The 64,010-nt window shown below is 41.9% G+C and overlaps 4 protein-coding genes across 6 annotated transcripts; all 4 read left to right on the forward strand.

The window, feature by feature from the left end:
* Positions 1-10,138: 10,138 nt before the first annotated feature.
* Positions 10,139-14,402, forward strand: LOC115053981 (protocadherin-10-like). The gene is made up of 4 exons (XM_029518920.1): positions 10,139-12,697; positions 13,493-13,554; positions 13,634-13,746; positions 14,131-14,402. The coding sequence occupies exons 1-4, from the start codon at positions 10,139-10,141 to the stop codon at positions 14,400-14,402; spliced, it is 3,006 nt and encodes a 1,001-aa protein (XP_029374780.1).
* Positions 14,403-19,492: 5,090 nt separating this feature from the next.
* LOC115054132 (protocadherin alpha-C2-like) lies at positions 19,493-26,326 on the forward strand. Of its 2 annotated transcripts, XM_029519171.1 has the most exons (3): positions 19,493-22,058; positions 23,002-23,038; positions 24,039-26,326. In XM_029519171.1, exons 1-2 carry the CDS (start codon positions 19,629-19,631, stop codon positions 23,011-23,013), a joined length of 2,442 nt encoding a protein of 813 aa, XP_029375031.1. In that variant the 5' UTR covers positions 19,493-19,628; the 3' UTR covers positions 23,014-23,038; positions 24,039-26,326. The 2 variants fall into 2 exon arrangements, with proteins under 2 accessions (XP_029375031.1, XP_029375030.1); XM_029519170.1 differs by lacking the exon at positions 23,002-23,038.
* A 7,741-nt stretch (positions 26,327-34,067) lies between these two features.
* On the forward strand, positions 34,068-48,266 carry LOC115053962 (protocadherin alpha-C2-like). Of its 2 annotated transcripts, XM_029518873.1 has the most exons (4): positions 34,068-36,888; positions 39,136-39,194; positions 42,146-42,231; positions 47,419-48,266. In XM_029518873.1, exons 1-4 carry the CDS (start codon positions 34,348-34,350, stop codon positions 47,727-47,729), a joined length of 2,997 nt encoding a protein of 998 aa, XP_029374733.1. In that variant the 5' UTR covers positions 34,068-34,347; the 3' UTR covers positions 47,730-48,266. The 2 variants fall into 2 exon arrangements, with proteins under 2 accessions (XP_029374733.1, XP_029374734.1); XM_029518874.1 differs by lacking the exon at positions 39,136-39,194 and having other exon boundaries at positions 47,419-47,607.
* Positions 48,267-55,918: 7,652 nt separating this feature from the next.
* On the forward strand, positions 55,919-60,645 carry LOC115054572 (uncharacterized). The gene is made up of 3 exons (XM_029519842.1): positions 55,919-56,193; positions 57,336-58,341; positions 60,394-60,645. The coding sequence occupies exons 2-3, from the start codon at positions 57,406-57,408 to the stop codon at positions 60,643-60,645; spliced, it is 1,188 nt and encodes a 395-aa protein (XP_029375702.1). The 5' UTR covers positions 55,919-56,193; positions 57,336-57,405.
* The last annotated feature ends 3,365 nt before the right edge of the window (positions 60,646-64,010 follow it).

The following is a 64,010-nucleotide window of genomic DNA, read 5'->3' on the forward strand; positions in this document are numbered from 1 at the left end:
TGGGCTATCAGCCTCTACTGACAAACAGCCACAAGCCTGACTCAACTGGGGAAAATAGAGCAGTGGGGACGACATGGTGGCAATGGAGCACAAAGTGGAGATGACAGCCTTTAGGACACAAGTGACAGCAATTGAGGGTAGACTGAGTACAAGTGAGTGTCAAGCAGAAGGGAAAGCCATGCTGGTGCAACAAGCATTAATGGTGACTGGCACATGAGCTAAAGACAGACACAGGGGTCTGATTCACAGCGTCCTCTCAAGCTGATTTGCCGTTACTGGTCAGCTGAGGAGTGTATAATGATGTTTCACTGCACTGATTTTTAAACCTTATTTATATTTAGAAAGGTGACGGAGTGTGCTGTTCCTTTTCTACTACTGCAGAGCACCTGCTCTGCAATAACCAGTTTAGGTTGCATATCTTTAGTAAAGCACATTTTGCATGGAAAAAAATGGCAGTGGTCATTTAATTCTTGAAGTGAAAAAAGTCACAATCACATAAATCTAATCTAAGCGCACTGATGCCAAAGCTGTAAATGCAGGGGCAATTTGTGATATTCTGCATTTATTCACTTCCACTCAGTGAGGTTGAATTTAGAGGAGTCCCTGACCAGTTGACAGAAATGACCAACCTGTCACACAGACATGACTATATAGATAAAAATGGTATGCCATTTCCAAGACAGTAAATCAAGAAGACATTCAAAAGCAGAAACAGAGGAGAGTGAAAACAGCAATCGGCTCTTAAAAAATGGTTCCAATTGTAACCCTAATGCCCTCCGAAATTAATCACTTAACAAACTGATGACTAATTTAACACAAACAGCATTCGAAGCAATGATAAAGCTGCAGCGAGGAAACATTTGGCAGTAAAGACCACTAAAACATGCTGACAATCAATTTTAGTACGTTATATATTAAAAAAGATAACATTATCCAACATCAAAAAGAGGCACACCACATAATTTAATACTCATAATATAAACCATTAGAGTCAGGCCAACATCACAGCAAGTGAAAATTCAATAATTGGTGTAATGTTTTAGATAGCATCTTAATGTAAGGTAAGAAATGGAATCCTAAAAAGCTCTAAGGTACGATACACACAGAAGAAAAAGGAGAAATAAGTCGGAATGCACTTGGTTTAACTGACTGAATTTGCATTTGGGCCTAAACTGACTTTATTAAGCAGTTGATCATTTATCAAGCATAAAAATCTTTGGTTCATGGTAACTTTAATGAAGTAAGGACAGGTCCAGTTCGCCAAAAGTCGAATATTACAAGTCTATAATTTTATTCACTTATTCATATCAACTGGTACTGGTCCATATGTTGTGGTAATTTCATTTTCTTCTACTGTGTTTTCTCCTACTGTATGTTCCAATGTCTCATTTCTTCTCCATTTTCTTAAACTTGCTTAGGTTTGTTTTTCTTATCCTGTAAATGTACGGCAAACTGAATTTCAACAGTAATTCTTGTCTGCGAACTCGAACTGTAGTTCTCATAATGTTTTATATTAAGGTTTATCAGATCATCATTCTGTCACATGGGAAAATATCTCTCTATTTTTTTTATATAATCATAGTTAGGGCAGCTGGCAAAATGTTATTTTCTTCAAAACCCACATATATTTTCCCCTTTATCAACTGAGATAATTGAATCAGTGAGAAAATAGAAAAAAAAAAAAAAACAAGGGTCAAAAACATCTGAGACCTTGCTTCACATAAAAGAAGCCAAATACAGAATACATGGATATGTTTGGGTGCTTAATATGGTTAACCAGGGTGAATCACTAATCAACATTAGCTACTTAATTATAGCTTTAGGTAATAGTGTAACTCTCTCACACGATAGTGGTGCAGCGTTATGAAATGCCTTAAAAAAAAATCCTGAAAAAATTTTAAAATGTGGTGCAATCTTATGTATATCATGAGAGATATTGCAGTTCCAATTATGCCAACATGAATACCAAAGCTCCATTGGAAGCATTCAAATGAACAAGTTAGAGTAGCAAGGCACACTTCAGCATAATAAATATTTTGCTGGGGCGGGACAATGATGTTCAGCATTACCAAAACTAACCCATGAGGAGATACACTTGACTTAGATATGATTACTCAATAACAGTCACATTATTGATTGTGTGATACACTCTGCATCCACTCTGCAAGGGGCTGACAAAATAATAGCTTTCGTTTGACACAGCTGAGAGATGAGATTGGAATTAGCAGGCTGTTATATTAAATGAGAGCAAAGTATTGATATTATGGTTTGAAACTGAAGAATAAATCAAGCAAGCATGAGGTATGAAGAAAAACAAAGCCAAACTGTGTCCAAATGTGTGTTGTGTAAACGGTAAAATAAAATAAAATAAAGACGTTCTTATATAGCACAGAAGTAAATTAAAAGTAACAGATATGGAGGAGATAGACATATTTTCAATAAACACTAATGAAGCCAGTATATCCTCTGAGGAAACAAACTACATTTTCTCTCTTCTCAGTGAGGAGGTGTGTTTGCAATGTCTGAGAGGGAATAAATATAATATGCATTACTCAGATTTCAACTCAGTTGCCAATTTATTAGGTACACCATGCTCACACAGTGTGATCTAAGAATTCAGTCATGCAATAAATCGTGCTTTCACAGGAGTTATGATATTGAGTTTTGTGAAAATTAGAGTTATTGGTTCGATTCTGTTGACTTTTGACTGCTTATTGTACTGTTGAATTCTTTTGCCCTGCACTGATAACTGTCTATCATTTTGCCCAATGCATTTACTTCAATGGGCGTAAACTAGTAAGTGCAGCATCCCAAGTATGTTATTGTTTATTGTTTCCATGGCTATTATGTCCGTCTGCAATGGTTCTAGCTTTAATTGGCAACTGCATTTAGTTCCACAGGGGGTCACTTATGAACATTTCAAACTGATTCATAGGCTATCTTAGTGGCTCTCGAACATGGGGCAATTACCTGACTGCTCTTTCATCAAAGGCGTAGGCGTACCAGACCAGAATAATCAACCAAATCTTGCAGAAACACCCCATTGTATATCCAACAACCCACACAGTTTAAAAAAAAAACCCAAATCCTTTAGTCACCGTTAAAATACCAAAAGGCAACAGTATCCTTGTGGACAGTATGGGGATCATATCTTTAAAATCCTTTCCTTCATTAGTGCAGCTGGGAGTCGGGTTCCTCTGGAGGATCGGCGGCATGAAGTGGCCCTCACATTGTGAAGCGTGGCCCCACTGTGCTCACTTAAACTGTGGGGAAAGTGTCGAAACACTAACTGTCATACGTGCCAATGCAGGCAGAGCAATGTCAGAGCACATTTGAATACTGCTGCTCCACTGCACTGATGTCAGTGAGAATAACACACACTCACACTCACACACACACACACACACACACACACATATATGTGCAGGCAGGAGCTAGTCTCTGTCCTTATGTTCACCTAATACGATGCTTGTTTTAGCACAGTGTAAACTTGGTGGGTGGTGCGGCAAACAGGCTTAGTTCGGTTTGACACCTCCACAACAACCGCATAAAGCCGGCACAGTAGCAGCATGGCGGAGCACTACAAAGAGACGGAGGAAATGTAGCAGGGCAGGGGTTCACTGGGTGTGGCCTGACAGAGGGTTGTGTTAGCTGTCAAGTTCTTGGCATGGCAGTGTGTAACCTGTCTCTGAACTCGGGTGGCTCTCCTTATTTGCTCCCTACTCAAGTCCGGCTGCATCTCATCACATCAGCGCTCGGGTGACTTTAGCTCTGCGTGATATTACCAAACGAAGCAAACTTCTTGTAATTCCTTTTAGGTCATTTGTTTCTGCCAAGTGGGCGTGGCTTCAATTACATTTAAATGGATCAAATCTAAGACAGCTGAAGGTGTGTGTGCAATCATTGTCGTGATTATCTTTTGATGAATGTTCACAGGCTTGTCACTTTGTCACCCACAGTAGATAATGTTGACAAATTATGAATGAAAGGTTCTCGCAGTATTCCGTCAAATGTGCTCAGAGCTATAAATGTTTGCTAAAAGGATTTTATTCTGTATATCCAACAACAACAACAACAACAACAACAACAAAAAAAATCCAGGAGATTTTTCAACGGTCCATTTGAGGCACCAATATCCCCCCGCAGGCCCTGGTAGACTTAAAGCTTTGGTACAGACAAGATTATTATGGAAGATTGTTTCAGTTTAGAGTAGAGAAATCTGAAGTTTAAGGATAAATCAAGACAAGTTACCATTTAACATGGTGAGACAGTTCACATCACGCTACGTGGTACGAGTGAAGTGGGGGAAAATGACTATGAAATGGAAATAAGTGAAACAGGAATAGGTTCTTTTCACTTCTTTTCACTTTCCTGTGGCTGTGACTTCCCACACAAGAATTTCATGCCGATGATTCCATTAGCATTTTTGTATAAAATATTGTATATATGTACATAACGTGGTTAAAGCTAGTGCAATTGTTGTAGTTCATCACTTACAATAGTACTTACACAAATACATGACCAGCAATAACAATACTAACCAATCAATATGATAATAATATACCTTTTACATTGTTAGTTAACTGTTAATAATCTGTAAGCCATGATAGCGTCACAGAGAATCAGCCTTGCAACTCAATCAGCTGAATGAATTGCAGTGTCAATTTTATTATTTCCATTTCTGTAAATATTCCTGCTGTGATGTAAAAAAAACAGACGTTTGTACTTTTACTTAAAGGCCCTGAACAGAGCACAACAACACCCGGTTGACTAGATCTTTACACAGTTTGAAGGTGGCTGAATTGGCTGGAATCCCTAGACCTCATGTCCCAACAATTTCTTCAAGACATTCTTTTTCCACACAAATCGGTGTATCGAGATTATCAGGGAAGTAAGGGATTGTGTGCGTCAAAGAAGCAATGTGTAGTTTGGGGCTTTTACCACAAAGTCAACATTAGCTGTTCTTCATCTCATCACACATAGCAGCTAACTCCAGCTTCCAATCCTGAAGACACAGTGCCGCTCAGCAGTCATGTTATGAACTGTATTATAAGGACAGTAAATAAAGTGATGGCCCAAGCACCTGACAAGCAATAACCACAAGCACCACATCACCAATGCCATAGATACTTCACACAGACTGTTGCTGAATTAAATTATTGGTTGATGGACAGAATACTTCCCGAGCACAGCAGTGAGTCCACATGGTCTGTTTACCAGACATAATTTGTACCTATATACTTAATATTTATTTGCAACACAGACCTGAGTTACTGGCAAGTGTCGCATACTGTTTTGTTTACTTTCTATAACATTATTTTTGAAAACTTCCATGTGACTTTTTTTGTAATAAACACAATAAAAATGCTATAAGCAACATGACAACTGTGAACTTGCAGATTACATAGCAAAAATCTGTGAGGTTTTGTCTTAAAATGTGAATGCCGAACTTGTATGATGGGCCAGCACAACAGTTCAAAGTCAGTCAAGAGCAGTCTCCACTCATGTCTGAAGTCTGCCTCTCCTTGCCTGCAAGAGTAATGATCATGGCAAGAGAGGAGAGGTTTCTCAAATTGGCTGTCTACCAGTCTGTCCTCTTGGGAAACATTGTGCTCCACAGACTGAACAGTCTCTCTAGATGAGTGGTGTTGGCGTGCTGTTGCACAGATACATCTGCTTGTTGTTGTGTCATTGTTTTGTCTCTCCATATGTAGTTTGCATTTCAACAGACACTCTCTTTCTGGTGTGAGGAAATGTCCTCATTGTCTGGTTGGGATGTGTGCATAACGCAGCCATTGCATTTTGGAAGAGATGCTGTGATGCGATGATGGATGGTTGGTAGTAAATACTGTCTGACTTAATCATCACAAGCAGTCATTTACCTCCCGCATCCTGCCAACAGTCAACAATGTCTTTAGGCTGTGATGCTGCTATGATTAGACAGTTTCCACCTTTGTGGTTTCCTCTTTTTTTCCCTGCTGTGCGTTCGTCCTGCTGGGTGTGGTTATCTGGTGCTAGCCATGTCTTAACCTGTGCCTCAAATAAGCCTTCCTATTATCTCACCTCCTGCTTTTAGTCCACCTTGCCTGCCATTTTCGACCCTTCGCTGCTCTGTCTACCTGTCCCAACACTTTAAACTGCTCATTGCTCCTTTATCTGTGTTCACCTTTACGCGTGCTAAAATTGAGTAGAGATGGTAATCTTTGCTTGGGCTGATCTGTCCCTAAACTCAACCGTTATTAAGTTTAAAAGGCGGAGTCCTGGATTAAAGGGAGATCTGAAAACACACATTTATTAAGATATTGTAATGGTCACTGAAGCAGACTCTTTTATTTTGGTTGGACAGGCTGTTAGATTAATTCAGCTGCTTCAGTGAAGATTGAAGTGTGAAGTATTAATGCTTACAGAACCTATGCACATATTACATGCAAGAGTGGACAATGAAATAATTAAGATCTGGGGTTTTACAATAGTTGTATTAGTTACAGCTGCAGTTGTAGTTGTAGCTGTAAAATAATAGGTTGTAATAAGAAAGCTTCATGAAAGGTTTATAATCTGCAAGTAATGGCTTATTTAATAGTTAACTATTAAAAAACATGGTTTGTGTTTAACAGATCACTTATATTGTGTTAATTTCAAGTTGAGCTTCTGGTTTGTCACATTTTGGAAGATCTTCCAATATGAAATGTATTTGGGCATTTTAGCTAGCTCTTTCATTCATCGGGAAGAAGAATCAATTGTACCGTTTGACCATAAACAGCTTCAGGACATCTGGATCAGAATCTATTCATTAAGAACTTAATTAACTTTTACAACTGCAGACATGACAGATTACAGAAAGAACTCTTTATTAATTATTTACTAACAGTTATAATTGCAGAAGACTGGGAGTGAGAAACTTGCGATCTTTTGAAACTCTCATTATTAACATTTCTGACATATCTGCAGAATTGATGTATTTTTATAAAGTTAGAGCCATTGGCGTTTATTAATGACTAACACTAACCAAAAAAAATAAATAAATAAAAACTGCTGACATTGTGGCTTCTTAGACAGAGATAAATCCCTAAGTCAGTTATAAATGATAGTAGGGTTATTAATAAAGGATCAGGAGATTGTCACTTTTTGATAAACCATTAGGTCAGCAGGTTTAAGTGTTGGTAAATCATTAATAAAGGTTAATGGTGCTGACTATTTAATAAACCATTAATTCTGCAGTTACAAACGATGGAAATGTCAGTTAAGGTTCATAGGTTTGTCACTTTCTGTCACCTGCATTACATAATGTTGACGATGGATGAGGGTTTCTCACACTATTCCGTCAAATATGATTAGAGCTGTAAATGTTTACAGTTGATGGCAAAAAGGCTTTATTCTGGATGTCCAGCAAAGAACCCATTTCCCAGAACAGCAGTTGTCAACAGTCTGTTTTAAGCCTTATGTACTGAGCCTTCTGCTTTAAAAATTAGTAGTGCGATTGTTAAAGTTTTAGTTAGCAAAGACAAGATTATTACGGAGGATCATAGGAACACTGTCAGTTTAGAATAGAGAAATCTGAAATTCAAGGACAAATCGTGACATTACCATAAGTTACCAATTGACATGGCAAGATGGTGCACATCACACTATGCTGTATAAGTGAAGTGCGGAAAATGAGTGTGAAATGGAAATGAGTGAAAGAGATGAAATAGGTTCTATTTACTGCTTTTCACTTTCCTGTGACTGTGACTAAGCCGCACAAGAATTTCATATTGATGATTTCAGAGGCTTTTTGTACCATCTGTCTCTGTGTGGTAGGTTTCAATGAGGCAACTCCACGCTCACCCCTTTCCAGTGACATTCATGTCAAGTTCTGACAAACACACTGAACCTAGTTAAATAATGCAGAAGATGACCTTGTGAAAACCCGTGTGCTGCTCCATTTACAGGAGGCAGGGAGCGGCGTACAAAGTCATACAAACAATGAAGTTACTTTATCGACAGCACAGACACAACTTGAGTATAAATGTATCATGCCGTGATACATTTCACAAGGCTGCCAGTGACCAATTCTGTAAAACTCAAATGAGAACAAGGAGCCTCGCAGCTCCTCTCATTTGTCTTTGCTCTGAAAAGAGAGCATTTCTTGATGCAACAGAGACTTTCGTAATAAACACAATCAGCCATGCGCATAAGTTAAATGGATTTTTGCAGACTATTGAATTGCTTAATTTATTAATGAAAAACTACGTTTACAGATGGAATTTCCAAACTGGAACTATATGAATTTCGTATTCCTGGTAATGAGGTTTGCTCTACTGAGTGTATTTGATAAACTCAAACCTTTCTTTCAGACCGCCCGCTTTATAAATGTAAGCATGTGCTCTCACACCAGGTCAGACATCTTTCCGTTTTTATTCTTTGAGTCGAAATTCCTACTTTATTTGACAGCTCTCATATTATTGCATGTGTCGAACCTGTTATTAATGCATCTGTAACAACGCAGTCAATCATGAGAAAAGTCATCCCAGTTCGCTTTTGGCTCTTCGTGCCAGGTGGTGCAGAACATCTGCAATGTTTTTGCAGGGGGGTTATATAAAAATTTAGAGAAATAGTTGCACTCACACCATGTTACATGACAGACATTTTACCATTTAAGTGCAAGACACCACACTGTTTCCAACAAAAACCGCTTAAGTGTTCAAAGCTGCAGAATATAGGCTAACCTACTCAAATCCTACAGTTTTAAATCTGGAAAGTGGTAAAAAGACAAAGGGATTGATATTCTACTTTTGCCCTTCAGTTAAAAGGAGGGAGATAAAGAGAGAGAGACTGTGTGTGTGTGTGTGTGTGTTTGACAGAAAGCGAGGCAGAGTGACAGAGAGATAATCTCTTTTGTATTTTTGATTTTGATCCTTAAATGTGGTGATTGCGTCCCCTCATCCCAGCTACTTAGTTTCTGCAGAGCGTTAGCAATGCCGTGCACTTAGGCTGAGAAAAGCAGGTCAATATGACCACTGAGAGAAAACCACATGTGCCTCACATGGATAGCCTTGGGATTATTCCTCACAAAATGTCTTAATTCCTCTGTTCGCTAATGATCCAGGGAAAATGCCTCTAATCTCCATTCCATTAATTAAAAAGAGCATGAGCCCATGGAAAACCTCACCATCTGCTGCAGTTTCATTCCTGCAGACAGATTGTGTTTTCAGTTTCTAACCAGGGTACTGGGTTTCTCAGAGCAAACGGGTGGAGTGTGCATTGAGGTGGATGGTAAACAAGCACAATTGCTCTATTTCAGTGTGAATACACAGAGACCTGCTGAAAGAGGCTGTTTTAAACAGTAAAGGTGATATCCTGGAAACAATTTTACAACTTTCAATCTTCAAACCTTTCTTGCGCATTGATTCACAATTTACAGACTTCATTGTCTTTTTTCAGCAGGTTTGTAGTAATTTATAATAATTCATCAATGCAATGCTGTAAACTCTTTTTTCCCCCCATTACGGACATCAATCTGATTTCAGCCAAAGCTCCTCTAAAGGTTAGATGTCATTCTCACTTTCCCTAAAAACATAACATGAATATCATCATCATACTGAAATCATAATAATTTCTGACACTATTTTATGTTTTTTGACAAGCTACTTTTTGGAAATAATTTTCAAGTAAAATATCCAAACCGCCTTGATTCAGAGTTAGAAGTCTACACCTATAACACTTTGTTGATTTAGAATGAATATGCTGCAGGAAGGTTTGTTTGTTTGTTTATATCCGATTATGCTGAACAACATCAGCTCAAAGTGATGAAACGGTCTTATAAGAAATTGAATCAAGGATGTTTGACCAAAGCCCAGAGACTGTGACATGAATTTGATCGGGCTAGTAGGCAGAAGAGATTATCCAAGCAGATGTCCTTTCCTCTCTGTTGGAGTTGTAGGGCCAATAATAAAACGCGCGCGAGCGCGCACACTCTCTCTCACACACACACACACACACACACACACACACACCCAACGCGCAGTAATCTGAGACAGGCCAGTAGCCTTTGCACATCCCTTTCTCTATTTCTCTCTTGTCTCTCAGTCAGACAGTCGCTCTACCAGTCCCACCAAAGTCAAGTTTTGGTTGTGTTGCCCCCCCCACCCCCAGTCTGCATATGGACACGCGGGGAGAGAAGAGGAGAGTGTGCGGGAAATGGCGTGCGGTGTGCCGTTTTGCGTTGTTCACTTGTTTCTTGGATGCGGTCTGGGGACAGATCCGCTACTCGATCCCAGAGGAACTGGAGCATGGAGCCTTCGTTGGCAATATTGCAGAGGACTTGGGCTTGGATCTGGACAAGCTCTCTGCGCGCAGATTCCGGATAGTTTCTGGTTCCAAGAAGCAGTACGTGGAGGTGAATTTAGAAAATGGAGTTTTGTTTGTCAACGAAAGAATTGACCGCGAAGAACTATGCGAGCAGAGTTTGTCCTGTTCTTTCCACTTGCAAGTTGTCATAGAAAACCCTCTGGAGCTCTACAGGGTCGAGATTGAGATTCTGGACGTGAATGATAATTCTCCTACTTTCCCGTGGACCGAATTCAATCTGGATATATCCGAGTCTGCTGCGCCAGGATCCCGTTTCCCACTCGAGAGCGCACAGGATTTAGACGTCGGATCCAACTCGCTGCGCACCTACTTGCTGAGTGTAAATGAACATTTCCTCCTGGACATACAGATGCGCAGTGATGGCAGCAAATTCGCAGAACTGGTCCTGCAAAAACCGCTGGACAGGGAGCAGCAGAGCGCGCATCAGACGGTCCTGACGGCGGTGGATGGAGGCGCACCGGAGAGATCCGGCACTGCGCAAATCGACATCACCGTCTTGGATGCTAATGATAACGCACCTGTATTCGATCAGTCGTTTTACAGAGTAAGGCTAGCCGAAAATGCCCCCAAAGGCACAGTTGTTATAAAACTCAACGCGTCCGATTTGGACGAGGGCCCCAACGCTGATATCACATATTCTTTCAGTGGCCACGCTCCCATCAAAGTGCGCCAGCTTTTCAGCGTGGACTCACGCACTGGAGAAATCAAAGTGAAGGGAGTGATAGATTATGAAAAGGCCAGGATGCATGAAATCTATGTCCAGGCCAAGGACAAGGGGCCCTCCGCTGTGGCCGTGCACTGTAAAGTGCTGGTGAACGTTTTGGATAAAAATGACAACCTTCCGGAGGTGATCCTCACGTCGGTGTCCACACCTGTGCAGGAGGACGTGCCGCCGGGGACGGTGATAGCCGTCATCAGCGTGATGGACAAAGACTCGGGTGAAAACGGGAACGTGGACTGCGAGATCCCCCACCAGATCCCCTTCCAGCTCCACTCGTCCTTTAAGAACTACTACACGTTGGTGACTTCTGATTTTCTGGACAGAGAGGCAGTTGCAGAGTATAACATCACCCTCACTGCCAGAGACATGGGCTCCCCGCCCTTATTCACTCGCAAGACTATCTTAGTCCAAGTGTCTGACGTGAACGACAACGCGCCTCACTTCAAGCAGCCCTCATACACCGTGTATCTGACTGAGAACAACGCGCCGGGAGCGTCCATCTGCTCGGTGACCGCCCTGGATCCAGATTCGGGGCAAAACGCGTACCTGTCCTACTCCATCCTGGAGGGGGACATCCAGGGGATGCCGGTGTCCACCTACGTGTCCATAAACTCGGACAACGGAAACATTTACGCACTTCGATCCTTTGACCACGAGCAGCTGAAAAACTTCCAGGTGACGGTTCAGGCTCAGGACGCGGGCTTTCCGCCTCTGAGAAACAACGTGTCGGTGAGCGTCTTCATTCTGGATCAGAACGACAACGCGCCCGTCATAGTTTCCCCGTTCCCCGCTCACAACGACACGGCCCCTGGGGAGGCCGTGCCCCGGTCCGTGGACCCCGGGTACCTGGTCACCAAAGTCAGCGCGGTGGACGCGGACGCGGGTCAGAACTCCCGTCTTTTCTACCAGATGCTCCGGGCGACCGACCCGAGCCTGTTCGGCATCGCCCTGTACACGGGCGAGATCAGGACGATGCGCCAGTGGATGGAGAGCGACGCTACGAGGCACAGGCTGGTCATCCTGGTGAAGGACAATGGTCAGCCGCCGCTCTCGGCCACGGTTTCCATCACTCTGTCAGTAGTTGACAGCCTGCCAGATTCGCAGCCCGATTTGAGTGACCTGTCACTAAGCCCCCATCACAGCTCCAACCTCGCCCTGTACTTAATCGTGTCCCTGAGCATCATCTCCCTCGCCTTTCTGCTGGCTATCATCGTCCTGGTTGCAGTGCGGAGGCTGAAGGTCGGGCGGTCCAGTAGAGAGTCCAGCTTCCCCTCGGTCGGCCGGGGTCGCTGCTTCTACTACTGCTGCTGCTGCTGCTGCTCTCGCCCGAAACCCTCCACCACCACGGAGGTGTTCAAGAAGTCCAACCTGAACGTCCGGATGTCCGCCGGCGCGTCCGGGTGCTCAGAGACCGGCGGCGGCGGCGGCGGCGCGCTCTCGCAGGTCTACTGCTATAAGATGTGCCTGACGCCGGAGTCGTCCAAAAGCGACTTCATGTTCCTGAAGCCGTGCAGCCCGGTGCTGTCGGTCCGCCAGAATAACGTCAAGAGCACCGACTACCTGACCTCGGGCTGGAGCACACTGGACCGGAATGAGCTGACCAACAACAGAGCAGCCACCCCAAACGAGGTACACGGCGCATGGCACCATGGGAGGGGAGCCTAATCTCCGATCAGTCAGTCATTTCTGCAGGCCTGTGGCAGAGGTGCTTTACAGACCAGGGGTCACACCACGGAGGGCCTGCTTTTTAAAAATGTGTGTTTAGTGTAAATATAATAACTGAACCACATAACTATTACACGCTCTTTGTCATAAATGCAATCAAGAGAAACTAAAGGGAATGACTTTGTGGGTTCAGGAAAGTTTCAGCCAGCTGCCTGCACTGCACTGCAGAGCTGCCCTTGCAGATTGTCATATTGTGACTCAGCTATAGAAGGTGTTTGAGTGATGAAAGAAGCCGACCTCCGCATTTTTATCGCAGACTAAAAGCTGCCTCCTGATCTCTGTATTTGTGCTCCATTCAGCAGCATCGCCATCCGCCCATATAAAAAAAACTCACATTAGTCATTTAAGCAGATTATTTACCAGCTCATTTAGGAGTTTTTTGATGGATGCCCCATCTTTTCAGCAATTACAATGTTGCATCACAGTTGCTATGTAATTTGTCATTACTAGAATGACAGTAAAACAGGATTCATGTGCTTCCCCTCCTCAAGGGTAGAATTTTATTTTTATGGAAATCATTGTTTTCAATATGAACCACAGACAAAAATCAAACTGACTTTGATCAGGCTGCAGCTATCTCCCATATCTAATGTCTTTAGACATGAAAGCACACATTTACCAAGTCAATTGCTGTTTTGTTCTTGTTGTTTGTTTACTTGGGCTGATCACTAAGGTTTTCTTATTGTTTGCACGGTGCAGCTGAAGTATTCAAACAGAGACTGGACATGGACCAAGAACCAACGCAACTCAGCATACAAGAGGTGAATACAGCAGCCAGTTAAGACAGTTACTATGCACATATCAACCTGATATCCCAATGCTGTCTCTTTATCTTTCTAGGTATAGTTCAGCAAATATGGAGAGCTCTCTTTCACATCAACAAAATTTTGATGCTGACAGATTTTCCTGCTCTGTGGCACGACAATACTGGACCTGGGGAAACCATATGAATGGTAGGTGGTGGCAGCTGTGCAATCTGGGCTCATTGTTGTTCACATGAAAGAGGAGGTAGTAGGGGATTGGGGATGGGTAGGGGCAGTACAGTTGGGGATCCTCAGTTTTTTTCGTGCTGTAGGATTTAGTCAGAAAAATCAAGTGGTGTACCAGAAAACAGGCGACGCTAGGCCCCTAAAATTGGGAGGATTTAAAAGCATCAACATGAGGATTACTTAAACCCCTGCAAGAGGTGTTTTCCTTTTTGGAAAGGAAAAAAAAGGCTGAATTTATAATATGCCTTTAAAAGCCACCTCATTCAGATCACATAGACTGTATGCTAATATGAGGCTTTTGCGGACATAATCTTCTGATGCAAACTGTAATTTATGCACATTTTACAGGCTGCAAGATGTCTCTTCAAGAGGGAACCGCTCCCAACTACTTGTGGACTCCAAAGTACACCCAGTCTCAGTCTGAACCACCAGACTACCAGCACAATGTATACATTCCCGGCACCACCTCTGGATACAGCACTTTGAAGCTGGCACCCAGAGGAGAATTGGATGTCTATAACACTTTCTCTACATTTGGAAAGAAAAAGAGATTCATATCGAACTATGAAAAACCTTTTGAAAAAGATGACGGCCTAATAAGCAATACCATATTTCAATGATACACCAGCTATGTTGTATATTCTGTGGATGCTCCATTAATATTCAGTTCTAATAATTATAACTAACTTGCATCTTCGTGGAATATTTGCTCTTGGAGGGTGAAAAACTGCATTTCTCATATTCCCCAGAGAATCTAGTTCCACTCCCTGCAACAATTATATTTTCATTTTTGTAAATATTGAGAGAAAATAGGTCTATTTTAAATCTGATTGGGTTAGTGAAGTCAACTCAACTCAAACTGCAAGACTGGTCTATAGTCTGAAGGCAGTGAAGTGGAACACTTTTTTCTTTCCCAGCAGCAGTGAACTCAGGTAAATGTGATTTGATCAGTCTAGAGGCTGCTGGATCTCATTGGAGCTGCGGTGGCTGTTTGCCTCTGAGAAGGTTGATGATTATTGCTGTTTAGAGTCCATTAGACAGAAGTTGTGCCTCTACATGTCAGTGTCACGTTGACACAACTTGTACTTGTGTGGGTACAGCTGAATCGAGTGCTTTGCTGTGTGCTGAGCTGTGAACCAACTAACCGGGCACGCTGTGAACTCCTGACGCTTCTGTCTAGACCTTCGATATTTTTGGATCTCGGTTTGAAAAACAAAACCCAACAAAGACGCTTTATGGCCCACTTTGTTAGTCACAAGTAGATCTTATTTAAAAGAAAAAAAAATAACAGGTCATTATTATATCATTTTCTATCATCCAGTCTTGTCTTGCATTTGGTGCAGCTGGTCATTTGTGCATGTTGAAAAAAATGTGAATGCAATCCAGAGCAAATACGTTGATGATGCAGAGGAATGGAGAGAGAGAGTACTAATGTGAGAGGGAACGCACTACAAAAATATCAAAGAGATTAAAAACACTCAAATTGGGAGCGTGATCACTCAACATGTACATGGCTCTTTTAGAGAGTGTGATATAAAGCAGACTCACATCTGCCAGCTGGTGCAGGAGCCCATTGCACTGACAAATCAGGTCCGATTGTTGATGGCATTTAGAAGAGCAAAAACACAGGTCGCACAATAATGTTACGCACACACCTTTTGGCCCATCTGACTGCTTTGGAAACTGGCATATTGACTGGTTAGTGGTTACACACATTTCGGATTTGTATTTATCTTTGAGTGTAAACTGTTTAACTGTGTAGCCATTAGTAGATTATCGACTAATAACTCTGTACATAGTGAATTAAATGTCATAATATCAATAAATATGTCCACAGCTCTAATTGTAGTTGTAGTTTTTTTGGCAGAACAGCAGCAGCCTTTCACCTGTCACTCTGTAACAACTGCTGGAGTAACAGAATAAAGAATTTCACATTAATACAAATGTTTACACTGCAAAGACAGAACAAAAAGGCAGTGTAGCAGAATGAATGTATTTACAACCAGAAGAGCACTCAGAGAGCGCAAACCTATCAAACAACATTAAAAAAAAGTAATCTAATTGACCATAATTGCCCCCAAAATATAGTGCAAATTGGTTGAGTATGTATTTTTATTTATTTGTTTATTTATTTTGCGTAAGCCTGCTGAAAAACAAACAGAGGGGGGTGAAAACAACCTCCTTGGTGGAGGTAATTACAGCTACAGGACAGCTTTGAACAGATTCACAGGATCAAATGTGATCTCATCTCAAAAGCAAACAAAATGTGACAGGAACACAATTAGCTGACTGGCTTTCAGAAAACAGAACCAGCAAAAGAGCTCCTTGCTAATTTATTTTGTGCACTGATGCTGACACTGACACCTGAGAGGCAAGAGGCGAAAGGCATAGAGATACCAAACATCTAGCTGACTATCCTGTCTGAGACTTTTTTCCCCATTATCCTGAAAAGATAGAATCAGGCTTAGTTACCAGACCTTCCACCTGCCTAAATATAGACAGAGAGGGAAGTCAAAGAGCCCGGCCATGCCATCGCTCTCTGACATATGAAGCTCATGGCAGAGGAGATGCTGTTGTTATTTTTGTGTTATGACAGTGACCTTTTCTCTTGAATTTCTGCACCGTAAACTAAATGTTTTTAAAGGGCCACTGAGGAGATTATCCCCATGATGTGAGATACAGCAAACCAGTAGGTTAATCTTTAAACTGGGTCTGACAACTTCAATTAACTGCCTCGTGTTAAAAGACCTGAGTACTATGAGTCACTTTCGCATTTATTTAGAATGATGATAAAACCGTTTAAAGCCAAAGAATCACTTACAAATTAAAATGGATTAATATAGAGAGCCAGATTGAGCCACAGCTATATCCTGCCAATAATTACAGATAATCAAGCCAAGATTAGTTTTTTCTTTGACTTTATCACAACCAGAATGAAAAAAAAAAAAAAAAAAAAATAACCAGGCTTTGCATAATATGTCACATTGTGCTATAAGCAGAGACACAGATTACATGTCCTGTTTCGATGTTGTGTCAAAATCTGCTCAGTGCCAACGTGTGTGTTTCTCACCCAACAGCTCACAGCCTCAGCACCTCCAGCTGAGCAGAGGAGCTTCCCCTTTGGTTCCACTAGAGAGTGCTTTTCCCTCAGACAGCTTCTTGTGACTGACCCTTCCTGTGTGTGTGCGTGGTATTAATGTTGGCATTCACCGTTGTATTTGTACAATCCTCCTCAATTTTTCTTCATTTTCATTTATTTCATTAGTTTCTGTAACATTTAAAAGATGGCATTTCTATTCTTTCGACAGCACTGACTGGCTATCTACTGTGGTGTACATACTGTAGAGCAGTCGCGGTCACATTTGATTCCAACTCTTACGTATATTCAAGCGTAGAGTATTCAATCATCTCCAGGTAATTTCATTTGTATGATATGTGCTCTATTTTATTTGTATTTGATATGCTGATGCGCACACACATAAAAAATAGACTGTAGCAAACAAAAACCATCAATAATGCATAAAATCAACAAAGTTCTCTTCCACTTCCAACAAGCAGGAGCACGTTAAAAGCATTAAAGCTTATTTGCTAATGCCTCATGTTTTATGTATGACCATTTAGCTGCTCTATAGTTCTTTCTGCTTGCATTCAGAGTATTAATGAGTGTGGGGTGATTTTTTTTATTGGTTTGTCTCTTGTTGTAATGTCAGGCTGTTAATGCTGTATGCCACTTTCTGTTAAATGCGTAAAAATGATGATCCCTTTAAGGAAGTATCGTGATTTTCTACCAAAGCAAGTCTGATCATATGCAAAAGTCTACTGGATCATTCCTCATCAAGAATATTTTTCAAACGTGAGATTTACTTTGGACAAAATGATAACTTTTTAGTGATATCACACCCAATCATGTCTACTATAAATCAAAGAATTTCTGATAAGAGAAAAATGAGCCTGTAATTCTCTGAGTTGTCACAGGATGGAGCTAAAGGACAGCACTACTGAGGATTGTCCTCATTTCAGGTCAGTTCACAATACATTTAGTTTGAGGAACTCAGAATATTAAAATATAGTTCAGCAAGCACAGCCAATGCTTGACATGGGGATGGCAGAGGCCACAACTTGCATGTACATGGAAGGCCAATACAAAAAAAAAAAAAAAAAAAAAAAAAAGAGACAACATTCCTCATTATTGCTGTGTATCTCTTTAGGTTTCAATACCAATGATTAGAAACCCAAAAGTGACTACTGATATCTGCATATCTTTAAATATGCTTAAATATCATAGTTTAAAAGTTTGTTGTGTTAACTTGGTTGTCAAGTCATTGTTGTTGTGTTTTTTTTACTGTGTCCTTAGACCGTAAATAAAGACAGAGCCTGATATTATCCACAGATTTTTGAAGTGTAACTGAGTTGAACTCAAGGCTAATGCAAAGAAAAGAAAATGGGGTGTGTGTAGAACCAAGACGGTGCACTCCAGTTTGTGGCAAGTATGCACTCACCCACCTGTCACCAAATGCTGAACACCTTCAATTATATATATATATATTTATAATCCTTAATAAAAAAAATGTCAAAAAAAAAAGACTGGAGTTACACAACAAAGTCATCCGCACAAAACTGTCGCAATGATGGACATAAACTATTAACCTTGAAACAAACTGATTTTGGACCGAGTTGAAAATGCATTCTTATCTGCTGTAAAGTTGGACATTTTAACAGGACTGGGCCTGGACGTCTCTGGGGATTGACCCAGTTTTGGAATCGGCTTTTTTGACAAACTGCAGTTTCTGGCATTTCTGTGTTCACTTAATTTTTCTATCTCAGAGGTCACAGTTTTTGGCAATGTCCTTCCTAGAGTTTTAATTAAATATCATCATCAGCCAGCAGCACGGCGGCATAGTGGTATAGGGGCATAGAACTGTTGTCCCCACAATAGAAAGTTGCAGGTTTGGTTCCTGAGCCTGGTGTCTTCCTGTGCAGAAAGAGGTTTGCATGTTCTGCCTGTGTCTGTGTGGGTTTCCTCCAACCGTCCCAAGACATCATGTTTGGGTTAATTTGTGACACTAAATTGTGTGAGTGGTTGTTCATCTTGTGTGGGCCCTGCGATGGACTGGTGACCTGTCCAGGATGGGTTTTTCTTTTCCCCTTTTGCCCTTTTCCCTATTTAGGGTCACCGAAGCAAGTCAGTTCTGTGACCTGCATTGTTGATTTGGCTACGCCAGATGCCCTTCCTGTCACAACCCTCGCCATTTTTACGCCTACCACTGGTTTACTTTGTGGCTTGGCTTTGACCCCAGGGCTTCTGCGTGCAAAGCCAGCGCTGTGTCCATCCAGAAAAATATCAATATGCTAATTTTGGAAATATACTGATGTGTATTTGTGTGAATTTTCACTCAAGTTGCACAAATCATCATTGAAACAACAATGAATGCTCAAATGTATTCACCTATTTTCATCTTGAAAATGTTGTTAAAGCGCTTGATGTTAAAAAAGTTCACTAAAGGCTTTAACTGTGACTACAACAATAATCACTTGTTAGAGTCATATTTCCAACCCACCTACAAAATCTATTCTAGTGCTTTAATCTCCACATGTGCACCCCCTGATTTGAGTCAGGGCCCCCCCCCCACCCCCGCCGCCTCCGCCCCTGCAGAGCCAGCAGAGAGAGCCGCGCTCCTCCAGCAGTACTGTACAGCGGATGGCCTTCTGCAGCTGCAGCCGACAACTGCTGGAGGCAAGAATGAAACCGGCGCCCCCCTCCATCAAGACAACCTGATCGTCAGGGCGGATCTGATTCATCTCTATCTTCACAACACGCGCGCGCACAGACACACGCACACGCCACAATGATGGCCGCACTCGTACGGACACGATGGATCGCGGCCGTCCTGTCGTTGTTCGTTGCGCTTTGGGGCTCCGCGCTCTCCATCTCTCGCTACTCGGTGCCAGAGGAGATGGAAGCGGGCTCCTTCGTCGCCAACCTGGCCGCGGATTTGGGTCTGGACGCTCGCAGTCTGGTGGAGCGCAGAGCCAAGCTCGATGTCATCCACAGCAAAAATTACCTTGACATCAACAAAGAGACCGGCGAGCTGACGATCCGCGAGAAGATAGACCGGGAGAGCATATGCATGACTAAAACCACCTCTTGCTTTCTGAAGATGGATGTCATCCTTGAAAACCCCATTCGCATTTTTAACATAGAGCTGGAGATCATGGACATCAACGACAACGCGCCCGTCTTTCGCAGGAAGACAATGCCCTTGGACATTTCGGAGGCAACCCCTCCCGGGGAGAGGTTTTCACTGACAAACGCCGTGGATGCGGATGTGGGGGCCAATTCTATCAAGACCTACTATCTGAGTGAGAGCAAGTACTTCATCATCGACATACAAACCGGCAGCGACGGCTCCAAGTACGTCGATTTGGTCCTCAATGGTAATCTGGACCGAGAGGAGCAGGCGGTTCATAACCTGATTTTAACCGCCGTGGATGGAGGGGTTCCCCCCCGCTCCGGCACGGCCAGCATCATTATTAACGTCCTGGATATCAATGACAACGCCCCCCTCTTCAGTCAGATGGTGTTTGCAGTGAACGTCTCAGAGAACTCGGCAGCAGGCAGCCTGGTCATGACCTTAAACGCAACAGACTTGGACGAGGGCACCAACTCGCAGTTGACCTACTCATACACGCTGTACACCTCAGAGAAGACCCAGGAGCTCTTCTCCCTGGACCCAAGCTCGGGTGAAATCAAGGTGAGGGGGGGGATCGATTACGAGGAGAGTCAGAGCTTTGAGATGCACATACAGGCTCAGGACAGGGGGGCCAACCCGCTGTCCGGACACTGCAAGGTGATGGTTTATGTCACAGACCTGAATGATAACTACCCCGAGGTGACCATCAAGTCTATGAAAAGTGCACTGAGTGAGGACGTGCCTGTGGGGACGCTGATCGCAGTGGTGAGTGTCAGCGACAGGGACTCTGGGGTCAACGGGGAAGTTCAGCTCAGCTTGAAGCAGCAGGAAAGTTTACCGTTCACTCTCAACAAATCCTCAGAGGGTTACTTTGAGCTGCTAGTGTCCAAGCCACTAGACAGAGAGATAATAAGCAAATATGACATGACACTGATGGTGACAGACAAAGGCTCGCCACCCTTATCTGAAAACGAGATCATCACTCTAGAGATTCTGGATGTTAATGACAACGCACCCGCTTTCTCCCAGTCCTTCTACACAATCCATGTTGTGGAGAACAACGTGCCAGGCGCTTTACTGACATCCCTGAGTGCATTTGACCCAGATCTCAACGAGAACCAGTACTTAGTTTATTTCATAATGGAGAAGGAGATAGTTAACACGTCTATGTCAATGTTGTTCTCCATCAATCCGGAGAACGGTGATCTTTATGCCCTGAAGACCTTTGACTATGAAAGAGAGAGGGATTTCCTCTTCCACATTGAGGCGAGAGACTCCGGTGTTCCCCCACTGAGCAGCAATGTGACAGTTCACATCATCATTCTGGACCAAAACGACAACACTCCCCTCATAGTGTCACCTTGGCGGGCGCAGGGCTCCGTCGTTGAAGAGGTGATCCCGAGGTCCACGGACAAGGGGCACTTGGTCGCCAAAGTGATTGCCATCGATGCGGACTCCGAGCAGAACTCAAGGGTCACTTACCAGCTCCTGCAGATCAGTGACGCAAGCCTCTTCAGTCTGGACCAGTACAACGGGGAAATCCGGACAACGAGGATGTTCAGTTACAGGGACCCGAGACAGCAGCGGCTTGTGATCGTTGCCAAAGACAATGGCCAACCTTCTCTCTCTGCCACTGTCACCATCAAGATATCAACAGTAGAGCACGTCATGTCCTTTTCAGAGACAACAGAGTTGCCACTAGAATATGACGTCTTCACAGACCTAAACTTGTACTTAGTCATCGGTTTAGGGGCCGTCTCGTTTCTGCTACTGATAACCATCTTGGTCATCATTGTGCTGAAGTGTCAGAAACCAAAGCCAAAGGCCATCAAGATTCCCCCGGCCAATAGGAACAGCGTGATCAGCAGGAACAGCGTGATCAGTCAGAGAAGCTCCACCATCGCAGATTCTACCCTGATCTCCAGCGACGCCTACTGGTACAGTTTGTTCCTCGCAGAGACCCGGAAAGGCAAAGTGGTGGTGAGACAGCCCATTATCCCAAAAGGTGCAGGGTATTTTGTGTCCAGTATACCCAGGAGCTTAGGGCCGAGTGAGACCACAGACTCCAGAGCATCCACACTGGAGGTATGTATGAATGAAATGGGTGCCAGGTATGGTCGCAGGAGCTGAAAATGTTTTAGTGCATTTCTAACATACTATGTTCTTTTTTTTTCATAGAAGCCAAGTCATTTCTCTTGTTTTTTTTTTTTGGGGGGGGGGCACGTTTCTAATTCAGTTTCATACTGTTGCAGGATCAACAAAGTGCTTTTACAAGTGAATTTTATCAGTTGAAGTACATTTTAAATGGTATGATACACTAGAAGAAAGTTCTTTTATGTCACAAACAAAAGATTTTGGGAAATTATTGGCAAAGTAACTAAGTAAATTGCTGCACTTTAGTGCAATAATGGCCAAAGTGTTATGGATCTTTATCAGCTATTTGAGGTTAAAAATATAGAACGGATGGTAATGCACCTACTCTCAAAGGCAAAAGAGAAAAAGCTGGAAAATCAGTCCTGCATAAGATAAGAACACAGTCATGGTGATTTTCATTATCGGTGTATTTCCAGAGTAAACTATCTGCGCTTTCAATGCATAATTAGGCCAAACAAATACCCCAACCCCCGAGACTGAAAATTAGCCACTGTTCAATGTCTTATACAGAATGTAGGTCATTTATCACAGATGCATAACGCACAAGCAGAGAATAACTACTGGCTGTAAGAGGAAGACTTAAAAGCAGCCCAGACATGGAGGGGTTCTCTTCAAGGACAAGACGTGTTGCTCTACTAAATGATAAGCACAATGCTGGAGTTCTGTCAGATCTCGAGCAGCGCTTCTGCGCAGAAGAAACATTTGTTGCTGGTGTAAATACCGATTCAAGTGTGAAGGTCTGAAAGATGAAACATTATGAATATGCATAATGCGCAGGTGCATATTGAGAGAGCGAGAAGGTGTGTTTGTATTGTCAGTGTGGGCTTGAGTTTCACGTGTACCACTGAACTTGTCTCTTTTTTCTGTTCTTAAGTACTCAAAATGAAAGGAAGTCCATTCTACAACTGGAGGTATGCTGGTTGCTAACTACACTCTGTAGAGCCACTATAATATTGTAGAAATTTTCTGTCCTTTTCTATTTGGTATACATGTTTGGTTCGGCTCAAAAATTTGTTTTGATAAACTGTCACAGCTCCCCTTTCAAGTCTTTGGTATAATCCTTTAGTCAGCATATTTTCCTGATAAAATAGAGCAAAATCTATTTCCATTTATCCCCGGCTAGGCTCTGTCTCTCAAAATCCAACACTTTGCTCCAATGCAATTCTATTGTATGCACTAAAATTTAAACTGGCCAGTCTCTGAAATGACAAAACCTATCAGCTTATACTGAGAGCCGAGATCAGAATGAAATTGGCTGCTGGTCAGATTTGTGTTGTGCACATCTGGCTAGCTTGGCAAAGATTCGGGGGCAAAATGATGGCACAGATAGAAATGAAAAAAAAAAAAAAAAAAAAAAAAAGGGATTAAAGAATGAATTGTCCTGAAAAGGTTCTCAGCGTGTAACATCCCAGAGAGCAGTGAGTGTATCAACTGAGTCCACATCCCTGCACACAAGCTCTCTGCTTTCAGATCTGTGGGCAATGCCCCACAATAAACCGAGACCATTCTGTCCCTCCCCATTCTCTAGCTGTAACATCGGCCCACCAAATACCAAATAGCACTTTGTGATGCCTGCTTGTGCATGCTTTATTTACACTGCCTCCTTATAGCAGCTTATGGCTTTGTCATATTTTATTTCAGCCCTGAGTGCTACTCTAGTCTTAGTGATTTTCAATGGATGCTTTAGACAAATGTGGGAATAATCAAAACAACTGATTTGAAAGAACAGAACAACATACACACCCAAAAATGGAAACAAGGTGCCGTTTTACCCTTGCGTGTAAATGACACAGTCAATGATGGTGGCAGTAACCAGTCACAATCCACTGTTGCATGAGTGGGGACTTTCTAGAATATTATATTGAGGTCGAATTTCTGTTGTGGCTAATTTTATCTCCTGTCTCTCAACAGGAGCCCAGGAGAGAACTGCCATGATATAACCATCAATTCGTGGGAGTCCCTGGCTGAAATCCTTCCCTGTGACTCACAAAGAAGATGTAAAACGTCTGTCCTCCCTCAGTCGCTCTGCTCAAGCTCCTCTTTCTCTCCAGCTCTTAAATTCCCCCACCCCGCCTACAAACATCGACCACTAAACACCTCAGCTCTCTAACTTTCACCCCTCTATTTAAGCATGAATCTGCATGATTCTACGTGTTCAACGCATTTGGACGTAGAATTGAAATCATTTTTAGCAGAATATCTGGACAATACTAGAGTGGCCTCGTGTAGTAAATCATTCCCTGCTCCTTAATGCTTTGAACAGAGAAATCTGCCTTCTCTCCAGAGTTACGTTGTGTGCCGTAGTTCAAGAAACCATCAGCAGTTCTCCATATACATAAGTCACCACCATGCAACATTTCCTGAGCAAAGAAACATGTCTAATTATAAATACACATGAATCAGGGTGAACACGATTCTTCCATAATTCCGTTAAATACTGACTTGTAGCCGGTTATGTCGTTGAATCAGGCTTTGCACTAGGTGTTGTTTTTTTCTTCTCTTTTACTTTTTATAGAACATTTTTAATAGAGTGCGAGACATGCTGTTTAGCAAAGCTCACACTGTCAACTAGTAACTTTCAAATGATGAAAAAAAAAAAAAAAAAATATTCTGATTCAATTTTAAGATTTTTTTTTTCTACAATGTTTGTGGTACTCAACAGTGATGAATGTGTGGAAATGACAAAAAGAGAGTGAAAGACATCGGCAAAATGTTTTTCATTTGATTGTAGATACTGTAGTTCTGCATATGAGACAACTTCACAGACATCAGGTGTGTGTGGTTCATTTTTTTATAGACATCAGTGCAGTTATATAGTATCTGACTTGACACACAATTACTTTGCTGTTTTAGAGACACAACAACACTATTGCAATATGGATTTTTTTTTTCAAACCACAAAAAAAAAAAGGGTTATAAAAAAAAAAAAAAAAAAAAAAATCGAATGTGTCTAAGCCATACTCCTCTTGTTGAGCTGAGTGAGTGAGTGTGCATGAGGGACGGCGGCGTGTCCTCAGGTCAAATTTTTATTCAGTGGTACTCTGACACCGCAGGCATGGGGCGGGGCCAGAATGGGCACCAAAGGAAAACATACGAATAAGATAAACTACATTTTACAAAACAGGGTCATACTTGTTAAGTCACTTATTTGTGACAAGATTTTATTCATCATACACGTAAAGTATTATCTTTTCAACTTAATTCAACAGGCTGATAAAAATGAACTATTTAATTGTATTTATTTAAAGCACACAGTGCAAATTCTATTATTCAATTAAAAAAAAAAATCGCATTGGAAATGAAATTTAAAAACGTTTTGTAATGATAAAATGTATTTATCTTTACCATGGTACAAGGGAATGAAAGGCAAGGTGTTGTTTTTGGACTTTTCATGTTTTTATAGATATTTTCTGTGTGAACTTTTAATGCTGCTTTTGTGAGCTTCTTTAAAGGCGTTTTTGTGTTGCATATTTGTAGCTTAGTGCTTACAATGTTGTTTTGATAGTGTACATAAATTCAAAGGAAAGCAAAAGTACTCTTCTTGACCTCAAATGTAGCGCAGATTGCACTACTGCGAAGCCCAGGATTCTTCATTTCTCAGAAACAGGGAGCTTTTAGAACAACTCATTAGGGTGCTAAATTATTAAATCTAATTGTTTAAAGCAGGGTGAGCTGATTGCAAGACAGTGAATATAATTGTTATCTATAGATGCAGTATTTTAGTGCTGACTCGGCAAGTATTAAAAAGAAAAGAAAAAAAAAACTAAAACAAAGTGAGAAAGGGGTAGAAAAACAGCATCGAGCAGATGACTGTACTTTGAATTATGCACTCAATATAAACATGATCGCAGCACTCGGATGTGTCCGGCTGCATATTCTGAGTCAGTGAAATCCAACCTCTCTCTTCCTCTCGAACTCTTCCACCGGGCTGCTCAGACATAAACACAGCTGGCTGTTTGTCTGTCCGTCAGACTAAAGATGTCACTTCATGAGGGATCTCTTGCTGTGGAGTGCGTGCTGTATGTGCAATTGTTGCCTGAACCAATTGATTCCAACAGTGTTTAAAGAATGAATACATTGCACATGATGAGCTCCTTGCGTGCCTTCTGCATTGTAAAAGATATATGTGACTGTTGATGAATTAAAAAAAAAAAAAAAAAGGCATTTCCTACAGTATTACAAATTACAGTTATCCCCACTGAGAAAGACAAGCTTGAATTGTTTAGGGTTGTTGGAGAGGGAGTCAGCCTTTTAGTTTCAACAACAGATGTTCTACTCAGAAGCAGTAGATCACTGTAAATGGAACTGCTTTATACTTTGTGTTTTTTATACAGTAGACTTTTTTGATATCTTCTGTATTCACTGTGATCGAATGGCACAGGAGGTGCTTGTGCTTGGTATAGTAAAAGTGTGTTATTTCAGTTTTTTTTTGTTTTGTTTTGGTTTTGTTTTTTTTTTTACCCCTTTCTGCTGATTTGCCAGTTAGATTGTACAGTATGCTTTGAGAGTTGCATCAAAAGTAATCCGGCTCCATCCCACTCAGTGGATCAAAGACAGTATGGGAGAGAATGGCCTTGCTTTATTTTCAAGTCGAGTTAATTGTCATATTTTGATATTGCTTATTTGGCTTAAATGTTCTGCCTGATCATGCTAGTTTGAATAAAGCTTTTTAATCTGTCCTTCTGTTGTGTCTGTAATTTAAAAAAAAAAAAAAAACTGAAGTTATCAAAACTAATTCCACCAATGTGACACAAATGCATCCTCTCCCTCTCTCTCTGTCTCTCCCTCTCCCTGAAATTCCCTCACATACACACATTTTGACCCAGTTTCTCTGTATAATGCTCTGTACTAATTCTTGGAAATTGAAAACTAAATAAAGGCGATGTGCCTGCAGTTCAAATTGCAGAAGCAGACAAATAATAGCTTTGTCAGGATTAGTAAAGGCCTAGAGCCAAATTGCATAGTCTGCTCTTCACTGTGACCACACAGGGCTCTTAGTCTGCCATCCTGCAGGAGGCTGATGTGTGAGGGCCCCATGAATTTGTATGATGGCGAGCAATTCCCATCATGCTCAATGCTTGCAAGTTTTACTTTGCCGTGTACTTTTGAAATGAATTTACTAATTATTACTAATTAGATATGCAAGTTCATTTGCTCACAGCCAAGGCATTTGAATAAATACAGTATGGTAGCTTCCATCTATTAGCATACAACTCTCCTATATACGTTTACTGCTAAAATGAAATCAGCATCGGAACAACACAAAGACGTCAGCACAAAGAAGTCAGAAAATCTGGAACATGAAATACAGAGCAGTTTTGCAACATCATGTTGGGTAGTTGAGTATAACTAGTGGTCACTCACTCTTGAAAGATTTAAGGTCCCCCGGTTATTTGTCCTTTAAAGCAATCAGAAGTAGGTCAATGGAAATCAGTAGTGCACCTGTGGCTACATTCATGTGTCCTGAGCATCTCTGCAGTCTTAGCCATCAATGCTCCTCCCCAGTGAGCCACATGTGCAGAAAGGGTGATTCTTTAAGAGTTGTGATGTGTTACTGTGATAAACCGGCACACCAGGGAGTGAAAGTGTAATTTGTTTCTTCTTTCCTGACAGGTAAAATTGGAAATTCACTTTGCAGGATGCCCTTGGACACTGTTCGTTTAATTTCACCATTTCTGACTATATAGACTTCTAGGTAAATGTATTTGGGGCAGCTGTGAATAGCCGCCCACATGTGTGTTCAGGAATTTAAATAGAATATAATGAATTTACTCCTACAGTCCAAAAAGAAGCAGCATCCATTGGTTTCCCCCTCTGCTCAATGTATGGAGTGCATGAACTGAACAGAGAGGGGCCAGATAAGAAAATCAATACTAAGAGGGTGCATGTTGTGAATATTGTGCCTGTGTATGAACATTTGAAGGGGGGGGTGTATAGGAGATTCAGAGCTCTGGCTGTTTTTCTTAGGTGGTAACATGAGCTCTTGTAGCCTTGAAGTATTTTCACACACTCTACAGCTGCACTAAGAAACTTTCTCCTCTCCACAGTGAGGAAGAAGAAGATGATGAGATGATGCTGTTGAAAAGAGATCCTATTACGGCCCCGCCTTTTCCTGCTGCCTAGTATCCTTCATGATCAGAAATTGTAGGGGGGGGGGTATGTATTGATCCAAGAAGTGTGTTCCTCTGTGGATTGGAATTTTAAAAAAATGATATTTTATGATGTGTGCAAGCTCCTTAAGCATATTTAACCTGATTATACGGATTTTCTCGATGTTCGTCACAGCAGAAAATAAGAAAATGTATTTAAAACCTGTGTCAACATGTGGATGTGTACAGACTGTCCATACTAAAAATGATGAACATTTCTCTAGAAATCTGTGTAATCCTGCTTTTTGTCCTAAAATGTTATCTTCAGTATTTGGAGACGATTTCTCTGCTTAAGACTGGAGATAGCTACAGATAATTTAAGCTTTGGCATGCACTTGCTGTTTGGCAGAAGGTGCTCTCCAGCGCCCTCTGTCTGCGCTTTCAGGTCTTGAGTATGAACGTAATGATGTTGCTGATTTTGCTAATCCTTTCAATACAATTGCTGTTGCATCAGTCAAAGTGTGAGATGAAATATGCTCGCTTGACCCATTTGTGTGAGTGAGTCAGATCAGCAGATACCCTGGCCCGAGCCCACGCACAACGGGGTCATGAGGCTTCTCACCTAGAGCTTTGATTCGCACTGCAGTTGGAAGGATAAAGAGAAGAGGAAGTGTTCAGTGATTTGCTGCTCTGACGTAGGTGGTGGTGGTGGGGGGGGGGGGGTGCCTTGTGTTTCATTTTGTGACTGGGCTGTGAGAAGAGATAAAACACTTATTGCATGGCAGCAGAAATGGATATGAGCAGATTGTCACTCTGATTTTGAGACATGTCAGATAAGACAGGAAGACAGATCTATTACCCTGCAAAGGCTGCAGTTTTATCCACTAGATCCCCACGGACAACGTCTGTCTCGTCTGTATATTACATCAGGATTTTGTTTTGATGAGGCAAAGGCTGCTGTGGATTAGATGGAATTTAGAATTTGATTATTTCAGTATTTATATACAGAGTTGTAATTATTAATAAGGAACATGCCTCATAGTGACTAAAGTGGTTTATGCTTCTCTGGAGGCCAGTCTGACAGAGCACGACGATGGAGTTAAGTGCAGTGTCATTTAGGTTCCATCTTAAGTGACGCCTGTGGCAGGTTATTTATGTGGGCGGCTGCCCTTGCCACGGGATAATCGTTGCACCAGACTGTCGGCCACTCTGTGCTGGTTGTTTTGTTTTTGCAGCTGGTTTCTGCAGTTTAACTGGACTGGATATAAACACAGTCTGAACAAAAGTTGAGACGTAACAAGTGTCGTCTTTGTTAACTGGAATTTTTCGAGTCAAATGAAAAGATGACCAGACAGACACAGACTTGCTCAAAGACAGGGACTGAGAGACTCTCTTCTGATTGGCTCTTGGAGATGTTGTTACTAGAGCACCAGAGACAAGCCTAAGAGCAGGGTTGCAAAACAGCACTGGGATGGGTCTTAAAACTACAAATATATTTTCATATGAATATCAAAACTTCTGATGAGTGTAAAATTTGGGATCTTTAATTATTCGCCAAATTGCGGTTGCAAATTAAACAATATTCATATAGTCCTGGGGGAAAATAATTCTGGATGTTTCTTGTTACCAAGCGGGAGAGCTATCAGCAATAATAATTCCTGCATGGGAATAAATCCTAATAATAATAATAATCTGTCACTTTCAATTCTTTGAACTAACACGTCACGTCTGAAACCTTTGAGTGGATGAGTATGTTTCTGGTTCCTTTAGAAGTTAAACTCAAACACGAACGGAGAGTCAGTATTTTGGTGTGTTTCTTCATTAGTCTAGGTACACTAAACTACCTGTATGCTCTTTTATGGATAATGTTGGCCTTATTCACATGAGGACAGATGAAGAGCAAAGCCAGGCAGTGCTGTTTGATGAGATAAACACATACTACGTGTGACAGGCGGAAAAAGTCTGTATTATCCTTTAGATCATCTTTCAGTGAGCTTTAAAATATATTTAATTTGTGACATTTTTACCTACTTTTCTCCTGTATTTTTTGACTTTTTGCATTTTTTTTTTTTTTTTTTTTGTGAATGTTGATTAGATGAATGGATCTTATTGTGGTCCAGCCTACTTTCCACAGATTATTCCAAAAGGCTACTGTGGCTCTCCTCCATTTGATGAATTCAGCCAGTGATCTGTTCTGCTCAAGGCTATCAGGACAGACTTGCCCTGCCAGCTGCTGTGACCGAATTCGCTTGTATGTTATGAACAGATTTCCCAGACCTCAGATTCACCCCAAAACAATGGAGCTTCACTGTGACATGCTGCTGCTGCTGACTTTTGGCTTTCAGTGAATTTGGTGCTTGTGCCAAGACACTGTTTACAGCTGCTGTTCTTTGTTGCTAAACTAAAAGCTGTGTGCTCCATTTTCCATGACATCCCTCCGGTTTCATTTTTTTTTTTTTTTGTAGTTGAAGCCATGGCTGCAAATTCATTCAATGTCTGAATGTTGCTATCTCTAGGCTCTACCCCATATTCTACTCAAAAGAGCTGTGGCTTCTGACCTAGCAATCCCTGTTTTGTGTCATTTTTTATGTTTCTCTTGCTCCTTCAAAACGGCTCCATAACAACACCTATTTATGTGGTAAACATAATCCACGAAGGGATATTTTTCAAATCTATTTGCAGAAATATTAGTATATTTTGCACTAAAAAACAAAAAAGGAAGCTACAATGTGTTTAAACATCAGTCTCTGTTTGTGGTGCATTTCCTTTGAGAGCATATAAAAAAACATGATGATATTTGTGTTTATTTTGTTTTTATCAAATGAATACAAATACTGTAAGAACTGCTTTTACACATCATAGTGCATGATCCAGTCATATTGCTCAGCATGTGCATTCATAGCTTGAATTGAGATGAATGTACCCTGGGGATTAGTAAGGAATTTCTAATGCTGAATAATATATGATTTTCTTCCTCGTATTTACATGTTCAGATTGTCTTTTCGGTAATGACATATTGTTGTCCAAATAACAACCCCTTCTTTGAAATAGGTAAATAAATAATTATGCTAATTAATATAAAGTAACCCATGTATCTTAATTGCATCTATTTCAACAAATTATCACCTTAATTTTGTTAAACTTCATATCCCAACATGACAAACCAGTTCGAATGCATAATCAGTCTCCCTTTGCATACAATCCTTGGTAGTAATTATTAAGTGTCTACATGTGTTCATATGCAAAGGTTTTTGATGTGTATTGTTTTAATTTGGTCACTTCATGCGGTCTGAGCCTGCGGAGCTGGAGTGACCTCTTTGTTCCTGTGCTGCACCACTCAGCTGTTTAACCGTCATCAACAATTCAAAATGGGGAATTTTATGAAAGATCAGCTGGTATTTCTAAATAGCTTTTGCCCTGGCCATTAAAATCTTTCTCTTCAATGTCTTGGAGTGTTTAGTGGGAAGCAACTGAACTTCTTATCTTGTTTTAAGACACTGACATGGGTCAAAGTCAAAACTCAAGAAGTGGAGGTTTTCACTTAACACACAAATGCAGCAGACGAGAGCATCAAGTTCACCAGTTAGTTCAACCAGTTGGTTAGGATGGTAACCTCAGCATTCAAGTCTACCAGAAGCCCACACACACAGACTCCACCCACTGGAGCACAAACTGGGGGTAATCCAGTCACGACAGCACCGGGCCCAGAATGTTCCCTCAAGCACAGAGGAACAACAGAAGGAATTGACACACATCAAGACAGCGCTCCAGACATGTTGCTACCCAAAGTGGACCTTGGTCAAATTGTCCAAAAGGCGATACAAAGACACTTCTCAGACAGAAAGTGAAAAACAGAAGAATGCTGTCATCCCATATGTGGCAGCTCAATCAGAAAATTTCAGAAGACCCTCCAAAAACACAAAATTAAAGTTAACTTCAAACCAGGCCAGACCTTAAGACAGAGACTGGTCTAACCCAAGGACAAAAAACCCAGACACAAACTGCTCAATGCTCAGAGGAGTGCTCTGACCTCTGTATAGGGGAAACCAAACAGCCCCTCCACCGAGGAATGACACAACAGAGGAGAGCCGCCTCATCAGGACAGGACTCAGCTGTGCATCTGCACCTTAAGGAGAAAGGTCACTAGGAGGACTCCAATGTGGACAAGAAGACAGATACTTTGAAAAAGGAGTAAAAGAGGCCGTCTATGTCCACTTAGAGAAACCTTCTCTAAACAGGGGTGGTGGACGAAGACGCCATTTGTGTGCAACCTGCAATGCTATCTTGGGAACCCTCCCCTGGCTGTTTACCCCTCACACACACGTCATGTCATCTGTAAATTCTCCTCTTATATGGCAAATGCAGCTAGCTTGCTGCTCCACACGCTATATGTTGACTGGCAGCCCACAGCCAGTTTTTTTTTTTTTTAAATGAGCTGTATCCATCACACCATCAGCCGCCTTGCCCATATAGTACCCTATATCATTTGTGTCTTCAGGATATATCTGAGTCGCAGGATATGAGACTTGTGCTTTATGGGGTCCACCACAGACATCCTAAATACGATTATGTGACCTGACAGTCTGAGGTCTAGCGCTGACAGTGATCCATGTGGAGGGAAGGTTGGGATTGTCAGTGCGATGCTGTGTTTCTGTTGCTCCTCGGATGAATGCTCGCCATGCGGTGGCTGCGCCGCAGAGCCGCTACCGGCTACTGAACCGCCGTTCCTGCTCCAATACAGACAAAGGGAGTCGAACAGGAGCCGGTCTCCAAACCGGTGTCTCTGATTGAGACCACTGTGTGCTTTATGACTGAGGTTTTTTTTTTTTTTTTTTTGGGGGGGGGGTCGTGTCCTGCACATTAGACATGACCTTGGCTTCATGAGCAACAGTCCAAACAAGCAAATCTGGCTCATTACATGCATGGAGCACAGCTGCGGGTCATACTGTCCATGTCTGTATCCCCACCATCATTTTTACAGCCATCTCATTTATGAACTGAATGACTGGCGTCGCTGAACGCATCAATGTGCGCGCAGCCTTTACGTCTGGTCGCCCGTCTTTCTTTACTGTGGAGGGTGGGGGTTTTCATGTGTCAGTCCCTCATTAGCTCCCAGACCCCATACACCAACGACGCAATGGAGGGATGTGAGGAGGGAGATGGGTGGGGGGGAGTTGCGCCACCCTGGAGAGAGAGCCGGAGTCTGAGTGCGCACTAGGGTGGGATACGGTCCTTCTGTAAAAGCTGCAGCGTTCAAGGACACAACGTCCGGCTCCTCCTTTCTAAATAAAACCTGGATGAAGGGGCACAGACGGTGCTTAAGAATACACATGGCACGTGCGATACGTTGTTTTTCTTAAAGCACATAAAAGTGTCCATACAGCTAAAGTGAGTGTTTACTCTGATCAAGTATGAATCAAATTAAAAGCGTCACTGAATATAAGAATAATAAGTTAAAGATTTAAATAAATAACTAAATAAATAAACAAAGGTTATTGTCTTAACGAAACCACTAGCACATTATACATTAGGGTGGCTTATGTGAGATTAAGATGATCTCAGTCCCCACAAAATACCAGTGATCTCAACGTCAGAGTTATATTGTTACTTGACTTCGGCCCGTCATTTTTACAGCCACTTTAACCAAACGGACCACTAAATGTGAAAGAGGCTTCTCTGGCTAAAGGGGGAGACGTCTGCAGACTTGGCCCACTGAAGGGCCACATAAAAGGGTGATTGAGACAGGGGACACGGTTGGGGTTTTATTTCGAAAGAGTCGCCGTTCTCTTCCGGCTGTTTGGGCCTAATTTGCGTGGTTTTGACGCACTTCACAGCTCCAGCGGCAGGGAAACACACCCGTCAGCAGCGCGCACTGGAGACAGAAGACGGGGGTAAAAAAAAAAAAATAAATAAATAAAAAAAAAAGAAGAAGAGCGCATCACGGACAAAGGAAAGATGGGTGAGCTGGAGAGGATTGACCTCAGCCAGGAAACACAATGGATGAGCTGCTTCTCTTTCATTTACCGGGAGACCAATTAGCCCACATTAATGAGGTGCTGGGATGCAAGATACTGCAAGCTAAAGAGGCGGAAGGCTGCGTTTAATCCGTCTGCGGATCCTAGGAGCTTGCGATGGCTGTGGCGGGGATATGCAACCGGATAGGGAATAATGTGCCTTTTTATTTTGTGATATTCTCCTTATTTTGTGGCCTTTCGTGTGGACAGTTGCGCTATTCTATAACAGAAGAGCTGGAAAATGGGGCACTGGTCGGGGATCTGGCGAGCGACCTGGGGCTGGACATCAGAAAGCTCTCCGCCCGAAAAATGAAGGTAACGGCGAACAGCGGGAAGCGCTACGTGATTGTCAACCCCAAAAACGGCAAACTGCTGGTCAATGAGAGGATCGACAGGGAGGCGCTGTGCGATCTGTCCAGCACCTGCCTTCTTAACCTGGAGGTGCTGGTCGAAAACCCCACCGAGGTGCATCACGTCGAGGTGGAGGTCTTGGACGCCAACGATAACGCGCCGCAGTTCCCCCGAGACGAGTATCAGCTCGAGATCACGGAGTCCGCCCTTCCAGGATCGCGTTACCCCATCGAAAACGCCCAGGATCCGGACGTCGGGTCCAATTCGGTCCGCATGTACCAGCTTAGCACAAACGACCATTTCGCGCTCGTCTCCAACAAACCCTCCCTGAACACAAAGCACATCGAGCTGGTGCTGAAAAAGCCCCTTGATCGCGAGCAGACGCCTTACCACCAGCTAATTCTCAGCGCCGTGGACGGCGGGACCCCGGATAAAACAGGCACTGCTAAAATCAACGTCCGGGTGCTGGACTCCAACGACAACGTCCCCCTGTTCGACAGCTCAGTGTACAAGGTGAAACTGTTGGAAAATTCTCCCAAAGACACCCTGGTTATCAAACTGAATGCAACAGATCTGGACGAGGGGACGAACGGGGAGGTTTATTACTCCTTCAGCAGCTACACTCCAGAGAGGGTGAGGCAGATGTTCAGCATGGACACCAACACGGGAGAAATAAGGGTGAGGAACAATGTTGACTACGAGGAGACCAACTCCTATGAGATGTACATCCAGGCGATGGACAAGGGCCCCGGGGCCGTGGCAGCCCACTGTAAGGTGGTGGTGGAGGTGGTGGATGTGAATGATAACGTCCCTCAGATAGTGCTCTCGTCTCTGTCCAGCCCTGTGAGGGAGGATGCTCGGGCAGACACCGTCGTGGCCCTCATCAGCGTCACCGACCGAGACTCTGGGGCCAACAAGCAGGTGAGCCTTGAGATCCCAGCAGGCCTCCCGTTCAAGATCAAGTCATTCAGAAATTACTACACCCTGGTTACTTCAGCTTTCCTGGATCGCGAGACCACCGATGCCTACAATGTCACTCTGAGTGCCACGGATGGAGGAAACCCTCCCCTCTCCTCCCAGAAGACCATACAGGTGGATGTGGCGGATGTGAACGACAACCCTCCGCGATTTGAGCAGACTTCATACACAGTGTATGTGGCTGAGAACAATGCCCCAGGGGCCTCTTTGTGTACCGTGAAGGCTCAAGATGCAGACATCAAGGAGAATGCACGCATCACCTACACAGTGCTCAATGACAACAACCATGGCATCCCCGTCACCTCGTATGTGTCTGTGAAGGCTGATACAGGGGAGGCCTATGCCCTGCGAGCCTTTGACTATGAGTCACTAAGAGAGTTTCACTTCCAGGTCAAAGCCCAAGATGGGGGCATTCCTCCACTCAGCCGCGTCGCCACCGTCTACATCTACATCATGGATCAGAATGACCATGCGCCGCTGATAGTCAACCCTCCCGGCAATGGCACGCGCTCCTTGGAGACAGTACAGAAGAATGCAGAGCCCGGTGCCTTGGTGACCAAAGTGGTGGCCTACGATGCTGATGCTGGCCCAAATGCCTGGTTGGTGTACCTGCTGGAGACAGCCACAGACCTGGACCTGTTCAAAGTGCACGAACACACCGGTGAGATCAGAACCACTCGGAGGATCCTGGAGGACAACTCCACCTCCTTCGCGCTGACCGTCCTAGTGAAGGACCACGGGCAGCCTGCTCTTTCCTCCACCGCCACCATCAATGTGGCCGTCATGGAGGTGCCACCCAAGGTGGTTCCTGACCCAAAGAGGATCATCAGACCTCACAGCACGCTGCTCTTCTCCAACGTGACCCTGTACTTGATTGTGGCTTTGAGTGCCACCACCTTTGTTTTCCTGGTCACTGTGGTGGTGCTGGCCATCGTTCGCTGCCATGCCTACTGCACCCAGCCTGGGTCCTGCTCCCCTTGCTGTGTGTCACAGAAGCCACCTCCAGATGGTGGGAGCAGCAGTGTCAGTGCCGGTGGAGCAGGCGGCGGCGGAGCCGGGGCACAACCTAATAACAACGTGGTGCTCCGTAGAGACCTTAAAGTGGAGCCTCACTACATTGAAGTGCGTGGCAATGGCTCCCTAACAAAGACTTACTGCTACAAGACCTGCTTGACAGCCACCTCTGGCAGTGACACTTTCATGTTCTACAACACAGGACGTCCCATCAGTGGCACCTGGGGAAGCGGTGCCGACCGCTTCTTCACCAGTGGAAGTGGATTTGTGCGCAGGCTGAGTATGCCTGATGCCTCGCTGCAAATCTGCCCAGAGGTATGTCATTAATTCTTTATCTTTATCTGTGTCCTAAGACCTGGGAGGTCATGGATCATCATGTTTACACACAAGTCACTTTTAAATGAAATGTTATTTGGTTGCAAAAATAGAGGGCCTTTTTAAACCACATATTAATCATGACTTTATGTCAAAGTTATGGCTACAGTATGTGATGTTGTCGTTATTTTTCTCTGTGGTGTTTCTGTTGCTGCAGGGTGATGATTTCTCTGCATGCCTAGTTTGATGCTCTCCTGCAAGGAACTGAATACTCGCAGTCCTCATTCTCTTTGTTCAGTTCCCACTTGCACTGTGCAGTTACTCAGCTCAGCACTCACACTGCGTTAGTGTCAGTCCTGATGCTGTTCAAGGCTCCTGTGTTATTTCTGATGACTCAGAGATTTGTGTTTCAGTTTTAGGCTGTCATCACATCTACACCAAGAACAGGTCACATCGTCTGCACTACTAGCTCATTCTCTGTGCAAGTGGGATGAACTTGTATGTCTGTACCTTTGTGTGTGTGTGTGTGTGTGTGTGACTGAGTGACTGAGTAAAGCTGAACAGTTACACTGGAGCAGCTGGGATTAATTGACTTGATCAAAACTAGTTGTTGAGGACTTAAATTAAACACCGTTGGTTTGCCTGTCAGCCACTGACTAAGGTAGAGATGTGCATATACTCATTAGCAATTAGACGTAATAGATTGTTACTGTGCACTCAGAGGCTGCATATGTTTTTTTTTTTTTTTAACTTGTCATATCTTCTAGGTGAGGGAAACGGAGTACTTTTAACAGCTTGGCTATATCCATTGTGCAGCATTTATGTTCATGGTTATGCTTGTTAGTTTCAGATTAAAGGAGTCTGTGTTTGGCCAAGATTGGCCAGATTGCTGTTTCACCAACTGCAGAAATATATATTTTTTTTATTGCTAGACTTGAAGTTAAGAGTTTGCCCCTGGATGTATCAAATGAATCATCAGGTACCAGTCTCTGGTACATTAGCAATACAATGAGGAAATCTCTCACAGAGACAAGCGCAGTAGTGTAAATTAAATTAACCTCCAGCCTGTGTTCCTCACCCCAGCAAATTAGATTTACTCAGAAAGACTGTGTCTACCAGCAGAAAACATTCCCCTCTGAATTGAACTGAGGAACATAATGTGCCATCTTCATCTGGGACGTTTGTCTCGGCATCAGCAGGTTTGTGTCTGAAATGCAGCTTTCTTTATTCACTATTCCTGAGATGATGATGCTGACAGAGTTTAGCAGTTCCTGTAATGGTTACAGTCATTTCATGTGGTCCATGTGCCCACTACCTACTCATTAGGAAAACAATGATGAAAGGGATGAAAGATTAGCTCACCGAAAATATGGCTTTCCCCCCATGAGTTTATTATGGTTCTTTGAACATAATGTTAGCAAAATTAGGGTATCATCAATGGCAGACCAGTGTCCACTCTGAAAACCACAAGCCATTCAACACTAAAATATATGTGAGGAAAGATTCATATAATTTAATTTAACTTAAAAATATATATTTATATGTTTCTAAGTATTTTATTGCAGATATATCTCAGTTTAGTTATGGTGAACTTTTGGTGAGAGACACGGTCATCTGGATCAATCAATGTCCAAAGTGAAAAAGATTGGGAAGAAAAATGAAATGAAAGTTTCGGGTGTGATTCCTCTTGGCACTGAGCTAATACAGGCCAGAGGATGCAGTTGCACCAGCAATGATGGGTCTTGTTTATTGTTTTTTTTTTAAGGCAATAATTCACCAGAGGGCTTTTAGGAGTTTCAAGCACTCAGTCCAGGTTCATCAGGAGCAAAGCGATTTACTGTAGTTGCACGCCAACACATCCACATCAGTTTGTGCAAACACCCCAGCACTCAGGGAAAGGGCTTCACTCTCCCAGCTCTCACTTTTATACAGCCACAGAGTGATATACTGTCCAAAAACTCATCAATAGGGCTTTCACTACTGCCCTTTTTAAAGTCCTTGTGTGGATGCCAATTTACGTATGTGTGTGTGAGTGTGTGTTTGCAATGGGGGACACGACTGCAGTGTTCCTACCACATCCAGAGCTGGGATGTGTATCATGATTAATTGATGAGCCCATGGCCCAGCCTGGCTCTGTGCTGTATGAGATCAAACTGAACTCACCCTCTTCCCTCTCTGTCTCTCCATCATTCTTGCTCTTCTTTCTTTCACCTCTTCTCTCTCTCTCTCTCTCTCTTGCTCGCTCAGCCAAAAGCCCCGAATGCTGACTGGCGATATTCTGCATCTTTGAGGGCAGGGGTGCAGAGGTAAGCACTTTCCATCTTTAACTCTTTTGCTACTTATGATCAGGTACAAAAAGTTACACCTATTCATTCCTCTTGTACTGCCTACACCCAGTCTTTGCTGCCACAGCACTGACCCTCCATGTTGCTCTTCACCACAGCACACATTAGACTTCCTTCAGATATCTGTTCCTCATAATGACCTCTGTTGAAAGAATAAAGGCATTGCGGTACAATACTGCAGCTGAGAATATGTCACTGTCAGAAATGAGCACTAGTGACATCTGTTTGAATGTCAACCCCATCCTCTTTCCAACTGGGAAAATCCTGTGCAACCACTGATCAGTAGATGTACAGCACTGCCCCTCTGCAGTGTAACATTATATGGGCCATCTACATTCTGAGCGTTGCCTCCACCAGTTTGTCTTTAAGCAGGAAGCATGAAGGACAAATTGGCTGACTATGACCTTTCCCAGATTATCAGATGCACAGAGCTGTATCTCCGTATTCAACTGGCCTGCCTGCACACATGTGCCTTTCTTTGTGTATTTTTATGCATTCGAGTGAGTAATGTTTCACACATTTTCACATCAACTTTAACTTCTGCAAATCCGAGAAAATTTTAAACTCATAACATCCAACAATTGGAGTAAAATATTGCCTTTTTTCCGACCAATAATGAAGTGTTTTGCTAATCCAATGTGAGGACAGCTGGAACGTCACAGACTAATGAGTTTTTGCTCCACACGTCTGTTCTTTGCACTGAATTTTCATAATTTCATGCTAACAATGCTTGCTGCTCAGTCATGGAGTCTTCTGCTCCGTCTGCTTTTGATTTAATTGGATATTAGTGTTAATTTCTATGGTGGGGAGGGTATCATAATGTGCATCATGTCATCAAGCCACAGTAACATGACATGGTTTAACATAAATCATCACTGCAATTTGCCGCTGCCATCTCTAAAATGGCAGCATCTGTAACACACATGGACATAGAGACGGCTCACATCAACACTTAGCCGTAACACGCACGTGCTGCAATGTTGCAAACTACACGCAACTTGTAGCGCCAACATCACTGACCCACATTCCTGGTGTATTCAGCCACAGTAGAAAACAGCAGCCCTATCTGCGTAAATGTGTGTGTAATCTCACACACTGAAGTGCAGTCACTAAAGGCTAAAACTCTCACTGCGGAGAAAGTATGTTTTATATTCTTGAGAAATCCCTATTTATGGGAACAAGTGTGTTGGTGACAGATGCTGGATGTGCTGCATTGCAGAGGCCCCAGTGAGCGTAGGTCCAGCCATCCAGAATATCCATTCATTATGATCCTATGGCAAGATGTCAGCCTTTGTTCGAAAACTGTTTGCATGCACTTTAGTTGCTAGGCATATTTGCTAAAATGTCAAATTATTACTCCTTCAGTGCAAACTTTTACACTTTCCTGCTTCAAGTGATTAAGCTATTTTTGTAATTATTTCTTTTATCTTTGGATAGAATCTGCTGGCTGTTTCCAGTCTTTATTTTAAACCAAGCTAATTGGCTAGTCACTGTGGTGAGGAAAAAAAAATTATTAAGGATGCTAATAAGAGTATTGCATATTATCAGGGGTATATAAAACTCAATTTTCAACCATGCAATATTAAAACGCTTTTTACCTCCAGTCAATCGTTGACAACTGACCATTTTAAAGTGAGAGTCATCACCAAAAGATAACTGAAAACAGTAGGTAGTGTTTCTGCAGAGCCATCTGTCAGCATACTGTATGCCCACCAGCTCAGCTGAATGAAAGAAGTCGAGCTCAGGAAAGTACACCCTCTGGGTTTTCACTTCTAGTGAGAAAACATAAAATAAAAAGTACAAAACATCTGAAACCTCAAGAACGCAACAACAATGCCAACAAAAGTGTTCATGTTGGCATTGTACTGGGATTTTTTGTAACATTGTGCCCTACTTTTTTATACATTGAGGCTACTAACTATACAATAAAATATTATCAGCCGAGTTCCAGAGTTAAAGAATTGCTTTGGATTTCCATCTGGATGGATACCTATGACATGGCCACTTTTCTACAAATGGCAGAAAACAGATGTTGCTTATCTTCAGATCTCTGTTTTATCTTCCTCCCTGCAATATTCAAAACCATTCCAGCTAGTTCAGGAAAAATGTCCAAATGTCAGTAAACTGAAACTGTGAAGCAACTCTAGGCCACATTAGCAGAACAGAGCTTCAACAGCACAACAAACAGAACATGCTGATGTTTATATTAGCTGGATGAAGGGAAAAAGGGAAACAAAGCTTAACCACAGAAAGTCCTACTGGAGCTGAAAAATGTATGAAAAACACAGATCTTACTGAATAAACTGGAGAGAAATTTGTTCATACGTGACCCAGTCACCTGAGACTAGAATGTTAAAATGCAAACAGCTGTCTGCATTTCAAGCATCAAAATGTCTTATTTGGCTTCTTTGAACCATCAGTCTGTCATTCTTCTTTTCCCCACTACTTACAGCAGAAAAGTGTTTCAAATGGCTGCCAAGAAGCTAAGCATCACCAGAGTTAGCAAAATACCATATGTCATATCCTCTTCCACAACAGCAGGCAAGAAGCACTGAAGATATAGTAAGCACAGAGGTGTAAATAATAAAATGGGTGGTGGCTGAACTCCACTGAGCCCCTTCACTCTCCCTCAGTGTAAAAAGCCTTTTGTTACATAGTTTTAAGGCAGAGGTTTCTGCAAGTTGAATGGGTTGTTGATTATTCTAAATAAGTAGGAATTGGTTGCCAGGGGTAACAAGGCGAATAGAAAGAAGTAAACTGGTCACCCATGGCAACTGTTGCAGCTTCAAAAAGATCTACTAACTTTACTCCCGCTTTTGAGAGCAGTTCTTTGAGGTAGCTTAATAGAGTAGTAAAGTTAGTATTGTTTTAGCTTTGGCTCCTGACCTTGTTGAACGTGTCCTGCCTTTCAGTTCAGTCCACATGGAGGAGTCGTCTGTGATGCAGGGAGCCCAGGGGATGCTCGTCCAGAACTGGCCCACTGTTTCCAGCGCTGCAGGTGAGTAGACACACAGCAGTCGGGATGTAGCACCCTAAGTCTCAGTTTCTTTGGGCCAATGCTGATGAAAAAACACATGGAAGTGACAGATAACTGACTTTGCCCACTTTACGTATAAATGAAATAGTAATTTACATTTTTTTATGTATTCTATGAATAGGATGTTTACTTTCAGGAAGTCAGTTACAGCAAAAAGATAATACAATATGTGTAATGCATTCTTCAAAAAGCAAGTTAAGAGCTTTTCTCTCTATTTTTTATTAGTATATGAATCACTGTGTGTTCTTGTGTCTGTGGCAGAGTGAATGAAATAAAACAAGCAAATAAAAGAAAAGATAATGTAGCATACATGGGCCAACTTTCAAAGGAAGAATTTAGAAAGACTGTTTGAATACAGTATGTTTCATTATTGTGTAAAGACCCTAACCCTAACCCTAAAGTAATGAATAAAAACTGAATAAACAAAGCTGGTTGTTTGTGCAAAAAAAAAAAAAAAAACTATAATAATAAATGAGCCAGCATCTTAAGACTGGAAATAGGAACAGCTGGTGTGTGTGTGCATGCGTAGTAAAAGCTAACCAGCATCTCTTAAGTTCAATAATCAAAAAGGTTTCAGAAGAAATAAACAATGTTGGTAGATTTTTGTTGATATGTTATATTTGGTTTTACTGTGTTCCAGATGGTAAAGCTGGGGACTTTACAGAGTTATACATCCACATAATGTTTTGCACGAGTGTGATTTTCATACAGATCTTAGCTGAGATGCCAAAAGCCCGAGGCTCTTATGCAGAGTCACAGATAAACAACTGTATCATACCATGAAAGCAGCTAGCAGCATGGAGAGCCACAGACAGAGAGGAAAAGGCAACTCTTTTTAATAAGGCATGAGTTGTCCTGAGTGGGTGGCAACACTACAAACACGTAGAAGCAGATTCTTAGTGTAAATAGAGCTGGCCTCGGAAATGGCCCATGCTTCATCATTCACTGGCTCAGAGAGAATGTCTAATGACTAATTTGGGAGTACTATGGTATGCGCAAAAACATAGTTGGTGGCTTTGCGTTGGTTGTGATTGTATTTGGAACAGTGTTTCTCTTCCATTTTCATCCTGGCAACCAGTCATTGATTTTCTTACCGGCAGCAGGAATTAGAACATATTGGAGGGAGATAATTGAGGGGAAAGTTGTAGCATCACAGTCAATCACTTGACGAGTCAGTGACAGATTATGCGTTGCTGTCTGTCAGCAAACACACACACAAATATCGTTTTATATATATATTTTTTATTAATTTTTTTTTTTCTCTCTATGGAGAAGAAAGCTGAGGAATCGTTCGAGGTGCATGCTGTACCAATTCCCAGTTTCTCTGTGCCAGTTTGCTGCAGAAAAATGTGTACTTTTCACTGAGCAGATGGAAACCTGCCTCTGTGGTTATTGTTTTCAAGAAGAGTGCACAGTGTACTGCAGATCTATCAGGGGCGCATTGTTGCATTAGGAAATCATTTGGTAGGAGGGGCTCAGTGGTAGAGCATTGACATGGATTGGATTGCAGGTTTATCTTCTTTTCTATGCAAAGGTGGAGCCTCATTTGTGACACATTTTCATGTCTGCAGTGACTTTTGATGGTGGAGTGTCCCAGTATGCTGTGATGCACTTAAATGTGGCAACCTCAAAGCTGTGTCTTTGTAAGTGACCCATGGTGCAGACATGGAGGCATTTGTCTACTGCCAGAGGGGGAGGGATTCTATTATGAGTAATAGGAGTCATGATTAAAAAAAAAAAAAATCCACTAATATTAAAAGCAATTTTGGAAAGGCAAAGCGCAAGAGACATACAGGGGGACGGTTGGAAAAAAGCAAGGTATGGGGGGATGGAGAAAGAAAGGTTAAGAGGATTGGCAGGTTCCTGCAGTAGTGTTGTTGCTAGGGAACGCCATGTGACTTGTTGCCTGGCAACACTGTCTAACTGAGAGATTGCTGCAGCAGCCGCACCCTCCGTCAGCAGGGAGTGGGCGAAGGCAGTTTCCATGGCAACCGGTCATATCTCTGAATGGAAGATTTAGAGGCAGAAAAAAGGAAGGAGAAGTTCGCAGGGAGGGGAAGGGGACTCAGCAAAGGCAGGTATCCAGAGGAAAAAGAGGGCACGCAGCAATTTAGAGGAAATAATCCAAATAGAAAGAGCGGTTTAGCCTGTCGCGTCTCATGCAGAATACATGTGATTCACCGCATACACGAGCTCTACTCAACTGTCAGATTTATGCATGTGCTACAAACCACCAGAGGGATTCATTTGAGATGGAAGCGTAGCTTGGACTAGACAGGAAATTACATAGCCTATTTTAAATGTAGGACATCAGGTTACACGAAATGAGGCTTAAAACACCCACACATCTACTTCAGGTGTCATGGCAACCTCCTCAGAAGGAACCCTCCTGTCCTGCTTACCAGCTGTTACACCTTAATCCATGGTATACCTGCATTTGCTGTGAAATATTGGCTAATATGACACAAAGGCAGAGTTACAACTAATCCTCCATGTTAGAGAAACAGGGGCACAGAGGAAGCAAAGCCCTTCTTAGTTTTTACCCAGTCCGCCAAGCTCCGGCCTTCCTGCTATGAATGAATTTTTCACACACACACAGAGAGAGAGAAATATCTCTGATTAATACCTGGACAAGGATTTTAATTAACAACGTCAGAGGTTTGGATTTGTCACAGCCAGTGCAGAGGACTCTGGGATGTTCAGGGACAATATTCACTTGATTAGGCACTACACAATCACACAACATTTTAGCTCAGGTAGTCATGCATTGGCATGTGATCTGTTCTTGCTCCATCAGGTGTACAAAAACCAAAAAATGCAGTGCAATGATTGTGCACAATTTTCTTTACTACAGGAACAGTAATTACAGAGCAGTTTGCAGCATTACCACCTGTTAACTAGTCTTCCACAATTACTCTTAGTTTTGAATTCTGCTATGAATTGGCTTCAGCCTTAAGATGATTCAATAACTACAAGTTAAAAAAGGATGTCCACAAAGTTTTGTCAAATCAGATATTTCTCAAAAATTACTGGATAAATTTCAATAAACTCAAAAGTTGATATTCATTTGTAGCAGAGGATGAATGCTTACTTTTTCCTATAGCACGGCTCATTTAGCTTCTATCATTAGCCCAGCCTATTTCTTTAGCTAGATGGTTACATCTGACACCAAGTTATTGTTCAACAAGCTCAAGTATTAAGTTAATTGGCTGCAGCTGTTTTTGTTTTCTTTCCAAAATCGTAACAATGATACACAACTGTAAAAATGTAATCCTCGACAAATCTGGGCTTTCCTTAGCAGTGATGCCTTGACATCAAAGGTTGTCATTTCTTGGTTCATCATGTTCAACACAAATTAAAAATGTATTGTTCTATTTTTGCAAGTACAAAACAAATTATTGATGTGTCTGTGCTCTTGAGTTCCTGTCATGTTACTGTTAGTAAACGCCACAACACTGGCTCTGACCTCTCCCGCTACACTCACACCATCAGTCCTAAACAGCTCCATATTGACGCAGTGAGTTGTTGCTCAATAACACATATCAGTGATCTGCTAAAGGTGTCTACTACTGCTCTTTGAGGTCAATATTCCATTACTGAGTAGCTGCAATAACCCAGAACTCCCTGTTAACAAGCCTGATAGTGTCCATTACAAAACTTATTACAGCCCAAATGTGTAATGTACTCTAAAAGTAATTGAACTCATTGTGGGGACTCAGTGGGACACTGTGCGTACGGACAGTGTGTATTTTCAGCCAAGTGTACCTCCCTATGGGACAGTGGTTGAAACCATTTCAGCAATCTGGCAATGTCATAAATAGCCTATAAAGAAAAATCAAACAGAATCTTTTTGCAGGGGCTTGTGTTTGATCTAAATAAATTCCAGACTGAAAGTAGGTCAGAGCAGCGGGAACTGGTATGGGCCTGAGAGCACCGTGTCTGCAACACCCGCCCACCCCCATCTTCCTTTGCATCTCTCTCTATCTCGCTCTCCCTTTCCTTTCCTTTCGCTCTTCATTCCATCTCACATCCTTCTTTAACCTTTTGACCTTAATAGCTGTCTTATTATTTTTTCGATATATAAATTCTATCCTCACCTAATTTTTTTTTTTTTTCCCCCCAATATTTTTTTTCTTGCTTTGTGAGCTCCTCTCTCTTTTACATTTATGCTTGAACTGGTCTCCCGTCTAGTCTCCTGTGAGGTGGTAGGATTATGCAATCCAAATCCAAATCACTTTGCCAAGTTAAGCAATTCTTTGGTTGAAAGGTTAGTCTCCTCCAAGTGTTCCCCTCTGTGGTCTCGGCTGAATTTCTGTCCTTATTCTCTGCCTGTGGCAGTCCCTCCAGTGTCAGGCTATTCCTCTGCTTGTTGCTGCTTGATTCTGCTTATTCCTCACATGCATGCATCAGATATCTGAATACCCCAAATGTAGCTTAAGTAAGAGATAATGCATGACACGTAGGGCTGTTATTGCAAAATAATTCACAATGCCAAATCTAATAAGGTGAATAGCATGGACTAGAGAAAATTTTTGTGATTTGTCAAGACCTTTGGATTCACACATTTTCTCTATAAACACCTTCACTGATGCTAAATATTATGGCAATGTAGTGGTTGCTCAACGAGGGCTACTGCTGTTAAGTGTCGACTTTGGGAAATTAAGTTACTACAGTATGCACAAAAAGGTTCTTTTTAAGTCAAAAGTAACAGATTGTATGTGCTGTCCAAGTAACAACAGCCCTAAATAAATTGACATAAATAATTACTGTACATTGACAGCTCTGTCAAGACTCAAGGTGCTCCACTGACTATTGATTATTTGCAGTGGCTAGAGCAACAGGCTTCAGTAAGGCAGCAGAGTAATCTAAACTGTTTGTGTTTGTTGAAGAGATAGCATTCATTCATTGATTCATCTTCAACCGCTTATCCGTTTCTGCATCGCGGGGTAAGGAGATATCATCATTGATTAATGGATGATGCTGCAGAAGTCAAAGATGGATTCTGTTTTGTTCTTATTCAACTGTATTACACATGTTGGCCTAATCAGTTTTAGATGCGCCTCCAGTGTGTTATAACAACCATTGAATAAATGTAACGGTTAGCCAAATGTCACATATCAAAGTTTTATCTTCTTTATACCGTTGTAGATGGAGAGGGTGGTGGAGAGCTTTCACCCCCAGTGGGCGCTGGAGTTAACAGCAACAGCTGGCACTTCAGATATGGTGCCGGACCAGGCTATGGCCCTCCTCAGCCACTGAAGCCTGGAGAGATTCCTCCGGAAGCCTTCATCATTCCCGGATCCCCAGCCATCATTTCTATCCGCCATGACCCGGGCCCTGTGGATGACAAAGGGGATTTCATAAGCTTCGGCAAGAAGGAGGAGGCGAAGAAGAAGAAAAAGAAGAAGAAGGACAAGAAGGACAAGAAGGAGAAAGGAAAGGATGATGGTGAAGACTAGAAGAGAAGGGGTGACCTGAAAACAGAGCTACCAACAAACAATCATCCCAATTTCAGAGCCAGTAAAAAAGCCAAGTGCATCCTGTAGAACTGAGGGAGCCTCTTTGCACCATATTTGCAGAGACATTGTAGAGTGGCCAAACCCTCATTAGAGCACATCTGGCTCCCCACATCAGGCAAACTTGCTAAACAAATGTTTATTTCACTTTTTTGGCTCATTTGGCTTATAAACTTCAGCCAAGGTTTATAGTAAACCAATGTTCTTAGCTCTATGTCATCTAAAGGCTGGACCAAATTAAAATAGAGTAATTTATTTGATTAGATTAGCCTCTCTGTGATTTGCTGCCCCCACCCCAGTTTTTACAATGACAAACAAAAACACCTGAAAAGGTGTACTATTTGTATCTGACCATTGTCAGCTGAGGCTGCCCTTGTTGGCATCTCTGTCTTTATGCAGCCCCCTAACTGCCTCATCTGGTTAGAGGTGAAGTCGGAGCCAAACTAAAACGCAAAAAAAAAAAAAAAAAAAAGAAAGAAACAGAGGCTTTTGTCTTCAATATAATGGAGGCCTTGTAGAAATCCAGAAAACGTGGTCTTTTGTAAAAAATAAAAAAAATAAATAAAAAGAAAAATTCAAAAATGAAAAAGCCACAACATACAGTATGTGTACCATGAGATTAGCACCTGATAAACAGGACCACACTTGAACAAAGAGCTCTGTTTCAGTGTAACATAGCACATTGCTGAGGCCGAGGACCTGGACTGGGTTGCACCAACTATGCGCAAGTTTGTTCCCCGGTTATGGTATAAAGTAGGGGCTTCAAAACTGCTAGTTCATTCGTAATTAGCAAATTTCTAAATTCAGCCATGAAGGGAAGCGGGGGGGTGGGGGGGGGGGGGGTTGTAGGTAGTTGCAACATGGTATGAAACAAGTGGCTAATCAGTAAGAGCACTGCCTTGCTGAATGATACTAACCTCATTGATTTGTAGTTGTTTAGATTGGCATAAAAATTATGATTGGTAAATACTTTCCATGTTTGACTCTTGAAGGACAATACTAGGGTTTGCATGTTTTCGTCCATTCTCTATCTAACTGACATCACTTCTAGCCATTTTCCAAGGCGCACACAGTGTGCTTTGGGATGTAATTTTCCTTCTTTCCTGGCAGCCATTGTTTCTTTATTTATTCTACCATAACTCACAAAAAAAAAGCAAGCTGTGACGGGAAACTATTTTGCAATAAGAAATCCATTAGGGTGAAAGCAGCATCTGGTTTTGTTGTTGCTTCACAAACATTTTCAACATATGCAAATTTGGCTGGATTCACTCGCCAAAGCGAAACACAGGCTTGATGGGTAACACATGTCAAGCAATTCTCAGCATGCTGACTTCTAGTCTCTGTCAAAGTAAATGGGGAATATACTGATCCTGGATAACAGGAAGTCAGAAGAAAAACAAAGAATCTGTAGAAAATGGACAGAAATATTCAAAATGACTGCTATCGTCCTTTAAGTTGCAAAATGGCATATTAAAGAAAAAAATGCATTGATCGCAGAAAAAGATAAAAAAAAAATCCTGCTTTATTGTTAGTGAGTGCAATTGTGTGAATTTGTATCATTTGCACCTGCTTTCTTGCTTGCTTAACTACTTAGTTGTTACTTGAGGTTATGTTGTAAAAGAGTTTATGTGGTGCTACCGCTTATATTTTAACAATGCGTGAATTAGGACTTGTGGCTACTTGGGCTATAACTAATGAACCTACGTGCAGCTGATGCAACCGGCCACTGATCTTGACTCCTCTTTTGGAATATGGCACAGGTCAATGGAGTCTAAATGCCAATGTGTATCACCACAGCCCAGTCAGAGACACACACACACACACACACACACATATATATATTTTCTCTGCCCCTTACTCACACAAGCAAACACACATACGCTGCATCTTCCTCTCTTCCACACAAACTACACTGCTATCCTAAAAGAACACACACCAATTGATGGAAACTCCAAATCCAAGACTGAAGGCCAGTGCCACCCTTAATATGGGACTGTATAATATGGCTCGGACACAGGAAGGTTGCTTGATGCTTCATTTCTGCTGAAGCCTGATCCCCCTAACTTCTGTCTTTGAATGTTAAGTAGTTTCCCTGCACCACTGCCTCAACTGCTTCAGTGCTTGTAGGATTTGCTTGCTCGCTGCCTGCCTCCTCCCTCTACTCTGTTTCCTCAGATCAACATGGTTAGCCGACATCTTTCAAGTCACTATCCTTCAATGAACTGTGCAGTTGCGACAAAAGCAACATTTGTGTATTTGCATATTTACACACAGACACGTGCACACACACACAACCCACACACACAACCCACACATCTTTTGTTAAGTTAAACCTCAACTGAGCTTAGGCGCTTCAGCCAGTGTGTCTTCTGATTGCTCATTGTTGACAGCTCTGTTGACAGTGAGATCTTGCATTTGTTCTAGGCGTCGCATTATAAGGACATGTTAGGACAGGTTAGCAGAGAATATGTTGTACTGGATATGAAGAAACATGATAAACAGGGTGAAAGAAGAGTAAGGAAGAGCAAAAAAAAAAAAAAAGAAAAAATACAGTCATTTCCGTAGTGTATGTGGTTCCAACACAAGAGGATTGGGCAGGTCATTCCCCTTTTGCACAAAGACTTGGGTCAGCTAAAACCACTTACAAAATAAGTGCATTCTAATGCAGGAGCAGTAGAACGATGTTTGGTGTTTGACTTGGACAGTGGAGGGGGAATATAAGGAATTAATGGACAAGAAACCCATCAATAAGGTTTTAAGGGGAAGAAATGACAACGGAAAACCAACAAAATGTTAAAAAAAAACAACAAAAAAAAAAAAAAAAACGCAGCTGCCTAGATCTGAAAATTATACATTCCTTTGCTTAATCACTGCACATAAATCTTACAGACAAAGACTGCTGGGAAGTGCCGGGTCCGAGAAATACAAGTTGCAGTGGCCCAAGTTTGAACTGATCAACTTTATTTGACCCCGACATTATGACACCCAGAGCTGGTATGGTAGAAGAGGGGTATTGCAAGCAGTAGAGACTGGAACAGTATCTCCATGATGAAACGTGTCATAAAGCCTCACTTCAGTGTTCCTTTTCTAAAACCATCGTATTACCACTCACAGTAGGGGTGTATAAGTGCTGCCGTCAGGCTCGACCCCTCCCATGCACTCACACTCCAATGCCCTGTCCTTCAGGTGTACTTCTGTGCTGTCAGATCACCAAGTGGCTGTTTGCATGTTATAAGCAAAGGAAACAGATACTATATAGATACTATATATACATAGATATGTTTTTCCACTGGGAAATGCGTATTGGATAACATATACCTCTGATACACATTCTCAAAGACAACACACGCACACTGAAAGAACCACACTCATCCAGAAACACACAAACCCATACGTACATATACTCTATTGCAAACAGTAATTTGTGGAAAGACCTGAAAGAATCACCTTTTTTATCCTGTTGAAAATGAATTTAATCTTCTAGATATACATAATGATATTGTGTTATGCTAAGAAATGCCTTTTTTCAGTTTTTACTCCTATGATTTTCATAGATAAGAAAACAAATTCTTAAACTTGTGTTAAGCTTTGAGATGATGATCAAACACTGTTGTGAAATAAAACCATTTACTCACCCGTCATAACTATTCCTCGCCCAGTAGAGAGAAAAAAAAAACAAAAACAAAACAAAACAAGAAAAAAATTTAAATATATAAAACAGTCCAAAAAAAAACAAAGTTGATGTATTCTCTGCTTGTGTATAGTGAATGTTCCTCAGTCACTGGGTGTGACACATACCAGTTGACTGTGACAGTGCAGATCTGTTAATAACTTTTTTTGTACACCTGCTCATCATTGTAAAGGTGATAATAGTGATACTTATGATTTAATCAATCTGGTAATGTGTTTTGTTTATAAGTCACAAATAAAGTTTTTCTTAAATATCATAAAAATGTGTGAGGAGTTCATGTCAAATCTACAGAAGGGAGCATTGTTTTAATCTCAGTGTCCGTCCACTACATGGAGAAGTTCACTCAGGAAAAAAAAATAGCCAAAGGCAGGAGGAAAGGATTTAGTATTTGTGTTCATTGTCATCATAAAATAAATCATTTGGAGTGAAATAAATGTCACTTCTTACTTCTACTGTTGCATTGAAACTCTTGTGCCCTGGCTCTAAAACTCGAATAAAAGTGAGGGAGAGGCGGGGCCAAGGTAGTTAAGACATTGATTTTGATTAAAATTGTATATATAACAGAAAACTATGAGATGTGGTCTTTGAGGTATGATGTAGAGTTGTGAAGAGTTGTAGGGACTGATGCACTGGGCCCAGCTGCTCCCAACTAGGATAATATTCAGGAGTCCACATTCTTGCTGTACTCCACTTTGCTAAACAGACACGTTTTTAAACCACTCTACTAAATTCCTCTGTAAGTGTTCCCTGAAATCTCTGGCTGAGACATTTTATTCTTGTCCTGTTGCGAAATCTGGAGAAAACCTATTTTTGCTATTGCCTCCTCCAACCACTTCAGTTCGACCCCCCAAAGTTGTAGACTGCGCACACATTTTAATCCTGTCCAGCTGCCAAGTGAAAAACAGCGTGGGACTGGCATAATGGAGGACTGTTCAACAGTCCGGGAAGTGGACCCTCATCCATGTACTGAATAAGAAAAAAAAATAAAGAGCAAGTAGCAACAACAATATGACGTACAGTAGATAAGGCTTGGGGTTAACTACCCATCTGGAGGTGAAGGGTGAGCGTCACATTGGCTCATTGAAAGCTAGTAGGAGGTCAAGCACAACGCAGACCGCTGGAACTTAAATCCTTTCCTCCACTTGAACAGACTTCTCTTGAAAACAGGAAACATGTTGATGTCTGCAACAAGGGCTCCATCTGTCAGTTCGCCTGAGAAATCATTGAAACACAGCTTTTCCATGCCTGCTCCTGTCCATCTGCCCAACAACACTGCCACCTACTGACCAAAGCAGAAGCTGGCAAGTGACCCACATTAATAATATTCTGCAACCCTGAGATGTGACACCCCACATTCATTTTGTATGTAGGCGTGGAGGCGTGTATACGTGTGTGTGTGTGTGTGTGTGTGTGTGTGTGTGTGTGTGTGACAGCTGGATGACAAGGGAAACGTATTTGGTGAAATGCTCTCATCCCATATTCTACACTGTACAGCCTAAAATGACTTCACTGTACAACAATGACAGGTGTTCTTAACGTGACAGTAAAGACTGACATACTTCCATGAGATAGTCTACTGTACGTCACTACACTGACATCACACACCCTACTTATCAGCTGTATTAGGCGGAATACAGAATAGAATTATTTTCTGTTTACTTTTCTTTGTTTTCTTTAATAATGCTAGACTTAAAAAATTAATCCCTGAATAAAAAAAAAATGAACCACAGAGAATGTGTTTTGGTGTGAAAATGATGGAATCCACCATCCACTATTCTGTTTTCACAAATAGCCCACATTTCAAACTTCAAGCTCAAAGCAAAATTAAAAGCTTTGTTTGATCTTTGTTTAATCATCTGCTGCTTAGTGGCACATTTTTTATTTATTTATAAATGGAGCAAAAAAAAAAAAAAAAATTGTAAAAGCAAGTTCCTGAAGGGCTTTTTCTTTCACATTTCAGCTGTGCGAGAAGTGCAACAGCTCTGAGATGAACTATTTAAATGTTCTTAGTGGTCTCCTTTAGGCCACAATTCTTTCTCTCTTTCATTGTGAAAATGACCCACTAATTATTAAATATAACTAAATATCATTTCACAGCAGCACCAGTTTTTGATTGAAATCCCTGTCCTGCCACTGACTTAATATGAAGCACATTTAATGTTTGTTTTAACATCAAATGCTGAGTGAATCCAGTACCTACAGCAAACAGGAGTCTATAGTTAGCCAGAAGTGCAACAACCCCTTTTATTCAACTGTTTGTTTTTTTTTTTTTTCCCAATTTCATCTGAGCTAAAGTCATGACTCATTGTGAGCCCATTTTCTCTCTTGCAACCCACGCACACATTATCAATTACAGCAAAGTGACTCAAAGAGTAAGACATAGGAGAATGAAATGAGCTCTAATATTTATATACTTTTATAGCAACTATTAGCATGAATAAATGCAAACCACACAAAGCTGTTACAGTGTCGGTAAAACTGCTGCACCAATTTTAAGGCATGGTAGGAATTTTCACTGATACAATATTGTGTAATCACCTTGAGGCTGTGGAAGTATTTTCTATTCACAAAGTCAGCTTCATGTTCCCCAGAGCTGCGGTGATGGAATAGCAGTGCAATCTACTGAACAAAGCAATCCTCAGGTATTTCAATGCAGAAACAGACAGTTTTATTAATTGCTGACATCTACTGTCACAAAAAAATCTCCTCTCCATAATACATGATGTGGAAACGCAAAAGACATTTGCTGATACTAACTAATTTGTCTGGGTGTATAAAGTGAATATTTATGTCTTACCCTCTACATGCTTGTAAATTTCTGTTCAGCTGACAGATTCCCATTTTAAATAGACTTTAAAAGTGGCTTTTCCAGGATGGCATACAGGTTATTATTATTAAAATGACACAAACTATGAGGTTGATGCTAAATCCTATGAACACATTGTCATGTATAGACATCAGCACTTACACAGTGGCCTCCATCGTGGGCTTGGTGGGGGGGATTTCAAACTAATTAGTCAAATAAGAAATAGGGCAGTTTTTCAGGTCACAAAGTTTGAAACAACGTTCCCTGACTTTGTCTTAATTTGTCTTGATTGTTGTTTTCTCAAACAGACCCCACCACTCGTTGCTGTTGCACAGAAGAATTTGTTGTGACAGAGCTCGCCGCTGGACAGTTTGATATGGCTGTATTCTCACTGCTGATCGCTCTGATCAAGAGTGCTGTGCTTACTAACCAGCCTCCTCCTATTACATACCCGCCTGGAGTTGCACAATAGCTAATTGAATTTCCCATGCCCTGCAGGGCATCTGTTTGTGATGTCATTATTGCGTGAAAGGAATTTTTATAGGCTCTTTATGCTACTTTTGATGGAAGTGTTTATGCCTAATGTTTGGCCTATTAGTATACAGCTACCCCAGACTAAATTAGTTTCATTTCAACTCATTTTCTAAATTAGCTTCATTTAACAAATCCACCCGGTACGTCAGATGCATGTACGCACCTATTTATTTTTTCCAAGAGTTCAAATGTTTACCAGTGTTGATGAAATACTCACCATTACAAGTAAAAATCATGCATTCAAGATTTTACAAAATGAACTTGAGCAAAACCAAAGTACTAATTTTTCACAGTGATTAATTTCAGATTACCATCAAGGATCATCAAATTGTAAGATTGATACATTGATGATTGATCTTTAATTAAAATTAATTTAAAATTTATACTATTGCAGCATTGGAACAAATGCAACTGTTTACTTTCTACCGCTGAAACAACAAACTGCAGTTACAATATATAGAATGGCTTCTTGAATGTTGGCCAAAAAATATGCAGCCCTGACAAAAATTGCACATTAAAACTAACCTCCGACAATGCATCCAAACTAAGACAGAGCAGATATAGTGTAAAGATAAGTTAACAGACATTGCATAATAATAGAAGGCTACATGTAAGTTTTACAGAAAACCAGCTTCAAATATGTCTAGATAAAACTTTAAATACAGAACTGGCGTGACAAAATTATTTTCCTACTGTTATTTTATTCTACTACCCCCTCAGACTAATGCTGTTTTAGAAATATAGCTGTCAACCACTTTCCCTGCTTTTTAAGTTGAGTGGTAATTTACACACAGTCCCTACCCCCCTGATGCAAGTCACTTCCTCTCTCTCTCTGTCTCTCCCTTGCTCTCCTCTTTCTCCACCCAGCTGTAGATCAGAATGCATGCATTCTGGGAGGGAGGATAGTGGCAGAAACAAGATAGAGGGAGAGGGGCTGGGGGGGAGAGAGAGAGAGAGAGAGAGAGAGAGAGAGGAAAGGAGGGAGGGAGGGAGAGAGAGGGACAGAATGTGTTGGAGGGCAGCATAAAGTAGCATTACTGCTGTGTTGTGACTATGGAGTGAGCATGGGAGCAGCAGGACCAAAACAATAAGGGAAGAGGATACAGTGATGGCATGGCTTCTTTTATGCATGATCAATAAAAGGCAGATTGGGTCAGAATCTGAATCATTAAGCAGCATTGCTTTGCAGCCCTGGCTGTCTGCAGACTCGTCTGAGTTTGCATTCCACCAACAAAGGATTTTTGAATGGAAAGGACAAAGTGACTTCAAACCTCGAGGACCACAGAGGGCATATAAAGAGGAAGTGGCAAACTAGCTACTGACATTTGGACTCAAGAAAACAAGACATCTTGCAGCGGGATCATACAAACACTCAGGTATGACTCCTAAAGGAATTACATTAGGTAGTAACTCTGCTGAGTGTTTTATTTTCTTTTAGTCCTGATTGTTTAAAAAAAAAAAAAAAAAGTGTGTGTGGCATTGCAGAAAGATGTTTATTTCCTCTTCTGCAATGGAGGCTTTCATGGTGTCTTAACGGCGCTGGACAGTTGTCACTAAGCAAGTGGAAAAGACATGGGTCACTGGACTGAGCTGAAGTAACAGAAAATGACACAACCAAAACAAAAGTCCAAACAGGAAAAGATGACTAAATATTGTCTTTGCAATTTTTGACGTTCTTGAATGGAGACTGTTAAGGAGGATTGATGGGAAAAAGAAAGCTGTGTCAGAATGTGTTTGCATGGAATAACTGTCATAAATCAGACACAGACACTTGCATGCGTACACACTCACTCACACACACAGTATTTTACTGAAATGCCTGCACTCATTCTACACACTTGCTGTGCTGTTGACTAGTGAACTGTCACGTAAATCCTTAAAATGACCTCTTGCATGCGAAAGTAAAACTGGCACATGGGAATTCATGGATAGCATGGATGCACACGCACACTAATACACACACACACATGCACGCACAAACTGCCCCTCTCAGTAAAAGGGTGTTCCAGTTAGATGCATGGGAAGCCTTATGAAGTCTATGCGGTGGCATCAGTGTATATATTATGGCCTTTCCAAGGAGAGAGGCAGGTGGGGGACAACGGAGTGAAGGCAGCTCTTTATTACAGATATTACAATGAGAGGAGAGAGAGGTTTACCACAGGAGCTGTGCTTTCTCATTCCACGCATGCATTACTCTGAAGCTTTTCAGACGTTGAGGAGGGATCTGTGCAGTGTGTTTGAAATGCTATTATAACGTGCAGCACTTGTTTTCACAGCATATCAGTACATTATCAGTACTAAGAGATTAATTCCTTTTTCATCTCCAGTCCCACCTTGTTAGCAAAGTCTAATGAGAGCATAATTCTCCCTGCAACAGATTCTTTGACAACTGGAGTTAATTTCTGCAGTCTTGAAACAGTTCTGCATTGTTTTAACTTGCCATTCTTACTCCTGGATTTGGTTTTCAGCAGAATCTCTAATGCCTCTCACTGTAAACTTGTTCCTCTTTTACTTTTAGACGGATGTAATGGTGCAGAAACATTGCCGCTCTCTTGTATTATCAAACTTTTGAATCCATCAGACAAGGGATGGGGAGACGGGCGGCTGACCTGACGACGCCGGTTCCAGTTTTAGGTGTCCCTGCTCTAGTTGGAGTGCGTGGTTTGAAGTCAACAGGAGGAGACAGAAACGGAGAAGCCCTGCTACAGACGTGGGCACTTCATTGCAGCGTTGGTGTTCAGACATCCCCTGGGATAAGCAGACCACCTACCCAGCACAGTCTACAGCTAACTGATACGCTTTCCACGCCATCAGATAGCATTACTCAATCATCCAACAGCTATATTACCAAGCAAATAGAGTACAAGGAGATATTACTGCTGACAAAGAATGACAAGGAGAAAAGGGCTATTTTAAAACAGAAAAGTGGGGAATCCAAGACCAAAAAAGAAGTGACTTTCAAAGCACTTGGAGGTGAGGCCTCTGAGGATGTGGCCTGCAGTCAGAGGAACAGTGGTGGGACTTATTGCTATGCCAGGGCAATCAAAACCAACCCACACTTTGTGGGAAATGTAACCAACATCAGGCCCAAAGTGAAGTCTACGGCCCGCTACACCAACGGCAGTGTAGTAGACTCAGAGGCTATCGGTGGGATCAGCGTTGATAACGAAGAAGCAGAGCCTGCGAAGAGTGTAACCTCTCGTGGAAGAGACCAATCCAGATTGCAAGGTCGTTGTGCAGAGCAGTCTGGGAATACGCTGCTGTTATCTGCTCTCCGACCTTTTGATGTGCCACAAAAAATATGCAACCATTGCGGGGGGAGGCAGTCTGCTACCAAGAATGCTGCCTGTTTGGGGGAGAAAAGCTACGCTGCTGATGTGTGCCCGTTCAAGTCAGCCGTCACCACGCTCTCACCAACTGCGCATTTCCAAATGCCCCATATCGAGAGAAACAGAGACCTCAAACAAACCCAGCAAGAAAGCTCTGACAGCATCGCAAACACAGTCAACAGCACGCATATGACAGTCAATCCAGAATTTTTTTCTCTTGACAAAGAACTGCAGTACAGAAAAACACCACATCCTGCATGCCCAGTGCACTCTAGAGGTAATTTGGTCACATTGTCGCATACACATACGGCGGGTGATGCAACATATGCCCAACCTACAACTATTCTTCATACTAAAACAATCACTGTCACAAAAGCAACAATCGAAACAAGACAAGATGAGGCCAGTTCTAAATCCTTCATAGAACCGACACGGTTCCCGATGCCTCAACCAACAAGTCTCACGGTGACCCCACAGATGGCCACAGCTACCAGGCCAAACAACCCACATTCACACACCTATCCTCAGCTCCTCAAGACATCACAACACACCTCTACACAACATAATGTGCCTCAAAATGTATGCGTATCTGTACACGCCACTCCTGAAAAGACTCTGTCGCCACCTCCTTCTTCAAACAGTGCAGCTGCGTCACCTGGTAACACACACAAAGCAACCACAACCTTTAGTCCTGGGCTGATGTCCACAAAAAGTGCTGCTAACGCTCAACAAGAAACTACACAACTGCGCTCAACGCACACAGCAAACAATACACATGCTAGCCCGAAAATGACTCCCAAAAGTCCCAACTTATTAACGGCAAACAACCTGAAAGCACTAGACCCCAGTCTTAAAAAAGGAATTTCAAAGCATGCACCTGCAAGTCTACCATGCACCTCACCAGAACTGACTCAGAAAACACAACAGAAGCTCTCCTCAAAAGTTGACTTTAGTCCAACTGCATTGCCCCCTTTTGCTAAAATACCACATGCAACAACAGCACATCTCAGCAAAGTTGGTCCTAAGACTCACAACACAACCTCAGATCGTACTACATGTACCAGGCCTCAACAAAAGTCTAAACCTGTGGTAAGCCAAAGCCATTTAATTCAACCTAACTCCTCAAATTCTGAACCTACCCTTCATGTATCTACAGCATCTCTAAACACAATGTCTGGTGCAAATAAAGCACGCCATTCAAGGGTTAGGTTCCCTTCAAGTGCAACTCCCAGCTCAAAAACTACATGTACCGGCTCTCTGTACAAAAGTATTGCCCTCAGGAACTCCTCTGTCAGTCTGAAATATTCGCCATCTACAGCTAGCTCAGAAAGCCAAAGTAATATCTGTGTGTCAAGTACAACTTCACTTCAGTCAACAGAAACAACTCAACAAGAACTTGGTCCTAAAGAAGAAACTCACACACATAAACCCAGACACACACAAGGAACACAGATCAGAACTCAAACCAGTGATGAGTCTGTTGTCTGTAGTGTTTCCAATCAGGAACACGACTCCCAAACAACTGCCTTTGCAATATCTAAGTCACCAAATTTATCAACAAATCAAAATGGAGGCAGAGACACCAGCAATCTTAAATCAGTAATGAATCCCAATACTCCATCCCGTGATAATAAAAACAAATTCAGTGCTAATCTAATCAATGAATTAGTTGCGCATGAGTCGGACCATGTAAATTCAAATGTAGCACAGGTCACTAACCTTCAGAATCACATTCCCCTAATTAAGTCAAGCAGCTCTTGTCTGCAGGGTTGCATAAACATGGAACAACAAAGGCCAACACATTATGAAGGAAACACAAAAACAGAACACGAGGGACTCTTTGCTGCTTGCCTACCCATAAAGTCAGCCCAGGACACTGACACAAATACACAACACTTTGCCTTGGGTACATTAGCTAGGCATGCAAAAATGAAGCTGAAACCTAATGAAGATAAACAGACCCATCCCAGTTACTCAACACCCTCTGCTGTAGCACAAACCAAATATGTTAGCTCATCCCTGGCAAACACTGGAGCTCAAGTTGGCAAAGACACCCAAACTTCTGCTCACCAAGACTCTGATTTAGAGATCCCATCAGTATCGCAAGGGCATGCAGGTCCAGAGCTGTCTTTCACTTCCCCAGTCCAACTCAACAATGAGGGAGAGCTCAGTACACACACAGGCCCTGAATATTATTCTATATCGCCGTCATCAACAATACACTTGGCATCCCATACCCGCCCCCAGTCCTGCGAGGCAGAGGAAATCGTCAAGCCAGATTCAAAGTTTACTTGCCCAGAGGACCCCAGCCTAGCTCACTCCCACCCAGCTGATGTGGCCCTGTTGCTGCCTCCCTCCCCACAGTGCTGCAAATCAGCAGCCCTACAGCAGAGACTGGAGACTGTGGAGGCCAACCTGGCAGCCAACAAGGACAGGATCACTACTCTGCTTAACATTATCCATGACCTGGAGACATGCCACAGTCCCAGCAGCGGGTAGGATGTAGTCTGTTTATTTGTGTGTGTGTGTGCGTGCGTGCGTGTGTGTGTGTGTGTGTAGTTACAGTGCACTTGGCCTTTTTTGTTGTGCAAACAAAGCACTGTAAAAATCAAAGCTGCCAGTTCCTATAATGAAATAACCCTCCTCCAATAACAAAAACATTTTGTTCTATTTGTTCTATCACCTGGAATGGCAGAAGACTTACTGCATGATGCATGCCCTATACTTGACTGAATAACTAACATTTTTAAATGACAAACCTGAAGGATCAGATATCACTTGTAAATGATTGATATACAACATTCATTCTAATAGAGGAACAGCTGCCAGACGTTTGGTGGAGGGAATTACTGTAAAAAGCTGTTCTGCAGTGCTGATCTTTGGCTTTTCAGTGAGTCATCACTTGCGTTTACTGGAACCATTGTATAGTTTTGTAATTCATTGCTGAGTCCAAACAACTTGTGTGGCAGTGTTTCTTTAATTCAGTTTTGTTTTATTATTATTATAGCTCCGTGGATAAATCACTGGTTACTGCTATTTCAAATCAACTATAGGTGGCACCTGTAGACATAGTCCGCTGCAGGAAGATCAATTTTTTTTAAAGGACAGATATTCTGTTTTGCTTAAACTCATACATATTTTAAAACAGTGGCAAATCATACACGCAAACGTTTCTCTGTGCTAGTACATATTTCCTATAAAATTAACTCTATCTGCTGCATGCAAAAAATTTGGGGCAGCATGGATGATGATCTAGTTTTTATTTACATGCAGCAAATGGGCAATGACTTACTGATTATCTCTGTCATTTTAACCAAATAAAGCCTTAGACAGATGAGCATTAGCACATGGAACCATATACACAATGAAAAATGAATACTATTTGAAGGTGACCACAATGTGAACATGTAAAAAAGCTGGTTTTGCATATGTATTCAAAACCAGGGCTCATACTGTGATGATGTGAAGCTGTAACATTGTTAAAAGTTTGCAAACAGGTTTGTGGATTTTTGCCTCAGTGTGACAGGAACCTACTTGGGCGTTTCAAGAGGGCACATCTCCTAGAGATTTATTTAGCCATCCTGGGACAAATAACTGGAATTAAAGTGCCCTTCTGGCAATGTGTCTCTGTCAATCATTCTCATTCACTGTAGTGTGCTCATAAGCTGTGACTGCCTCTGCGGTCATGCTTCAGAATAACCAGGTCCTAATAACCGACTGACGTCTGACATAATGCATGTTATACAGCTCATCGCTGCCATCAGCAACAGTCTGAGTGAATATCAGACAAAAGGGATGAGTGGAGAGGACGTGAAGCATTGTCTCTGAGGTCATCAATAGTCAACAATTTACTTTTTCTTCATTTTAGTCACAGATGCCTCAAAACTGGACAGGACCTTAAAAACTGCTCAACCTGCCAGAAGACCGCATGTATAGTCTACAGGTAAGATACCACTCAAATGTCGAATTCTGTCTGCTTGCAGTTTCCAAGCCGATAAATGACTAAAGTAGCCCCAGAATTCAACTCTTGCAAAAAAGTAAAGTGACATTTACAGAGCTTATGCAATAATTAGTAATGAATATTTCATATGATATAACCTGGCGTTGGTGTTGATTTGTTGAGATTTACAATCTCGATTGTTAATAATTGACCAAAATAACATCACGATTTAAACCTGGTATTCAAAGGTGGAACTGAAGGTGTAGCCACGCACCAGGGATGCACCAGTCTGATATCGGGCATGAGTACTTGTACTCATACTCATAAAACTGCCACCAATACCATGACACAGATACCACTTTACATCAGTGTTCAGTTAACAACACTTGACTGCAAGGCGAGAAGCAAGGAGTTATGTCAGCAGTTTCAGGTGAAGGAGAGCAACAAAAACCAAGCAGTATGGAAATTATGTCCAGCAAAGCACTAATGTTGAAAGTCAGTATTTGTGTTTGTCACAAGTAAAAAAAAAAAAGAGGTACTGGTACATCCGTACCACGCACACAATGTCATATCCCAAGGATATGTTAAAAAGGGGGGGTGGGGGGGCATGCACACATGTTTAAGTACTGCAAGTCATCATGACCTTCTCTAACTTGAATCTGCATCCAGTTAAAAGAACCATGACAATTGCTGATACAGAGGACACACTAGCCAAAGTGAAATCACCGTTGTGGAAATATTTTGCCTTTCCTGAGTTACATCAATGATGTTTGCATCGTCGATAAGAAAATGATCGAAAATTGATAAACGTTGTTACATACATGTGGCATACTACAAAAGCAACATGATAAACAAGGTGATGCCCATTTCAGTTGCAGTTCTCTGTCAGCCTACTCATTAAGAAAAAAATCTGTCCTGCTAACTGCCATTTTTAGTTTTTTTTTTTGTTTGTTTTGTTTGTTTTTTTTTTTCAAAATACATTTTCCTTTCTGAGAACAACATAAATCCTTTCGTGTACCTGTCAAATTTAAGCACTTACTACGTGTGACTCAATTTATTCACTCGACAGATGTATGCAGATTAAGATGGAACTCTTAAAATTCAGGAGGGTAAATGCATGCCTAAGTAGCCTGCATGATGGATCTATAATTATTTATAATGAGCACTTTACTGAAGTCATTCTTTGAAAATGTCCATTTACCTACAATGTGATTTGATTTCATACGAGATGAAATATTTTTGCAGAGTTTCAGAGTTTCAGCTGTAAGAGACACATTTTAAAAAGCTTTAAAAAGTTTTTCTTACATATTTTTTAATATTAATATTTTATGATAGCGATTTTCTTAAACTGTCATTTTAATTAATTAAAAAATGCAGAATATTGTTTGGTTGGGAAAAGGTTTCTAGCCTACTCAAACATACAGTAGCGGTTGGCTCCAGTATGTTTTTTTGGTCTTTGCATCCATTAGATAAAATGTTGCATCAGAAAAATGAACATCTTAACCACGGCCCCAGAAATACTGAATGTGAAAAGGGGGTTTAGAGAGGCGAAGGAATCAAAAGGTCCTCTCATCTTTTGGAAGAATGCCTCATGGTCTGCAAAGAAAAATGGTCATTATCTTGAAATATTCAAGACATCCTGCTTGACTTATTTTCAAAAGCACTTTTGGATGACAAAAATGTGTTACATAAGTTAATTTGCATGGTCCTTAAAGGCCAAGTGGAACCAAACCAACACCTTTTGGTAAAAAAAAAAAAAAGAAAGAAAAGATGTGTCTCTTATGCTGGCGAATGTCTTTCTGAACAAACCAATCAACCACTTGACAAGTAAAGGCTTTCCCAGACGAGGGCTACCACTAAAAGAATGAAGAATGAAGTGTAGCTGCAAGGTCTACAGCAATTTGGATCATGGAAAAAGAAAGAA

Source organism: Echeneis naucrates, chromosome 14 (genome assembly GCF_900963305.1).
Source record: "Echeneis naucrates chromosome 14, fEcheNa1.1, whole genome shotgun sequence".
In the NCBI taxonomy this organism is placed as follows: domain Eukaryota; kingdom Metazoa; phylum Chordata; class Actinopteri; order Carangiformes; family Echeneidae; genus Echeneis; species Echeneis naucrates.

Coding starts and splice junctions, on each gene's coding strand:
- LOC115053981 (XM_029518920.1), top strand. CDS start 10,139: ATGGACACGCGGGGAGAGAAGAGGAGAGTGTGCGGGAAATGGCGTGCG. Junction 13,555..13,633: donor CGCAACTCAGCATACAAGAG/GTGAATACAGCA, acceptor TTATCTTTCTAG/GTATAGTTCAGCAAATATGG. Junction 13,747..14,130: donor CTGGGGAAACCATATGAATG/GTAGGTGGTGGC, acceptor CACATTTTACAG/GCTGCAAGATGTCTCTTCAA.
- LOC115054132 (XM_029519170.1), top strand. CDS start 19,629: ATGATGGCCGCACTCGTACGGACACGATGGATCGCGGCCGTCCTGTCG. Junction 22,059..24,038: donor CCAGAGCATCCACACTGGAG/GTATGTATGAAT, acceptor GTCTCTCAACAG/GAGCCCAGGAGAGAACTGCC.
- LOC115053962 (XM_029518873.1), top strand. CDS start 34,348: ATGGCTGTGGCGGGGATATGCAACCGGATAGGGAATAATGTGCCTTTT. Junction 36,889..39,135: donor CGCTGCAAATCTGCCCAGAG/GTATGTCATTAA, acceptor TTGCTCGCTCAG/CCAAAAGCCCCGAATGCTGA. Junction 42,232..47,418: donor CACTGTTTCCAGCGCTGCAG/GTGAGTAGACAC, acceptor ATACCGTTGTAG/ATGGAGAGGGTGGTGGAGAG.
- LOC115054572 (XM_029519842.1), top strand. CDS start 57,406: ATGGGGAGACGGGCGGCTGACCTGACGACGCCGGTTCCAGTTTTAGGT. Junction 58,342..60,393: donor TCAACAGCACGCATATGACA/GTCAATCCAGAA, acceptor ACCCGCCCCCAG/TCCTGCGAGGCAGAGGAAAT.